At 42.2% G+C, this 71,877-nt stretch overlaps 3 protein-coding genes across 5 annotated transcripts; all 3 read right to left on the reverse strand.

Annotated features, from left to right (window-relative positions):
• Nucleotides 1–11,977: 11,977 nt before the first annotated feature.
• Nucleotides 11,978–16,365, reverse strand: LOC129147910 (T-cell surface glycoprotein CD1e, membrane-associated-like). Of its 2 annotated transcripts, none has more exons than XM_054711784.1 (6): nt 16,299–16,365; nt 15,688–15,984; nt 14,472–14,750; nt 13,676–13,954; nt 12,915–13,008; nt 11,978–12,288 (listed from the first exon to the last, which is right to left on the reverse strand). In XM_054711784.1, exons 1-6 carry the CDS (start codon nt 16,363–16,365, stop codon nt 12,123–12,125), a joined length of 1,182 nt encoding a protein of 393 aa, XP_054567759.1. In that variant the 3' UTR covers nt 11,978–12,122. The 2 variants fall into 2 exon arrangements, with proteins under 2 accessions (XP_054567759.1, XP_054567760.1); XM_054711785.1 differs by having other exon boundaries at nt 15,688–15,969; nt 16,284–16,365.
• Nucleotides 16,366–33,934: 17,569 nt separating this feature from the next.
• LOC129147914 (T-cell surface glycoprotein CD1e, membrane-associated-like) lies at nt 33,935–38,668 on the reverse strand. Of its 2 annotated transcripts, none has more exons than XM_054711818.1 (6): nt 38,602–38,668; nt 37,996–38,289; nt 36,405–36,683; nt 35,591–35,869; nt 34,727–34,820; nt 33,935–34,132 (listed from the first exon to the last, which is right to left on the reverse strand). In XM_054711818.1, the coding sequence occupies exons 1-6, from the start codon at nt 38,666–38,668 to the stop codon at nt 33,967–33,969; spliced, it is 1,179 nt and encodes a 392-aa protein (XP_054567793.1). In that variant the 3' UTR covers nt 33,935–33,966. The 2 variants fall into 2 exon arrangements, with proteins under 2 accessions (XP_054567793.1, XP_054567794.1); XM_054711819.1 differs by having other exon boundaries at nt 37,996–38,274; nt 38,587–38,668.
• An 18,268-nt stretch (nt 38,669–56,936) lies between these two features.
• Nucleotides 56,937–63,029, reverse strand: LOC103304988 (T-cell surface glycoprotein CD1e, membrane-associated-like). The gene is made up of 6 exons (XM_054711823.1): nt 62,969–63,029; nt 62,358–62,654; nt 59,127–59,405; nt 58,655–58,933; nt 57,718–57,811; nt 56,937–57,102 (listed from the first exon to the last, which is right to left on the reverse strand). Exons 1-6 carry the CDS (start codon nt 63,027–63,029, stop codon nt 56,937–56,939), a joined length of 1,176 nt encoding a protein of 391 aa, XP_054567798.1.
• Between the last annotated feature and the right edge of the window lie 8,848 nt (nt 63,030–71,877).

A 71,877-nucleotide genomic window follows, 5' to 3' on the forward strand; every position in this document is an offset into this window, starting at 1 on the left:
GGAGTGCAAGAGGGCACTCTGCAAAGTTGTTGTCGCTCAGCAGCTCCTGCATTGAGCGTCTGCCCCTGGTGGTCATTGTGCATCATAGCTACTGGCCGGCCTGTCAGCCAGTTGCTTAGGCTTTTATATATATAGATAGCCAAGATATGGAAGCAACCTAAGTGTTCATTGATAGGCAAAGGGATAAAAAAGTTGTCGTACATATATACAATGAGATATTTCTCAGCCATAAAAATAAAAAAGATTAAATTCTTGCCATTTATGACTCCATGAATGGATCTAGAGGGTACTAGGCTTAGTGAAAGAAGTCAGACAGAGAAAGACAAATACCATATGAGTTTACTTATTTGTGGAATCTAAAACACAAAACAAACAAACCAAACAGAAGCAGACACATAAATACAGAGAACAAATGTATAGTTGCTAGGTGGGCAGGGAGCTGGGGGCATGGGTGAAAGGGTGACAGTTAAGAAGTACAAATTGGGAGTTAGAAAATAATCATGAGGATGTAAAGTGCAGCATAGGGAATAAAGTCAATAATATTGTAATAAATATGTATGGTATCAGGGAGTACCACCCATCAGGGGGATTACTGCATACTTTCTGTAAATGTCTAACCACTATGTTGCACACCTGAAACTAATTTAATATTAAATACACTATAATTAAATATTTGTCTTAAAAAATGAGTTTGGAATAAAAGAAAAAAACACGTTACTTCTTGATATGTGGCTTAAGCATTGGCCGCAATTTCTTTTTTATAATCAATAAGAATTTATTTAATGGTAAAGTCATTTTTCTTTTTTAATTTTTATTATTATTTTTTTCTTTATTGATTAAGGTATTAAATATGTGTCCTTATCGCCCCATTGACCCTCCCCCACCCCCCCACTCATGCCCTCACCCCCCTGGTATCTGTGTCCATTAGTTAGGCTTATATGCATGCAAACAAGTCCTTTGGTTGATCTTTCCCCCTTACCCCCACCCTCCCCTACCTTCCCTCTGACCGCAATTTGATGAGTGTTTGACATAGGTGAGACTAGAATAGGGAAAGATTTAAAAAGGAAGCAAGATTTGTGTTTTAGCCATGCTGGGTTTATAATAACCATTAGAAATCCACAGAGCATGTTCGATAAATGGATCTGGAGCTTACTGGTGAGGTCAAATATAGAGATAAAACTTAAGGTGGCATTGATATGTAGATGGTACTGAAGGGCATGGGGCAAGGTGAGGCATATATTTTAGGGAGAAAATGGAGTTGGTGAAGAGATGAGAACTTGGGTCTGACTTGGATACTCCAACGTGAATGTAATCCAGGAAGAAAAGGAGAACAGTAATAAGGACTGAAGTAGAGTGGCTATGAGGCAGGAAAAACTAGAAAAGTGAAGAGGGGACTGTATTACACAGAGGGTATCAGTCTGCTGATAGTTGAGTAAGATGCTTGGTGACCATCAGATTTGCAGCAAAGGGGGTCTAATGCAGTTGACAAGATTAGTCAGCGATGAGCATGGAAGATAAATTGAAATTGGGTTGGGAGCCAATGAAAATGAAGAAATAGACGCAGGGAAAAAAAACAGTTAATTTGAAAAATGTTGCGAAATGAAGCAATAGCTGAGGAAAAAAAACAGAGATGAGAGAGCAATATGTTATTCTGCTGGTTGGTTGGTTTTTTAAAAAGTAGAGGACAGAGTGTGCTTTCATAAGAAAGCTATTTTAGGGTGGTATTTTATTGTTGCTATTGATAGAAACTCATATCTAACTTATACAGCTTACGATATTCAGGCATAAATCACTAAATAAATGTAAATGGCTTATTTACAGAAAAATGATCTCTGGGGAATTTTCTAACATTCTTACTTATAATTTAAATGCATATTTCTGCATCAGCCCTGAGGTTTGAGTAACTGAGGTTTAAAAATTTTTAGTTAAATCAACATATGTTCTGATTATGTGTCTTATTAAAGTAATACCTAAGTTTCTTGTAGGGTAACAAATGTATGACAAAGAAATGATGACTGAAGAAGACTAATTGCATCAGCCAAAGTTAAGTTCAGAGGGCAAAAGAATAAATTTTCAATCTTTTTCCAATACATCTCATGAAGTTGGACATTAAGTTATTATAGCAAATAAAACTGTTCTGGTTTGTACATCTGGATAAATTATAAAATATTTATGCACTACATCTGTTGTCACAAAATCAGACATATCCCATGTCTTTTCTGCTCCTACACAAATGACAAATGACCTTGACATGTATGACACATCCCCTCAGGCCTACCAAGTGCCATGTGCCGTTTCTAAGACCAGGACACCAAGACCCCATATGTGAAAACCACTAACCTGGATACTTTCTAAAAGAAATAGCTTGGGTTAGTATGGAATTTGGTGTAACCTTGAAATATGGGAATTTGTTCCTAGCGTTCCCTGAGAAACAAATTTTCTGTTAGGGAACCCAGCTGACTGTGTATTGGAATGAAGGCTGTGATTGGCAAACATACTTTCATAGGCACATAAACACTGAGAAACAGAAAACACCTAAGATAATTTGTTTAACCACTTTATATGCAGCAGATATAGGATTTAACATAACATTCCCAAGTTAAACTGAAATCATTACTTTGTAAATGCCACAGCTAATTTCACATGAAAGAGTAAATACCAGACTTGCAAATTGGTTTTTCTAAAGGGCACTCAAAGGCATAAAATTGCATGTTGCTTTCTAAAGAAATATCTTCCTCTCTCTCAATCTTTATCAATCTTTTCTGTTTTGATAGAAAACCCATGGATCAGCATATGTTTTGGAATTTCTGAATGACTGACTTTTAAAAAATTTATATTGAATGTGTTGGGGTGACATTGGTTAATAAAGTTATATATACATCATCTGTGGATTGTATTATGTGTTCACCACCCTAGTTCAAGTCTCCTTCCATCACCATTTATACCCCCAAAACCTCTTCTACTTCCCCCCACCTCTCCCTTCCCTCTGGTAATTACCATACTGCTGTCTGTATCTATGAGGTGCAATTTGTTTGTTTGTTTTTTGCTTAATCGCTTCATCACTACAACAGCATGAATGGACCTGGGGAGTATTATGCTAAGTAAAGTAAGCCAGTCAGAGCAAGACAAGTACCATATGATTTCACTCATGTGTGGAATCTAATGAACAAATTAAACTAACAAAATAGAAACAGACTCATAGAGAACAGACTGACTGCTGTCAGAGGGGAGAGGGCTGTAGGGCTGGGTGAAAAAGATGGATGATTGATTTTTAAAGCCTTGAAAGCATTTGTTTGCCACCTACTTAGAAACATCATAGGAGCCATTGTCGCCAATAAAAACAACATGACTCTAACCACAAAACTGCACCACTTCAAAAAGAGAATGGATGCACGATTTGCCACACTGTTGGTAACATCTGGGTTGGTCTCCCATTATATGCCAGTGGGAGGTCATAATCAGCAGGTGTCACCGAGAACAAGTACAGAATGGCTTAATCAAAAAATAAAGTATTTTCTTGGACAACCTACTGAACAGAAGATATTTACCAATGAAATATCTGATAAGGGTTTACTATCCAAAATATATAAGGATTTCATACAACTTACCCCAAAACAGTTTGGTTAAAAAAAAACAGGTAGAGAAACCTGGATAGACACTTCTCCAAAGGGGAAATGGTCAATAGACATATGAAAAGATACTCATCACTAATTGTCAGAAAAATGCAATTAAAATCACAATGAGATTTAACTCACACCTGTCAGAATAGCTATTATCAATAAATACACAAGCAACAACTGTTCGCAAGGATATGGAGAAAAGGGAACCCTTGTGCCCTGTTGGTGGGAATGCAGATTGGTGCAGCCACTATGAAAAAGAGTATGGAGGATCCTCAAAATATTAAAAATGGCACTGCTTGATGACCCAGTGATTCTACTTCTGGGTATACAGTATATCTCAAGAAACCCAAAACACTAATTCGAAAGAATATATGCACCCATATGTTCATTGTAGCATCATTTGTGATATGCAAGATATAGAAGCAACTTAAGTGTCTATAATAGGTGAGTGGATAAAGATGTCGTACATATATACAATGGAATATTACTCAGACTTAAAAAAGAATGAAATATTGCCATTTGTGGCAACATGGATGGACCTGGAGGGTATTACACCAAGTGAAATAAGTCAGACAGAGAAAGACAAATACCATATGATTTCACTTATACGTGGAGTCCAAAGAACAAAATAAACAAACAAAACAGAAACCAACTCACAAATAACAGAGAAGAAACTGAAGCTCGACAGAGGAGAGAGAGGTTAGGAGAAGGGCAAAAAAGTGAAAGGAATTAATATGCACAAATTGCCTATAAAAGCAGTCACGGGAATGTAAAATACAAAATAGCGAATATAGCCAGTAACATTGTAATAACTATGTATGGTGTCAGATGAGCACTAGACTGACTTATTGAGGTGATCACTTTGTAAGTCATATAATGTCTAATCACTATGTTGTAAACCTAAAACTAATATAATATTGCATGTCAATGGTAAAAATTAAAAACAGCACAACCAAAAACATATAATCCAAGATGGTGGGAATTAGGTGGAAGCTACACTAACCTCCTCCCATGAAAAACTGGAATTTGAACTAAATTACAGAAAAATCATCCTGAATAACCAACTGAAGACTAGCTGGAGAGAAGCCTTATAACCAAGGGCTTACAGAGGAGCGACATTGAGACTGGAAAACTAGGAAAGGCGTCCACATAACATCCAGCTGTGAAAAGCTGCAGGGTCTCTGTCCACCAGTGTGAGACAGCCAGAGATGCAAGCACCTCTTAAAGGGCCAATGCTCAATTGGCAGCAATTCACCCTGAGCTCTGGCAGAGGGAGGAGAGTCTGGGGTTGGTGGTTCTGGGGAAAGAGCAGGATGGTCAGCCACCAGGTTCCCTGTGCTGAGTCATTCCCCCATACTGCAGAAGCCATCTTTCTAGGGCAGAGCACATCCCTCCAAGTGGCATCGGCCTGAAGGGAAGCCCCTCCGTAGGAATCTCTCTCACCCCACCCTGAAGAGCTTACACCTTGCTGAGGAGTACAGCTGGAGGCTCTTTCAGTGACTAAGCCTAACAGGCTGCATGGAGAAGCAGATCGCTGGGTACTTGGAGATTTTTGCTGACCTGCACCAAAACACGGGGCTAGTAAAAGCCAGCCTCAGTGCACAGGGTCCTCTTCACATGCACGGAGGAGCTGACAGGCAGTGTCAAATCTCAGGGCCTTATGCTGGACATTAAAAATAGTTATCAGAGTATAACACTGTCACAGTAGGGGAATTTAACACTCCATTGACAGAAATGGATAGATCTTTCAGAAAAACAACAACAAAGTGGCCTTAAACAACACACAGAGCCCAGATGGAATTCATTGATATATTTTTAAATATATATATTTTTATTGATTTCAGAGAAGAAGGGAGAGGGGGAGAGAGAGAGAGGAACATCAATGATGAGAGAGAATCATTGATCAACTGCCTCCAGCACACGCCCCAGTGGGGATTGAGCCCACAACCTGGGCATGCGCCCCAACCAGGAATCAAACCATGACCTCCTGGTTCATAGGTAGATGCTCAATCACTGAGCCATACCGGTCAGGCTTAATTGATAGTTTTTAAGCATTTTTCCCCCCAAAACAGCATACACATTTTTTTCAGGAGCACAAGGAACATTCTCTAGACTAGACCACAGTTTAAGACATGATACATGTCTCAATAAATTCAAGAAGATTGAAATTACATCGAGCATCTTCTCCAAACACAATAATATGAAACTAGGAATCAGTTGCAATGAAATAATTGAAAAACAGACCAACACCTGGAGGCTAAGTAACATGTCCCTTCCCAGAGCACTCATGTTACATAAAAAATGAACTCTTGAGACAATGGAATGATGCATTTAACTGCTCTAACTGAAGTTGATCTTGATTCTCCAATTCTCTTAAACCACCTGTTTTTGTTGAAGAAGATACCACCCCTCCTGCATTTATACATCTAAGGAAATCAACTGTCTTCTGCATAAAAGGCTCAGTGGTTGCACCTGGGGCAATTTTTCCATCACCTGGCTTTATTTCTAGGCCTACAACAGGAAATAGATGGCAATGTACACTGGATAAAGAGGTACAAGAGGTGTTCTGAGATAGCTTAAACACACACACACACACACACACACACACACACACACACACACACACACACTCAAAACCCTGCCAATTTTTATCATTGGGAATTGGGGGCTATATATGTGAGAGAATTATAAAGATCTTAGGCCAAGGGTGAAGACACATATATCTCAATCTAGTAAAATTCATTGATGTAGGAGTATTCCCCTGGGATTCAGAATTTAATATGTTGGCTCATGTATCCAGAAATGGGATTGATAGTCTGCTAGAGTGAGTAATTAAAGACTAAACTTAAATTAACATTGACTTATGGTCAATAATTTGGAAATGCCACAGTTTTTGAAACACACCATAAAGGAGTTAACCCAAAGACTCTGGTAAATGAATGTGTTAGAATGAAAAAAAAAAACAACTATAGACAACCTCCTCAGCCCCTAGCCATCATTGCCCAGGGGACCTGATGCATTTGTAAAATGTGTTGGTGATAGGAATAGAAACACCCTTAAAGAGTTCTATAATAATCACCATCAGGAGGCCAGAGATGAGAGTGTGAACACTACAGAGGGATTTAGTTCACTGATATACATTAGAGTAATAGTATAATATAGGATAGAAACCAGGAGTTCACACAAAATGATCAGAGATAAGATGGGGGCAATAATTAATATAAATTGAAGTTTAGGGTAATGATTAGTGTTTTGATCTGCAGAGATCTGTGGAAATGGCTAATTGATCAAGGTGTTTCTAGCAATGGAAGAGATGAGAAGCCAACTAATGTAGTTTATGTCTGATGAATAGCTATGTAAGTTACCAGTGTGGCAATACAAGGCCTCTTATCCAATTTTCAGACCTGGACCAGTTCCCAAACCTGAAATTCCTTTACTGTGGAAGAAGATACATAATTTTGAGGAAAGACATTGCAACATGGCCAATAGTATCTCCTGAGAATCTTGATTCAATATTTCCCCAGAAGGACCATTGGCATTTACCTAAGTCCCTATGCACTGAATAAACAAAAATATCTAAACTTCTCGGGAAGTATTAGGTACTGTCTATAAACTTATGCCGATCTAATGAGATCCAAAATGACTTTCTGATCAAAGTAGGAACTTACAGAGGTCAGATATTAGATGGAGTCTTCTCTCAAGCCTGCCAGGGTTTGAGGTTATTTGAAACTGAACTCAGTCCCTGTATAGTCTGGTTGGCCAATGTCTTCTTTAGTCTTATTTTTATTATATTTCTTTTGGGGTCTCAACTCAAAGTTCACTAGCCCACTAGTCTTTGATGGTCCAAGAACTATAATTTTGCCCCCTAGCTGCATGCATCTCAACCTTTGACTTTTCAGTGGTCTCTTCCAGATGACCAGATTTGCCTAAGGACGTGAGTGCTCCTCAAATATCAGATCAACCTCTCCATGATTTCTGTTATTCCTGGACCCTAATCCTTTGTTAAGATCCTGATGTCTTCAAACCATTTTTTTTTTTCAATATTGTAATGTAGCTTTTCCAGTTGTACCTGGTGAGTTGATCCAAATTTTCTAATCCACCATTCCCAAAAGATAAAATTAAATGTTTCAATTTATGGATAATATACATAATGAAAAGTACACAAATAAAAGCAGATAGCATAATAAATTTTTACAAATTGAACATACCAGATAAATTGAATATTATGAGAATACCATAAGATTCCAGTTTGTCTCTTCCCAGGTATTATTTTCCAAAACATAACCTCTATCCTGACTTCTATTACCTTAGTTGTTTGTTTGTTTTTTCATTTCAATTTTTATTCGATGTTTCCAAATATCTAAAAAGTAAAGATTCTTACACCAATGATCTCCAATGAGACCATGCAAAGCAATTCAAAGGGTATGCAACCATCAACCCCTGCTTCAATTTTGCTGCTTTATACCACTGTGGAATCAACACCAGAAAATGGAATGCAATGTGCCTGCATGGGAAATTCCTCCAATTTACAAAAAAGGAAAACAAAAATCATGCACTGCTACTTTGTGTCTGTAAGTCAATTTCAAACTTTCTATTTTTATTTAGGATTCACTTGGGACTGAAAATTTTAGCTGTCCAATTTTATCCCACTGTTGTTGTCTAGCCCTGAGTGGGCCTGCCTAGGACCAGCCAGTAGTGTATGGGTTCTTGACTACATGCAGGAAATAGTTCAGAACATGAGCCCAGGTGAATTTGAGGGTATGTTTACGAAAGCTGGGGGCAGAGAAAGGAGGAATTATTTAGCATAGAAGAAGCAACAGGAGAACCTAGGCTCACCGAAAAGACAAAGAAACGGGGGTGTTGGAGGCAAGTTTGGGGGGGGGGGGCGTTATCCCTCTTAATAGAAATAAATCTCATCCCAAGAAACCAGAAACGCCAATCAGAAAGGATATATGCACCCCTATGTTCACAGCAACACAATTCACCATAGCTAAGATTTGGAAACAGCCCAAATGCCCATCAGCAGATGACTGGATTAGAAAACTGTGGTACAGCCAAAACTGGTTTGGCTCAGTGGATAGAGCGTTGGCCTGTGGACTCAAGGGTCCCAGGTTCGATTCCGGTCAAGGGCATGTGCCTTGGTTGCGGGCACATCCCCAGTGGGGGATGTGCAAGAGGCAGCTGATCAATGTTTCTCTCTCATCGATGTTTCTAACTCTCTATCCCTCTCTCTTCCTCTCTGTAAAAAATCAATAAAATATATTAAAAAAAAAAAAAAAGAAAACTGTGGTACATCTACACAATGGAATACTATGCTGCTATAAAAAAGAAGGAATTCTTACCATTTGCAGCAGCATGGATGGACCTGGAGAGCATTATGTTAAGTGAAATAAGCCAGCCAATGAAAGAAAAATACCACATGATCTCACTCATTTATGGAAAATAAAAAACATAACCCGTTGAACAAAAAGATAGATAGAGAGGCAGTAAAGCATCGAACAGACTGTCAAATTACAGGGGGAAGGCTGGGGAGTGTTGGGGAGGGCAGAAAAGAGATCAACCAAAGGACTTGTATGCATGCATATAAGCACACCAATGGACACAAGACACTGGGGGGGGGGGGAACATGGGATGAGGGCACGTGACAGGGGGTAGGGGAGGCTGGGGGAAGTTCAATGGGGGGGGGAAGGAGATATATGTACTACTACATGTAATACTTTAAACAATAAAAATAAATAAAAATTAAAAAAAGAAATAAATCTCCTTTTATTCTAATTTTGCTAGACTCAATTTCAGAATAGTAGTGAATAACCCCTCATTTGACATTTAAAGTGTGACAACTGTATTCTGTTGCATTATACACAGTTTTGCTAATTGCAAAGACTAAAGACAGTGGTTTGCTAAGTGGCACTGAAAAAGATTCTGACCCAAGTGGCACTACTTTGTCCAAATGTTTCTGACTAAAGAGTGTTATACACTATTTATAGGTTCACTTTTAAGAGATGGCTAACATTAATACTGTACATATCATGACTGTGAGAATTGGATAGTGTTTTTTAATTTGCTATTTAGAACTTTTGTATTTTAGGACTTTTTTTTGTTTATGGAAAAAATTGCACAGAAAATACAGTGTTCCCATATGTACCCCCCCACACACAGTATCCCCTATTATTAACATCTTGAATTGCTGTGCTACAATTAAACCAATATTGATATATTAATATTAACCAAAATCCATATTTCACATTGGGCTTCACTCTTTGTATTATGCAGTGCTATGGTTTCACAAATGTGTAATGTCATAGGTCCACTATTATATCATACAGAAAAATTTCAGCACCCAAAAATGTCCTCAGATTTACCTATTCACCATTCTCTTCCTCCCATAAACCACTGGCAATCACTGATCTTCTTACTGTCTCTATAGTTTTGCTTTTTCCAGAATGCCAAGTAGTTGGAGTCATATAATATATAGCCCTTTTCAATTGGCTTCTTTCACTTAGCAATATGCATATAAGGTTTCTCAATGTCCTTTTATGTCAGGAAAGCTCTTTTTTATCTATATCTTTATTATTTTACCAATACTTTGCTATCTTGATACTGTAGCATTATAGTGTCTTGAAGTCAGGTATTTTCAGTCTTTCAACTTCATTCCTTTCTTTCGATATGTTTTAAAATCTATATTTTATTTTTATTCAGATATAGTGAGGCCAACAGATCAGGATTGTCCTTTTAAAAATACTTTATTACACACAGCTTCCGGGAGGGGGTATTCCATGCCACTCGGGGCTACGACAGGGAACACCGAGTTTGGTCACAGACAACCAGAGCAAGGGGAACTGAGAGATAGCCTTTCTGTGGTTTGTTTTTGGGGTTTTTTTTAAATATATTTTTATTAATTTCAGAGAAGAAGGGAGAGAGAGAGAGAGAGAGAGATAGAACATCAACGATGAGAGGGAATTATCAATCCGCTGCCTCCTGCATGCCCCCTACTGGGAATCGAGCCCACAACCCATGCATGTGCCCTTGACCAGAATAGAAACTGGGACCCTTCAATCCGCAGGCTAACGCTCTATCCACTGAGCCAAACCAGCTAGGACCTTTTTGTGGTTTTTATGTGAATGACAAAGGCAGGGTAAACAGGCTAAACAGATTTAGGATTAGCTAGTTTGGATAGTTTTAGTGAACCTCTGAGTGTAGAGCATGTCCCCTTGGTCGTGGGGTGATTGGACAGGGGAATAGTGTAAGAGCTGGAAAAAGCAGAATGTTGAGGGTATGGGCTCTGGTTTGGTTAGTTTTCATAGTAAAGGCATGATCTAAAGAAAGAGAGGGAGGTGAATCTGCATCCAGAGTCTAAATATATGAAACTTAAAGTAAAGGCATAGAAGAAAAATGTCCTTTTGTTACCAAGGAATCTACCTTCTCTGTCGCTGGTGGGAGCTGGGCTCTGGGGACTCCGCTGACAGGAGCACTTTCTGAAGCTTCACCCTCCACCCCCCTCCCCGGGAGAAGGGGCTGTGGGAAAAGACTTTATTTGCATGGAGCTACATTCCTCAGGCTCCACAGTCCCTGCCTCTGAGCCCAGCCCTGACAAAGGTACAGCTGGGCTCCCTCAGAGCCAGAAGCAAGGCCAGAGTCCAGAGTTTCGGTTCCCCTGTGCAGCTGGGTCCCGAACATTCAGTCAGATTGAGTCCATTGATCCACTGGGTGGGGCCCACACAATGCATTAATGCATTTGTCTGGAGATTTCAATTGAACAGTCCCGGGAAGCTTCCATGACAAATAGGCATCCGAATTCGAGTTTGAAGGATCAATAAAAATGTGGCCAAAGCAGAAAAGAGATTATTGCAAGATGGGGATTGGCGGGAGGACAGGTTTCCAAATGAGTCCGGTTCTCTATCAGAATACGATGTTTTAAAACAATCATGCTTTGTTTATTTAATGAACAGTATTTAAGCAGAGAGATTTACAATAGCTAAGATTCGAAAACTGCACAAGTGTCTATCAGCAGATGACTGGATAAAAAGCTGTGGTACATTTACACAATGGAATACTACATGGCTGTAAAAAAGAAAGCACTCTCATCATTTGCAACAGCATGGATGGACCTGGGGAGTATTATGCTAAGCGAAATAAGCTAGTCAGAGAAAGATAAGTATCACATGATCTCACTCATATGTAGAATCTAATGAACAACATAAACTGATGAACAAAATAGATCCAGAGATATAGAAGCATGGAACAGACTGACAAATTTCAGATGGAAGGCGTGGGTGGGAGAATGGGGGGTGGTGATTAATGGGGGAACGCACATGCACACATGCATATCCCATAGACACAGGCAATAGTGTGGTGAAGGCTTGGGAGGGGCAGGTGCAGGTTGGAGGGGGTCAATGGGAAAAAGAGGGAGGACATCTCTAATACTTTCTACAATAAAAATAGTTGTGATTCTTTTTTTAAGAAGCGGACAAGAATGTTATGCATAAGGTAAAACAAATGCCATCAGAGTTTGCTTAGGCTTATTTTTCCTTTCTTCAAGAATCTGTTTTTCATCCATGATTTCTGTGCCAAGTAGAGCTGATGTCCTAAACTCCTGGGTTGTTGGATGTTGGCTTCCATGGGAAGGGCAAGTTTGGGTGCATGGGGAGAGCAGACGGTCCAGTTGAAGCTGTGGGAGAAGAAGAGAATCTTGATCTCAAAGAAAAGAAATCAAGAAAGGGGGAAGTCTGACAAGGTCAGCCTCTACCTTAACTGAGCCTGTCTGTCTTTGTGCATCTGTGATAACATATCCTTGAAATGTCTGGTTAACTTGTAACTTCCCTTTTCCCGGACCCTTTGGGGCACAACCTAATGTGCCTGGGCGCCAGGACAGGATACCACAGATTCCTTCATTGTTATTGGTATCATATTAATTGTGGACTATTAACTATCCTGCACCCACGGAAGTATGTGTCTATCATTTTACTTTTTATCCAATCCAGAGGTTCCCCCCGCCCCTCCCCCGTTTGCTTTCTCCCGCCTCTCTAATTTATCACCAGTGGATTTCATGTAACCACCTACGTTCCCTCCTTGGATGGCAATGTATGAAATAGATGAAAACCCGCTATTCTCTGGAGCACTATCCCAATCCGTTGAGATACTGCTTCCCAGCAATTGTCCACAGATTGGCTCAAATAAACTCACCAAAATTCTTTTGAGAAAAAGAAAAAGAAAGAATGGGGGAAGAAAGAAAATAACAGAGGAAAAAAGAGGGATTTGATAAGTAGTTGAAGAAACAGAACAAGAAAATCTCACCTCTGCTTTTGAAACCACGGACCAACCACAATCAACACAACCAGGGTAACCATTATAGCCAAGCAGGTCAACATGGGGAGGATGTGGTATCCGTCTGGTTGGGATAAAATAAGAATGCCAATTCCTAAAGTGTCTCTATTCTACCTCAGTTAATGCTTCTCATTTCACAGGGGTGGGGCCTTCCATGCATTTTCCTCTGTATTTTCTAGAGCCCTCCTTTCAGTTCTTCCTTGCCTATGTCCTTAATCTCACTCCCCCTCCCCCCTCTTTTTTTTTACCACATCATTAGATCCCTCTTTTTTTCTTTAAATATATTTTTATTGATTTTTTTCAGAGAGGAAGAGAGAGGGATAGAGAGTTAAAAACATCAATGATAGAGAAACATCGATCAGCTGCCTTCTGCACACTCCCTACTGGATATGTGCCCGCAACCAAGGTACAAGCCCTTGACCGGAATCGAACCTGGGACCCTTGAGTCCGCAGGCTGAGGCTCTATCCACTGAGCCAAACCGGTTAGGGCTTCTTTTTCTCTTCACTACCTCTAATGCTCTCCTGTTTTCTTGAAATTTAATTGCTTTCATTCTTCACCCTTCTTTACTTGGATTTTCCCACTTTCATCCTCTGTGCATAGTATTCCTATTCATTTCCCCAGGGGCTCATTCACTAGCCCTGGAACTATGGGAAGACTCTCATTTCCCCCAGTGGCCCTTGCTCATCCTCACCCCAGTGCATGATTAGATCATGGCCTGGTTCTTCCTCGCCCCAGTGGATGATTAGATCGTGGCCTCCAAGGCTGCTGTGTTTCACTCGACAAGTCAGGCCAGTCGCCTCTCTAGCTGCCACGTCCAGGGTCACTCGAAGATACCACGTCCTGTCAGCATTGGGCAAGATGTCACCTTGCTGAGTGCCTGGCTGCACCTGCTCACCCCGCATCCACCGCACCCACACAGGCTTGGGATGGAAGCCAGACACATGGCACACCAGCAACAGGCGCCCAGGACCAGGACTAGCGCCTTTGGACACCCACGCCTCTGGCTTCACTGGAAAGAGGAGAAGAAGCAGACTTTAGTGAGTCAGGAACCTTAGCAGTTTGAGTAACCACTTCATTCTCTTGTCTTGGAAACTCATCCTCTAACCTCTTATTTTGTATTTCAAAGAGATGATAAAGAGTTCAAAATGCAAATACAAGGATGTGAGAATGAGGAGGAAACTGGTCTTGCAAGGCATGTCAGGCCATAAAAACTGAACAATGCAACTGCCCCGGGGAGGGGGAGGTCATTATTGTTGGCCCCAGGACAGATCACCGGATATGGCCTGAGGACCCCAACACCTGGGGGCCTTCCTGTAAGCCCAAGAAAGGGGGCGGAACCATATCTGCAAGACAAAGACCCCTGAAGGTTATAAAAAGTGAAGCCCTCTGCGAGTTTCTACACTCTGATTTGGAAATTATTCCCGGAGTCCACTAGTGTTAATAAAAGGGTCCCTCTCTCTCTCTCTAGGAAGGGTGCTTGAGATTTCTTTGGTCTTCTGAAACCAGAGGAGGGCAGTTGGGCTGACCTTGCCTTTCCAGTTCTGACTTCCCTGCTGCAGCGATGCCAGCCAGAAAGCGAGGGCAGGTGTAACTGAGAAGATTCCTCGCAACTTCTTTAATGACTCGGTAGCGATTGAGCACTTTACAGACATTCTGAGCCCGACTTCCTGCTCCTGGAGACGGCTTCCAGGAATATCCTTGGAAACTCAGGAAATCGGATCCTTGGTATGCGCCATATAAGAAGGCTTCTGAGGCCTTCCCAGGATGAAGTGTACAGCCGGATGATATCTGGATCACAAAGGGATCTGGGGGTGGACAAAGAAGACAGCGTCCGTGTGGAAAGAATTGTTGGAAGGGAAAGGGAACAGTCTGTAAAGTAAAGGGAATCAAGCAGAAAAATCTGGACAATCACATGGGATACTCATGCTGGGATGAAAAGGGGAGGGGGAAATGTGGGAAGAAAATGTGAAGAGAGTTAAGGCATGTAAAAATAATTCATCTGACAAGTATCACAGGATCACACTCATGTAGAATCTAAGTAACAAAATAAACTGAAGAATGGAGTGGATCCAGAGACATGGAAGCATGGAACAGAGTTCAGAATCTTGGAGGGAAGGCAGGGGAGGGTGGTTGGGTGGTAAGTAATCAACCAAGAACCTTGTATGGGACAGTGAGGGCCTGGAGCGGGGCGTGGGGAGGAGGGCGGCTGGGTCAGGCTGGAGGGGGTCAATGGGGAAAACAGGAGGACATATGTAATACTTTCAACAATAAAGAATTATGGGTTGTTTTTTTTTTAAGTAATAATTAATTTGAAGGAGCTAGATGGGAAGGCTTAGAAATATAGCAGACTCATCAGGAAGAGCTTACTTGGGAGGCTTGGGTGCTGGTTAGGCCACATGAACACTCAGGCCAGGAAGAAAGGAGAGCAGATCCTGGCTGCGAAAAGCTGAATCTGAGGCCGAGGGTGAGGAAAGAACATCAAAAGGAGACAGCCATCCCAAGGAGCCAGAATATGAGGGTACATTCAGGGGTGTGAGGAGATATGTGCATGTAGGTCCTGCTGTGTTTGTGCTGGGGTGGAGGTAGAGTGGGAATGACCAGAAGGGTGAAGCAAAGAGGAGAGAGTGAGGGAAGGGAGACAGAAAACGAGGTCGGGAAGGTTGAATTAGAGTCACAGCCCATAAACCATCTTCACCTGGTCGGACCCCTCAGGCAAAAACCAGCTTGGAATAGCAAACTCACATTCCAACTGAAACTGACTGGAATGCACCTGCACTTCCCGGGGAAGAGTATGGAAGTACAGCTGCAATACCGCCTGGATGCTCTCCAACTCCTCCTTGCTAAAATTGCCCCGGGACCAGGGCAACAGATAGCTGATGGTGCCCGAAACACTGTCCAAGCGATGAGTCTGCACTTCGCCCAGCCAGCCTGAGCCCTGGTTGTTCTCCCAGCTGCGGTTGGCGAACGAGGAGATCTGGAGCATGTGAAAGGAGAGGGGTTCTTCTCCTGCTAGATGATGGGGTCCTAGGACTTGGCCAGCTGAGAGACAGAGAAATGACAATTGAGAGAGGGTGAAAGGATGGGAGAAGAAGGGCCCATATAGGAAAAGAGAAATGCAGATAAAGCTGGCACATATTCTCATCTCCCCTTCCCCCTGACCCAATTTCTTCTCCCCAAAATCAGAGAGAGAAACTGAGGCTGGGGTCAAGGATATGTTGCCCAGAACTAGCCTGGCATGCAGATTACAAGGGCACCGATGGGGAGCGTTACTCCCTCCCCCAGATCCTCCCCAGAACCTTTCTCCACCCTGCTATGCCCAAGCACAGGTATCATTCCACCCGGGTTCTCCTTACCCTCTGGGCTTGGCCAAGGGCAGAGAATTCCCTTGAAGAGCAGGGGCAGCAGCAGCAGCAGCAGCATTGAAGCTTGTTGGGGAAAGGATGCCATAGCAGGACAAGTGCTCCTCAGAACTCGGAGACCAGCTTCCCCTCCAAACCCTTTGTGCTCTGATCTAACTTCCCTTGCCACACAGACAAACACAACTCTCCTTCTGCTCACTTCTCTGTCAGAGAAACCTCACCACAGCCTCCCTCGCCACAGCCTCCCACAAGGTCTCTCATTTCCCCTCCATCTCGATCACTATCTTGGCTTCCACATTTTCTTCCTGCCGCTGTCTGTGCCCTAACCTCCCCATGGTGCGAACAACTAAGAAATGAGTCTGGCTTCCAAGAAGGTCTGCAGTCTGTGGTCTGGCTGGAAAGTTATGTCCCTCTTGGCCTTGGAGAAATCAAGTCCAAAGAGAGGTGAAAAAAGGTCCTTGGTAGTGGCCAGCGGCCTTACCAGCAGTGCCCCCACTCCTTATCTCTGTGTGGTCTCCTCCCTCTCCTATCAGTTTCCCTGCCTTCCGTTCTTCTTTATCTTCTCTGTATGATTTTACCTACCCATCATTGTTTCCTGTGGAGTCTACCTTCATTCTTCTCATTCCCTTGCCTGTTCTCCTTATCCCCTCAAACTCACTCTATCTTTTTATTCTGCTCTTCACAAAACCATTATTAGAAGACACAAGGCACTTTGAGTGTAGCTGTATCATCACAGGCAACTCCCCATGTTCCATAGTGAAGAGGGAGCAGCAGGAGCAATACAGGTGATCAGATCATCGAAGGAAGACACACTTCTTCTCAGTTTCCCCAGTTAGACAAACTGTGGCTGTTAAAGGGACCCGTGAGTGGGATTGACCTGGAAGTGGTGAGCTGACAGACAGAGATTGTCACTCATGTTGTATGAATGGGTCTGTAGGGAATACACAGGGAGAGGCCTTGGATCCCCATTCTACCCTAAATGAGTTGAGTGTGTCCACAGGTGCTCTGAGTTTGAAGAGCAGCCATGCAGCCTTCTGTTCACAGTTCATGGCCTGGGAGCACTGGTGTGCCCTGGGTGGTATTTGATTAGAGAGGAGTTTTATTTGAGACAGAGAAGTGACCCAGAGGACTAGAGTATTCATGGGAGAATTAATTACTGTGTTGAGTCTTTATTTTTTACCCTTTCATTAATGCTTGCTGTGGCAGCCTGAAGACAGTTTAACTATTATTCCTTTGTTTGGTTTTCATATAAGCATTCGAGTGACATTTATTCAGAGCCCAAAAGATATGCCAGCCACTAATATTTCAGATAGATGTCCTTAGGAGAAAACAACAACAACAAAAACCCAGCCTAAAACCTCTACTCTTCTACTATAGAGGACTCACAGAATTGTGCTCCCAGTTATTGAGAAAACTTTACACTCAGTCTCACCCGTTGTCTGAATTTTAAGACATTAGCATTAGATACCTCATGTTCAATGCTGGGGAGAAATATTTGAGAATTCTGAGGTAATGTGAGAATCTTAAATTTTTTTTGTTCAGACAAATTATCATTATTTTATATGGCCAAAATTAATCCATATTTGAACACTCAAAAACTCAAAGAATATGCCACATAATTCTTCTTATGATTAATGATCTGAGTCAACCCAAAAATTAAACTGAAAATGCAAGGATGACTGATATAATTTTTTTAGAGAGAGTGAAAGGGCAAGAAGGAGTGGGGGATGGGGAGAGAGAGAAAGAGAGAGAGACAGGGAGAAAAACAATGAGAGAGACACATTGATTTGTTGCCTCCCATACGTGCCTCAACCAGGATCAGGGATAGAACCTGCAACCCAGTTACATGACCTTGACTGGGAATTAAATTGCAATGGGCTGGCGCTCCAACCACTGAACCATGCCAGCCAGGGCAATTTTTATAAATGAATCAAAGTACATCAAACCAAAAGACTTCTGTACAGCAAAAGAAAACATCAACTAAATAAAAGGCAACCAACTAAAGGTTAGAAGATATGTGCAAACAAAATCTCTGATAAGGAGCTAATTATATAAAGAACTCATACAACTAAAAAACAACAACAAAACAATCCAATTTTTAAAAATTGACAGAGGACTTGAAAAGATACTTTTCCCTAGAAGACATTCAAATGGCCAACAGATATATGAAAAGATGGTCAAATTCACTTGTTAAAAGGAAATGCAAATTAAAATCACACTGGGTTACCACCTCACACTTGTTAGAATAGCTATTATCAACAAGACAAGAAATAACTTGAGTTGGAGAGGATGGATAGGAAAAGAAGCCCTCATACACTGCTGGCAAAAATGTGAATTTGTACAGCCACTCTGAAAACAGTATGGAGTTTCCTCAAAAAAAATAATAATAGAGGTCAGAGAAATGTTGCAGTGAGAGTTCCTTGGTTTCTCCCCTTGAAGTTTCAACTATTTAAACAGCTGTAATTCAACAAAGAATTCCCTTCTCAATGCACAAACATACCTGAGAGAGCTGCACAATGAAACACCTGAAGGTGGGCAAGGGGAGCAAACCAGGGAGGTGGGAGAGAGAAGAGCTAAGATGGTGCCAGGGATGAATCTCTGAGCTAGCAGCCTGGAGCTCACTGGGAGTCTCAGCCCAGAGAGGGAAGGGTTGGGTTGTCACTGGCACTCCCTTCAGAGAGGAACAGAGAAATACAGTGAGCATTCCTAGGGAAGTGGTCAGTGTGCGGTGCAGCTGAACCCAGTGACCGGGCAAGCACAAAGAACAGTGGTATGGCCATGGTCGTCTGGCAATTGGCATTTCAGATGGAGAAACAAAGCCACCAAGTGGGGTGATGCCACCTCCCATCACCCTGCCAAAGCCTGTTTCCTCTCACCCTCCCAGAGCTAGCAGCAGGGCCTGGAAGAAGCGGTAGCAGTGAGTGTGGGATGGCAGAGGGCATTACCTGAAAACCTGACGGCTAATACTACAGAAACATTTTCCCCTGAGCAAGAGCTGCACTCTGCAACCGATTCCAGGGTCAGTGGAGATACAAAGTGGAGGCCACTGAGATCTGCCAGTCACCATTCCTGGATATAAAGTAACAAAGGTGGTAGCCTGCTTCTCCCAGCTAACCCCACACCCACCCACTGTGGCTTCACTGCCAGCAGTGTCTAGCTTCAGGAGTCACCACAGGGATTTTACAGATTGGGAAACCTAATGTCCACCGCATTGTCTTGCAGAGTTTGTCCCCTGAGACTGAGACTGAAGTGACCTAGACACAGAAAAGATGTCCAACTTCCCAGAAAACACAGGACATTTTCTACTAAATCACAGAGATCTGAAAAGCCAGAGCAGTTCAAGAGAACTAAAAAACCTGTGATTCAGTGTCACCTACTAGAAATCATTAGAAAGACTTTTCTTGAATCAGTCTACTAAGGTAGTGCCATGTATACATGGATACCTAGACAGAAAAGAAATCCATCAAACACCATGAATAACAAAGGTAATGAGGCAGCTCAGAAAGAAAAAATTTTAAATCTTGAGAAAATGAACTTAAGACATAAGATCATGTGATTTAAGTGAAAAAAAAATTTCAATGTTGCAGTTACAAAAAAATCAACAAGATATGAGCAAACACAGATGGGCAGTTTAATGAACCCAGAAATAAAATCAATGAACAAAACTAATACCTTACCAACAAGATTAAAACTTTTAAAAAAAGAACCACATAGATATTCTGAAGATGAAAAACTCAATAAAATAGATAAAGAATAAACCAGCAATCTTAAGAAATGGAGTTGACCAGATGAAGGAAAGAAGTAGTGCTTTTAATACAGAAATCTAGAAATGATGCAGGGCAAAGAAGAGAGATATTGGAAAAAAAATTTTTAATGAAAAAACTCTAAAAGAACCATCTGACTCCATCAGAAAGAGCAATATAAGAATAATGGGCATATCAGAAAAAAAGAAGAAAGAAGAAAGAAAGCAGAGAGCCTACTCCAAAAAATATAGTTGATGAGAAATTTTCAAACCTATGGAAAGAACTAAATCCTTAAATCCCAGAAGCAAATGGAACACCTAATTACCTCCATTCTAAAGTGCCTTACTTAAGGCACATTATATTAAAACTGTCAAAAATTAATAACAATGAAAGAATTACCAAGGTAGCCGAGAAAGGAAGACAGTAACCTATAAAGGAAATCTCATTAGATTATCATCAGATTCTCAGAAGAAACCCTACAAGGGAGGAGAGCTGGGAATAAAATATTCAAACTACTTATAGAGAGAAATTACCAGCCAAGAATAATATACCCAGCAAAGTTATCCTTTAGATATGAAGGAGAAATAAAACATTTTCTAAACAGACAGCAGCTGAGGGAATTTGCCACAGAAGACCTCCATTCAACAAATGTTCAAGGGGCTTAATATAACTGAAACAAAGAACAAAAGGTCACAAAACTACATGGAGATTACCCACAGGCAGACAGAAGCATGATATTACAACCCTTTTTTAGAATAGGGTACTGTACTGTACACTTAAATATCACACGAAGGCAAAAGCAGGTAATAGCATTTTAAAAAAGGAAGAAGACAAAAGCTACTCAAATTCAGAAATGAACACACAACATAAGTAGGGATAATCTGTTTCAACAACAAAAACATAAAAAAAGAGAAGTAAAACAATGCATTTGTGAAACAGGATGGTGATTAGATGCATTCAGAAGAACAAAGAATACTGTCCATATAAAAATTTCTTTAACATAAACCTAGTGGTAAACAGACACACACAAAGAAAAACACCCAGAACTAAACATAATTGGTCTAAGCTCACCAATAAAAAGGCATAGATTTGATAAAAAACAAAACCAACCTAAACATATGCTGCCTTCAGGAGACATATCTCAGCTGCAAAAACAAATATAGATTCTAACTGCAAGGGCAAAAAAATATATAATAATAATTCTCCAAGCAAATGATATCCATAGGAAAGAAGGTATAGCATTGCCTATATCTGAGAAAATAAATTTCAAGATAAAAAAGGTAACAAAAGACAAAGATAGACATTTTATAATGATAAAGAAAACAATATATTAAGACACAACACTTCTGCCAAAACCGGTTTGGCTCAGTGGATAGAGCATCGGCCTGCGGACTGAAAGGTCCCAGGTTCGATTCCGGTCAAGGGCACGTACCTTGGTTGCGGGCACATCCCCGGTGGGGGGTGTGCAGGAGGCAGCTGGTCGATGTTTCTCTCTCATTGATGTTTCTGGCTTTCTATCCCTCTCCCTTCCTCTCTGTAAAAAATCAATAAAATATATTTAAAAAAAAAAAAAAAGACACAACACTTCTCAATATCTACGCACTCAATCAAGGAGGACCAATATATAAAGCAACTACTAACAGCACTAAAAACAAACAACAACAAAAAACTAACAAAAACCCAATTAACATAGAGGACTTCAATATCCCATTGACAGCTATGATAGATCAGAAAAAACAGAAAATCAGGAAGAAAATCGCCTTAAATGAAACACTAGACCAGTGGTTGGCAAACTCATTAGTCAACAGAGCCAAATATCAACAATACAACAATTGAAATTTCTTTTGAGAGCCAAAAACCAACTTCTGCTCATGGGCCAGGAAGTTTCAATGGCACTGTACTTGTGTGCCCACACATGATATTTTGTGGAAGAGCCACACTCAAGAAGCCAAAGAGCCTCATGTGGCTCGCGAGCCACAGTTTGCCCATCACTGCACTAGAACAAAGGAACATAATTCACATATACTGAGCCTTTCACCCAGAGCACAAGAATATACATTCTTCTCTAGTGCACATGAAACATTATCAAGGATACACCACATATCAGAGTATAAACTAGTCTGAACAAATTTAAGAAGATTGAAATTACATCAAGCATTTTCTCTGACTACAATGTTTTCACATTTCAAATCAACTATAAAAAGGCAGGAAAAACCCACAAATATATGGACATTAAACAACATGCTACTAGAAATGACTGGGTCAAGAAAGAAATAAGGAGGAAAAAAAAGATGGCGACCAGCAGGAAGGTAGGGAGAGAGAGAGTGTGAGTGAGGAACCCATAGAGGAGAGTGTAGACGTCTGTGATGTGTGTGTGTGTGTGTATGAGCTAGGGTCAGTTAGATTCTGCAGTTCTTCCAAGGGGCTGCCTAACCGGGCAATCCTAGACGGCGGAGCCCCGCGCACAAAGTGGACACTTCTCGGCAGCTGGTGCGAACGTGGAGACCACGCCATCTTGAGAAACAGAGCTACCTGAGACTATGATCCTGGCTTCAGACACAAACCAGGACCCTGCAGCCACTGGGGAGAGAGAACTGCTATCACAGCTTCAGACCAACAGACAACAAGAATCCAGACTTCCCGGCAGCAGATTTCCATGAGTCAAAGAGCCTATCACCCTCCCAGCAGACTCGTGGATACTGCCATAGTAACTGATAGACCTGCCTCTCGCCCAAGCTGCAGAGCACCCACACACGGACACGCTCCCCTTTAGGGAATTTGGCGCGGGGGACAGATACAGCTCCCCTTCAGGGAAATCTGACAGTGCGCACAGAGGGCTCCCCTTCGGGGAATTTGGGGGAATTTGGCTTGCGGGACACAGCTCCCCTTCGGGAAATCTTAGAGCGCGCACAGAGGGGCTCCCCTTTGGGGAATTTGATGCGCAGGACGGACTCTGCCCCCCTTCGGGGAATCTGGGAGAGTGCACGGAGGCAGCTCCCCTTCAGGAATTTGAGAGTGTGCGAAGCCCTAGCCACTTTGGCTCAGTAGAGAGAGCACACATAGGACACAGCTTCACTTCAGGGAATTTGGCATGCTGGACACAGCTGCCTGGGATCCCTGACTCACAGAGCATTCACACTAAGGGCCAGTGACTCCAATTGTGGTGCATGCACACACAGGGACCCTGATTCTCAACGAGAAACTGCACGAGGCAACAGAGACTCTGACACTCGATTCTTGGTGCAGACACAGGGAAACTCTGACTCCTGGCACATGCTAAGGATCTCATTTTCGGCACATACCAGCAGTGTGGTGCAGACAGGGCCCCTGATTCTAAGTGTGCACACGAGACCACATGGAACACCGGGGACACTGACCCTGGGAAAGCCTGGTTCCCACCAACCAACAGCAGCCACACGTGCTAGTGTCAGAGCACTTCAGTGAAACTCGGGTGGAGCAAAGTCCCCACAGCACACGGCCCAGGTCCACGCAAACTGAAGCTTGAGCTTTCTGGTGATAGTCAGAATGGGGAGACGAAACAATTCACAGAAGAAGGAAAATGAGGGGTCACCAAGAAAGGAAATAAGTGAAACTGAAGCTTGCAACATGACAGAAAAAGAATTCAGAGTAATGGTCGTGGAATTTATACATCGGATGGATAAGAAAATCAACAACTTATGCAAGAATCAGGAAGAAATGAAAAGTGATATAGCTACAATCAAAAATACCATGGAAATTTTCAACAGTAGACTAGAAGAAGCAGAGGATCGAATTAGTGAGTTAGAAGATCAGGTACAGAAACAAGCTCAATCTGAACAGCAATTGGAGAAAAAAATTAAAAAGCAGGAGGAAAGCCTAAAGGAGCTTCGGGACAAAATGAAACGAAGTAACATGCGTATAATAGGGCTGCCAGAAGGACAAGAAGAGCAGCAGGGATTAGAAAATCTATTTGAAGAAATAATGACAAAAAACTTCCCGGATATGGGAAAGATAAAAGTTACACAAGTACAGAGAGTCCCAAGCAGGATCAACCCCAAAAGACCCACACCAAGACATGTCATAATTTCAATGGCAAATATAAATGATTAAGAGAGAATCTTAAAGGCAGCAAGAGAGAGACAGAGTGTTACCTACAAAGGAACACCCATCAGATTGTCAAATGATTACTCAACAGAAACACAACAAGCTGGAAGAGAATGGAAGGAGGTATACAAAGTGTTGCAAAGCAAAGGACTGAATCCAAGAATACTATATCCAGCAAGGCTATCAATCAAAATTGAAGGGGAAATCAGGTGCTTCGAAGAAAAAAAAAGGCTCAGGGAGTTCATCACCACCAAACCAGCAATGCAAGAAATGCTAAAGGGAATACTGTAAAAAGAAGAAAGAAACAGGTAAGAAGGAATGCAGACACAAAAATAGATATGACTACAAACAAATACCTTTCAGTAATAACTTTAAATGTAAATGAACTAAATACTCCAATCAAAAGACATCGAGTGGCTGAATGGATAAAAAAAAACATGACCCATATATATGCTGTCTACAAGAGACCCACCTCAGAACAAGAGACTCACACAGATTGAAAGTGAAGAGATAGAAAAATATCTTTCAGGCAAATGGAAATGAAAAAAAAGCTGGGGTAGCAATACTTATATCTGACAAAATAGACCTCAAAGTCAATGCCATAACAAGAGATAAGGAAGGCCACTTCATAATACTAAAGGGAGAAATCCAACAAGAAGAAATAATTCTGGTAAACATATATGCACCCAATATAGGAGCACCTAAATACATAGAAAAACTCCTGGATGATATCAAGGGAGAGATTAATAGCAATACAATCATAGTAGGAGACTTTAATCCCCCACTATCACCATTGGACAAATCCTTTAAACAAAAAATCAGCAAAGAAACATCAAACCTAAATGACTCACTAGACCAGATGGAATTAATTGACATCTTCAGAACATTTCACCCCAAAGCCACAGAATATACATTCTTCTCAAGTACACATAGGTCATTTACAAAGATAGACCATATGCTGGGTCACAGGCAAAGTCTCTTCAAATTCAAGAAGATAGAAATTATATCAAGCATCTTCTCAGATTACAGTGGCATAAAACTGGAAATCAACTACAATAAATACAATCCAAAAAAATCAAACACATGGAGACTAAATAGCATGCTATTAAACAAGGACTGGGTCACCAGAGAGATCAAGGAAGAAATAAAAAACATCATGGCAACAAATGACAATGAAAACACAACAATCCAAAATCTATGGGACACAGCGAAAGCAGTCTTGAGAGGAAAGTTCATAGCTCTACAAGCCTATTGCAAAAAAAAAGAAACAATGGTAATAAATTACCTAACCCTACAACTCAAAGAGTTAGAAAAAGAGCAGCAAGAAAAGCCCAGTGTAACCAGAAGGAAGGAAATAACAAAGATCAGAGCAGAGATAAACGACATAGAGACCAAAGAAACAATACAAAAGATCAACAAAACCAAGAGCTGGTTCTTTGAAAGGATAAACAAGATTGATGAACCTCTAGCCAGGCTCACCAAGAAGCAAAGAGAGAGGACCCAAATAAACAAAATCAGAAATGAAAGAGGTGAAATAACAACAGACCCCGCTGATATACAAAGGATTGTTACAAAATACTACGAACAACTCTATTCCAACAAACTGGACAACCTGGAGGAAATGGACATATTCCTAGAAAAATATAACCTTCCAAAAATCAATCAAGAAGAATCTAAACAGCTCAATAGGCCAGTAACTAAGGACAAAATTGAAACAGTCATCAAAAAGCTTCCGGCAAACAAAAGCTCAGGGCCTGACAGCTTCACAGGAGAGTTTTACCAAACATTCAAGGAAGAACTAAAACCTATCCTCCTCAGACTATTCAAAAAAATTCAAGAGGAAAGAACACTTGCAAGCTCCTTCTATGAAGCCAGCATCACCCTAATACCAAAACCAGATAAAGACAACACAATGAAAGAGAATTACAGACCAATATCCCCCATGAACACAGATGCCAAAATCCTCAACAAAATTCTAGCAAATCGGCTCCAGCAGTACACCAGAAAGATCATACACCACGACCAAGTAGGATTTATCCCAGGAATGCAAGGATGGTACAATATCCGCAAATCAATAAATGTGATACATCACATAAACAAATTGAGAGATAAAAATCACATAGTCATATCAATTGATGCAGAAAAAGCATTTGACAAAATCCAACACCCTTTTTTGATAAAAACTCTCAACAAGGTGGGAATAGAAGGCTCATACCTCAACATAATAAAAGCTATATATGATAAACCCACAGCAAACATCATACTCAATGGACAAAAACTAAAAACATTTCCCCTAAGAACAGGAACAAGACAGGGATGCCCACTCTCACCACTCCTGTTTGACATAGTACTGGAAGTATTAGCCATTGCAATTAGACAAGAAGAAGAAATAAAAGGCATCCAAATTGGAAAAGAACAAGTAAAGCTCTCTTTATTTGCAGATGACATGATATTGTACATAAAAAAATCCGAAAGACTCCGTCAAAAAACTCATAGACTTAATAAGTGAATTCGGCAATGTAGCAGGATACAAAATTAGCGCCAAGAAATCTATGGAATTTCTATACACCAATAGTGAACTTACAGAAAGAGAGACTAAAAAGGCAATCTCATTTACCATCACACCAAAAAAACTAAGATACCTAGGAATAAACTTAACTAAGGAGGTAAAAGACCTATACATGGAAAACTACAGGACACTGAAAAAAGAAATAGAGGAAGACGTAAACAGATGGAAGAACATACCATGTTCATGGATTGGTAGAATCAACATCATTAAAATGTCCATACTACCCAAAGCAATCTACAGATTCAATGCACTCCCCATCAAAATACCAACAGCATATTTCACAGACCTAGAAAGAACTCTCCAAAAATTCATCTGGAATAAAAAAAGACCCCGAATAGCCACAGCAATCCTGAGAAAGAAGAATAAAGTAGGAGGGATCTCAATACCAGACCTCAAGATGTATTACAAAGCCACAGTTCTCAAAACAGCCTGGTACTGGCACAAGAACAGACATATAGATCAATGGAACAGAATAGAGAATCCAGATATCGACCCAAACCACTCTGCACAATTAATATTTGACAAAGGAGGCATGAACATACAATGGAGTCAAGACAGTCTTTTCAATAAATGGTGTTGGGAAAACTGGACAGATACATGCAAAAAAATGAAACTAGATCACCAACTTATACCATACACAAAAATCAACTCAAAATGGATACAGGACTTAAACATAGGACGGGAAACCATAAAAATACAAGAGGAATCCACAGGCAGCAAAATCTCAGACATATGTCAAAAGAACTTCTTCACTGACACTGCCCCTAGGGCAATGGAAGCTAAAGAGAAAATTAACAAATGGGACTACATCAAAATAAAAAGCTTTTTTACAGCAAAAGAAACCATCAACAAAACAACAAGAAAGCCCACTCTATGGAAGAACATATTTGCAAATGCTATCACTGATAAAGGTTTAATCTCCAACATCTACAGGCAGCTTATACAACTTAATAAAAGGAAGATAAATGTTCCAATAAAAAAATGGGCAACGGACCTAAATAGAATCTTTTCAAAAGAAGACAGAAAGAAGACCAAGAGACACATGAAAACATGCTCAACGTCACTAATTATCTGAGAGATGCAAATCAAAACAACAATGCGGTACCATCTCACACCTGTCAGAATGGCTATCATCAACAAATCAACAAACGACAAGTGTTGGCGAGGATGCGGAGAAAAAGGAACCCTCGTGCACTGCTGGTGGGAATGCAGACTGGTGCAGCCACTGTAGAGAACAGTATGGAGTTTCCTCAAAAAACTGAAAATGGAACTCCCATTTGACCCAGTAATCCCACTCCTGGGAATATATCCGAAGAAACTAGAAACACCAATCAGAAAGGATATATGCACCCCTATGTTCATAGCAGCACAATTTACAATAGCTAAGATTTGGAAACAACCTAGGTGCCCATCATCAGATGACTGGATCAGAAAACCGTGGTACATCTATACAATGGAATACTATGCTGCCATAAAAAAGAAAGAATTCTCATCTTTTGCAGCAACCTGGATGGAATTGGAGAACATTATGCTAAGTGAAATAAGCCAGTCAATGAAAGAAAAATACCACATGATCTCACTCATTTATGGATAATAAAGAACATTATAAACTGATGAACAAAAATATAGATACAGAGACAGTAAAGCATCAAACAGACTGTCAAATTACAGGGGGAAGGTTAGGGAGAGGTGGGGGAGATAAGAGATCAACCGAAGGACTTGTATGCATGCATATAAGCATAACCAACGGATGCAAAACTCTGGGGGGTGAGGGCATGTATGGGTGTGGGGTGGGGGGGACAATGGTAAGATATTTACACATATAATACTTAAATTTAAAAAAAGAAAAAAAAAGAGAGAGAGAAAAGTAAAACAAAAAGGAAAGCAGATAAAATGCTTCTAAAACCACAGCCCAAAACACATGCAAAAGAAAAATAATACAAATACGAGAATGCAAATATCATAAGTGTAAATAAAAGCATACAAAATATAATAATGAAAGATTTATTTTTTATTTTAAATGATTGATTAATAATATTATAGAGCTTTCAATTGTACAAATCTATAATATATCCTCTGTATTTTGTAATGTGTGTTCACCACCCAAAATTAAGTCTTCTTCCGTCACCATGTATTTACCCCCTTCACACTTTTCTACCTCGCCCCAACCCCCTTTCCCTCGAGTGACCACCATACTGTTTGTTGTCTCTGTGTATACGTGTTTTTTTGTTTGTCTTGTTTGTTCATGTGTTGCTTTCAGTTTTATACCCCACGTATGAGTGAAATCATAGTTTTTGACTTTTTTACATCTAACTGATTTCACTTAGCATAATATTCTCAAGATCCATCTATGTTGTTGCAAATGAAAGTATTTCATTTTTTCTTATGGTTGAGTAGTATTTCCTTGTATTTATGTACCACATCTTCTTTGTTCTATCATCTATGGAGAGACACTTCGGTTGTTTCCATGTCTTGGCCACCATGAATAATACTACAATGAACATAAGGGAACATACATCTTTACAAATAAATGCTTTCCAATTTTTCATGTAGTAACCAACTACAAGATTGCTGGGTCATACGGTAACTCTACTTTTAATTTTTGTGGCATCTCTATACTGGTTTTTCATAGCGACTATAACAATTTACATTTCCACCAACAGTGTATGAGGGTTTCTTGTTCTCCACAACCTCTCCAACACTTATTATTCCTTGTCTTGCTAAAAATAGCCAGAGAATTATTTATTAACACTGGTTTATTGAGTTCCAAGCTGTAAGAGCAGTTGGTCATATGGCAGTAACCCAAGAATGTCTCTGAGCGGAGTTATAAGTTTGCCTGGGAAATTATTCATCCTGAAAACTGTACCTGCAAGGAATCAAGGCAGGGGCTACGGCACCTGGACCCCTACAGCACCTCCTTTGCTTTTACTAGAAACTAAAGGATCCATTGCATCATGTGCATGAAATATAAAGGGGAGCGGGGGGTGTTTTGAGTAGCAGCCCTTTAGTTCTACAGAAAGTTCAAGTAGATTTCACTTTTTTTAATTTTATTTTACCTGGGGGCGGGGGTGGGGGGCATGAAGGAGTAAGATCCTACATATTTTTGCTAAAAAGTAATGAAGGGAATATCTGCCTTATCACATAGTAAAACGTACTAGAAAGTTAGTGTTAATTTACAGGGGAAATTTACAGAAGCTTAAATGAGAGAAGTGGATATTGAAGCTTAGGGATCAAAGGTGAAGAAAAGAGATATGGCCAGAGTAGACCCTGATGACAGGTGCTATATTGAAAAATTCTTCTGTTTTTCAAGGAAGTGAAGGATTTTGAGCAGGAGACTGATGTGGTTAAAATAGCATTTAGAAAAGTTCCCTAGTTCGCAATGAGATTTACAATCAGAGAGTGACCTGAACAAGGCAGTGGCTGTGAGAACGAAGAGTGGAGTGACACAGCATGGTGGTAATTCGGGTTAATCAAACAAAGAGTGACCAGGAGGAGGTAGCGTGGTATCATTTACGAAGATGGACAACACCGTTTGGGAAGGATGGTATTGAGATGCACAGGTCCATTTGGGTCCTGTTAAAACTGAGACTCCAGCTGGAGGTACTTGGGTGGTTCGAGGCATATGGGTTGTTGCAAGAAAATGCTATGGGCTACACAGCATCTGCTAAGCACATGGTGCCATAGGAAGAAGTGTAGATATCTGTATATCTGTCCTCTCTTTCAAATTATATTTTTAAGTTATATTTAATAAATAGAATTATCTGTATCATGGAAAATGTTAATTTTTTAAATAAATAATTATTGAGCATTTACTATATGCCAGGCATTTTACTAAGAGCTGAGAATATCAAGGTAAATCAAATTAACTGTGGATAAAGAGGTATAAATTCCTTGTTCTGATGGAGTTTAGTGTGAATGAAAGAGTTATACAAATGAATATATAAATACAGCTGTTATAAACCGAAAATTTAGAACTCTATGGTGCCATGGTAACAAATGATAGGAGGCATGGACCAAGTGAAGGAGATCCGGAAGGATTCCCATAAAGCGATGACAGACCTGCATTCTGAGAGAAGATGAGGAGATAACCTGAAAAAGAAAACATAGTTTACACTAAGACCCAGTAAAGAGAGAAGTATATCCGTTTGAGGAACTGAAAAAAAGGCAACAATTCACATGTATTTCATGACACAAAACTTCTCAAATATCATTACAATCAGCTTCTCTGTTTTAAGTATATACTATATATATACACACACTGAGTAGCCAGATTATTATGATCTCTGAACGCATAATAATCTGGCCACTCAGTGTGTGTGTGAGGGGACATGGGCTGTTGGCCGGCCTGCCTGCTGGTCGAACTCCTGGTCGAGGGGACAATTTGCATATTAGCCTTTTATTATATAGGATATACACAGAGTGGCCAGATTATTATGCGGATATATATATATATATTAGAGGCCCAGTACACAAGATTCATGCACTGGTGGGGGCATGGTCAGCGGGGATAGTCCCGCCTTGGGAACGCCGCTCATCCTGGTCACCGAAGTGGCTGTGGACCCGCTCTCTGAGTGGCTGCTCCCTGGTCCAGCATATTACGTGGAGCCGGAGCACTCATCTCTCCAGGGAACCCGGTCAGGGCCAGGCCCAAAGACAATAGCACTGAGAGGTGGTGGATTAGGCCTCAGTCCTGCAGTGGCCATGAACCCACCTCCCAACCTCCAGGGCCGCTCTGCAAACTTGGTGGCGGTGGCACTGCGCAGTCTGTGGGCATCCACAGGAGGCAGCAGGGAGTGAGGAGGAGGAGCCTCGGGCAAGGAGAAGAAGCCTGGGGTGAGGAGGCGTCAATCACAGCCCAGGTTCCAGCCCGTCGGCCCAGGGTTCACAGTGGGAGCAGCTGCTCATCCTGGTCAGCCAAGTGGCACTCCCACTATGGGAGTGCACTGACCACCAGCGGGCAGCTCCTGCGTTGAGAGTCTGCCCCCTGGTGGTCAGTGCACGTCATAGAGACTGGTCAGCTGGTCGTTCTGTTCATTCTGTTGTTCGGTCGCTGGGCTTTTATTATATACGGTATTTTGAAAAAATGGACAAAAGGTATTTTGGGATATAATTATGCACTGGGTTCCATATTATACTCTTATAAAAATTATATCATGTCTATGTCTAGTAATATATTTGGAGGCTGTTTATCCGATAATGACATAGTTTACCCATGTGTGCAGCATCTGCAAATCTCAAACTCAGTAATGGGTGTGTCAGAACTTATTTTTCATTGAAACACCAGGTTCCTATGTGCTGGTGCCACCCAGCATTTTCAGAATAACAGCCTCTTTGAGAACTTCTGGGTAACATGGGATCTTTCTTCCCCACCCCACCATGTTACACAGATGTGCGCTCAAGCAAGCTCGAGTACTTCACCTTGTTACACCACCTAACAGGCCTCCAAGGCCCTTTGAAGCTTTTGTGGATGTTTTGTAGCTCTGTGCATGACACTCTGGCCTTCTGTAAGTGGAATGTTCACCACACACCTGAATACCATGCAGACAAAAGGTGCCGGAGCAAACTTGACCCCCTAATTTCTCTCATATAGGGAACTTCCAGAACATTGAAGTGAGGAGGCTGTCTAATCCTCTCTCCCAAATCAGTGATGACACTGGACAATTTTTTAAATGTTTTTATTGATTTGTAGAGAGAGAGGAAGGGAGAGGGATAGGTAGACAGAAACATCAATGATGAGAGGGAATTACCGATCAACTGCCTCCTGCATGTCCCCTACTTGGAATCAAGCCCGCAACTGGTGCATTTCCTCTTGACTGGAATCGAACCCGGGACCCTCAATTTGCAGGCCGACGCACTATCCAATGAAAACCAGCTAGGACCTTTTTGTGGTTTTTATGTGAATGACAAAGGCAGGGTAAACAGGCTAAACAGATTTAGGATTAGCTAGTTTGGATAGTTTTAGTGAACTTCTGAGTGTAGAGCATGTCCCCTTGGTCATGGGGTGATTGGACAGGGGAATAGTGTAAGAGCTGGAAAAAGCAGAATGTTGAGGGTATGGGCTCTGGATTGGTTAGTTTTCATAGTAAAGGCATGCTCTAAAGAAAGAGAGGGAGATGAATCTGCATTCAGAGACTAAATATATGAAACTTAAAGAAAAGGCATAGAAGAAAAATGTCCTTTTGTTACCAAAGAATCTAACTTCTCTGTCGCTGGTGGGAGCTGGGCTCTAGGGACTCCGCTGACAGGAGCTCTTGCCGAAGCCCCCACGGGAGAAGGGGCTGTGGGAAAAGACTTTATTTGCATGGAGTTACATTCCTCAGGCTCCACAGTCCCTGCCTCTGAGCCCAGCCCTGAGAAAGGTACAGCTGGGCTCCCGCAGAGCCAGAAGCAAGGCCAGAGTCCAGAGCTTCGATTCCCCGGTGCAGCTGGGTCCCGTACATTCAGTCAGATTGAGTCCATTGATCCACTGGGTGCGGCCCACACAATGCATTAATCCATTTGTCTGGAGATTTCAATTGAACAATCCTGGGAAGCTTCCATGACAAACAGGCAACCAAATTCGAGTTTGAAGGATCAATAAACATGTGGCCAAAGCAGAAAAGAGATTATCACAAGATGGAGGTTGGTGGGAGGACAGGTTTCCAAATGAGTCTGGTTCTCTATCAGAATACGATGTTTTAAAACAATCATGCTTTGTTTATTTAATGAACCATATTTAAGCAGAGAGATTTACAATAGCTAAGATTCAAAAACTGCCCAAGTGCCCATCAGCAGATGAGTGGATAAAAAAGCCGTGGTACATCTACACAATGGAATACTACATGGCTGTAAAAAAGAAAGCACTCTCACCATTTGCAACAGCATGGATGGACCTGGGGAGTATTATGCTAATCGAAATAAGCTAGTCAGAGAAAGATAAGTATCACATGATCTCACTCATATGTGGAATCTAATGAACAACATAAACTGATTAACAAAATAGATCCAGAGATATAGAAGCATGGAACAGACTGACAAATTTCAGATGGAAGGCGTGGGTGGGAGAATGGGGGGTGGTGATTAATGGGGGAACGCACATGCATACATGCATATCCCATAGACACAGGCAATAGTGTGGTGAAGGCTTGGGAGGGGCAGGTGCAGGTTGGAGGGGGTCAATGGGAAAAAGAGGGAGGACATCTGTAATACTTTCTACAATAAAAATAGTTGTGTGATATTTTTTTAAGAAGCGGACAAGAATGTTATGCATAAGGTAAAACAAATGCCATCAGAGTTTGCTTAGGCTTATTTTTCCTTTCTTCAAGAATCTGTTTTTCATCCATGATTTCTGTGCCAAGTAGAGCTGATGTCCTAAACTCCTGGGTTGTTGGATGTTGGCTTCTGTGGGAAAGGCAAGGTTGGGTGCATGAGGAGAGCAGACGGTCCAGTTGAAGCTGTGGGAGAAGAAGAGAATCTTGATCTCAAAGAAAAGAAATCAAGAAAGGGGGAAGTCTGACAAGGTCAGCCTCTACCTTAACTGAGCCTGTCTGTCTTTTTGCATCTGTGATAACATATCCTTGAAATGTCTGGTTAACTTGTAACTTCCCTTTTCCCGGACCCTTTGGGGCACAACCTAATGTGCCTGGGCGCCAGGACAGGATACCACAAATTCCTTCATTGTTATTGGTATCATATTAATTGTGGACTATTAACTATCCTGCACCCACAGAAGTATGTGTCTATCATTTTACTTTTTATCCAATCCAGAGGTTCCCCCGCCCCTCCCCCGTTTGCTTTCTCCCGCCTCTCTAATTTATCACCAGTGGATTTCATGTAACCACCTACGTTCCCTCCTTGGATGGCAATGTATGAAATAGATGAAAACCCGCTATTCTCTGGAGCACTATCCCAATCCGTTGAGATACTGCTTCCCAGCAATTGTCCACAGATTGGCTCAAATAATCTCACAAAAATTCTTTTAAGAAAACAATAAAGGAAAAAAGAGTGATTGGGTAAGTAGTTGAAGAAACAGAACAAGAAAATCTCACCTCTGCTTTTGAAACCACGGACCAACCACAACCAACACAACCAGGGTAACCATTATAGCCAAGCAGGTCAATATGGGGAGGATGTGGTATCCGTCTGGTTGGGATAAAATAAGAATGCCAATTTATGAAGTGTCTCTATTCTACCTCAGATAATGCTTCTCATTTCACAGGGGTGGGGCCATCCATGCATTTTCCTCTGTATTTTCTAGAGCCCTCCTTTCAGTTCTTCCTGGTCTATGTCCCTGATCTCACCTCTCTCTCTCTCTCTCTGTCTCTCTCTCTCTCTCTCTCTCTCTCTCTTCTTTTTTTTTTACCACATCATTAGATCCCTCTTTTTTTCTTTAAATATATTTTTATTGATTTTTTTTCAGAGAGGAAGAGAGAGGGATAGAGAGTTAAAAACATTGATCAGAGAGAAACATCGATCAGCTGCCTTCTGCACACTCCCTACTGGTGATCTGTCCTGGGGCCAGTGATAATGACCTCCCCCTCCCCTGGGCAGTTGCATTGTTCAGTTTTTATGATGTGCCCGCAACCAAGGTACATGCCCTTGACCAGAATCGAACCTGGGACCCTTGAGTCTGCAGGCCGAGGCTCTATCCACTGAGCCAAAACGGTTAGGGTTTCTTTTTCTCTTTACTACCTCTAATCCTCTTCTCTTTTCTTGAAATTTAATTGCTTTCATTCTTCACCCTTCTTTACTTGGATTTTCCCACTTTCATCCTCTGTGCGTAGTATTCCTATTCATTTCCCAGGGGCTCATTCACTAGCCCTGGAACTATGGGAAGACTCTCATTTCTCCCAGTGGCCCTTGCTCTTCCTCACCCCAGTGCATGATTAGATCATGGCCTGGTTCTTCCTCGCCCCAGTGGATGATTAGATCGTGGCCTCCAAGGCTGCTGTGTTTCACTCGACAAGTCAGGCCAGTCGCCTCTCTAGCTGCCACATCCAGGGTCACTCGAAGATACCACGTCTCGTCAGCATTGGGCAGGATGTCACCTTGCTGAGTGCCTGGCTGCACCTGCTCACCCCGCATCCACCGCACCCACACAGGCTTGGGATGGAAGCCAGACACATGGCACACCAGCAGCAGGCGCCCAGGACCAGGACTAGCACCTTTGGACACCCAAGCCTCTGGCTTCACTGGAAAGATGAGAAGAAGCAGACTTTAGTGAGTCAGGAACCTTAGCAGTTTGAGTAACCACTTCTTTCTCTTGTCTTGGAAACTCATCCTCTAGCCTCTTATTTTGTGTTTCAAAGAGGTGATAAAGAGTTAAAAACGCAAATACAAGAACTAAAGCACTAAGGATGTGAGAATGAGGAGGAAACTGGTCTTGCAAGGCTGTCAGGCCATAAAAACTGAACAATGCAACTGCCTCGGGGTGGGGGAGGTCATTATCGCTGGCCCCAGGACAGATCACCAGATATGGCCTGAGGACCCCAACACCTGGGGGCCTTCCTGTAAGCCCAAGAAAGGGGGCGGAACCATATCTGCAAGACAAAGACCCCAGAAGGTTATAAAAAGTGAAGCCCTCTGCTTGTTTCTTCACTCTGATTTGGAAATTATTCCCGGGTTCCACTAGTGTTAATTAATAAACGGGGTCCCTCCCTCTCTCTAGGAAGCTTGCTTGGTATTTCTTAGGTCTTCCGAAACCAGAGGAGGGGAAGTTGGGCTGACCTTGCCTTTCCAGTTCTGACTTCCCTGCTGCAGCGATGCCAGCCAGAAAGCGAGGGCAGGTGTAACTGAGAAGATTCCTCGCAACTTCTTTAATAACTCGGTAGCGATTGAGCACTTTACAGACATTCTGAGCCCGACTTCCTGCTCCTGGAGACGGCTTCCAGGAATATCCTTGGAAACTCAGGAAATCGGATCCTTGGTATGCGCCATATAAGAAGGCTTCTGAGGCCTTCCCAGGATGCATTGTACAGCCGGATGATATCTGGATCACAAAGGGATCTGGGGGTGGACAAAGAAGACAGCGTCAGTTTGAAAAGAATTGTTGGGAGGGAAAGGGAACAGTCCCTTACCTTATAATAGACAAATATGCAAATTGACCGCACCTTCGCTACGCCCAAGCCACGCCCACCAACCAAGCCACGCCCATCAACCACGCCCACCAGGAAACTGTTGAAGGGAAGCACCTGCTCCGATCACAGGAGCCAGCCGAACGCGCTCCTGCGATCAGGTCGCAGGGACGATGGGGTGCGGGCGGAGCCCAAGGCCGGGAAGCTGCCCGGGGCTTTCCGGGCCTTGGGGGCCAGCCAGGTGCGTGCTCCGACCGCAGGAGCGAGCCGACCTGGGGGGTCGGCTCGCTCCTGCGATCGGGTCACAGGGACGCTAGGGTGCAGTTTTCACCTGCACCAGTTTTCTGCCAGCACCGGGACCCTGAAAGAAGGTAGAAGGCGGTGGCCACAGCCAAGGCCTGGGTCCCCGGTGCCGGCAGAAAACTGGTGCAGGCAGCCAGGTGAATTAAGGTCTATTGCACGAATCTTCGTGCAAACGGGCTACTAGTGTAAAAATAATTCATCTGACAAGTATCACAGGATCACACTCATGTAGAATCTAAGTAACAAAATAAACTGAAGAATGGAGTGGATCCAGAGACATGGAAGCATGGAACAGAGTTCAGAATCTTGGAGGGAAGGCAGGGGAGGGTGGTTGGGTGGTAATCAACCAAGAACCTTGTATGGGACAGTGAGGGACTGGGGCGGGGCAGGGGGGGAGGAGGGCGGCTGGGGACAGGCTGGAGGGGGTCAATGGGGAAAACAGGAGGACATATGTAATACTTTCAACAATAAAGAATTGTTGGGGTTTTTTTAAAAAAAAATAATTAATTTGAAGGAGCTAGATGGGAAGGCTTAGAAATATAGCAGACTCGTCAGGAAGAGCTTACTTGGGAGGCTTGGGTGCTGGTTAGGCCACACGAACACTCAGGCCAGGAAGAAAGGAGAGCAGATCCTGGCTGGGAAAAGCTGAATCTGAGGCCGAGGGTGAGGAAAGAACATCAAAAGGAGACAGCCATCCCAAGGAGCCAGAATATGAGGGTACATTCAGGGGTGTGAGGAGATATGTGCATGTAGGTCCTGCTGTGTCTGTGCTGGGGTGGAGGTAGAATGGGAATGACCAGAAGGGTGAAGCAAAGAGGAGAGAGTGAGGGAAGGGAGACAGAAAACAAGGTCGGGAAGGTTGAATGAAGGTCAGAATCCATATACCATCTTCACCTGGTCGGACCCCTCAGGCAAAAACCAGCTTGGAATAGCAAACTCACATTCCAACTGAAACTGACTGGAATGCGCCTGCACTTCTCCGGGAAATAGACGGAAGTACAGCTGCAATAATGCCTGGATGCTCTCCAACTCCTCCTTGCTAAAATTGCCCCGGGACCAGGGCAACAGATAGCTGATGGTGCCCGACACACTGTCCCAGCGATGAGTCTGCACTTCGCCCAGCCAGCCTGACCCCTGGTTGTTCCACCAGCTGTGGTTGGCGAACGAGGAGATCTGGCGCACTTGAAAGGAAAGGGGTTCTTCTGCTAGATGATGGGGTCCTAGGACTTGGCCAGCTGAGAGACAGAGAAATGACAATTGAGACAGGGTGAAAGGATGGGAGAAGAAAGGCCCATGTAGGAAAAGAGAAATGCAGATAAAGTTGGCACATATTCTCATGTCCCCATTCCCCTGACCCAATTTTTTCTCCCCAAAATGAGAGAGAAACTGAGGCTGGGGTCAAGGATATGTTGCCCAGAACTAGCCTGGCATGCAGATTACAAGGGCACCCATGGGGAGCGTTACTCCCTCCCCCAGACCCTCCCCAGAACCTTTCTCCACCCTGCTATGCCCAACCACAGGTATCATTCCACCCGGGTTCTCCTTACCCTCTGGGCTTGGCCAAGGGCAGAGAATTCCCTTGAAGAGCAGGGGCAGCAGCAGCAGCAGCAGCATTGAAGCTTGTTGGGGAAAGGATGCCATAGCAGGACAAGTGCTCCCCAGAACTCGGAGACCAGCTTCCCCTCCAAACCCTTTTGTGCTCTGATCTAACTTCCCTTGCCACACAGACAAACACACCTCTCCTTCTGCTCACTTCTCTGTCAGAGAAACCTCACCACAGCCTCCCTCGCCACAGCCTCCCACAAGGTCTCTCATTTCCCCTCCATCTCGATCACTATCTTGCTTCCACATTTTCTTCCTGCCCCTGTCTGTGCCCTAACCTCCCCATGGTGCGAACAACTAAGAAATGAGTCTGGCTTCCAAGAAGGTCTATAGTCTGTGATCTGGCTGGAAAGTGATGTCCCTCTTGGCCTTTGAGAAATCAAGTCCAAAGAGAGGTGATAGAAGGTCCTTGGTAGTGGCCAGTGGCCTTACCAGCAGTGTCCTCACTCCTTATCTCTCTGTGGTCTTCTCTCGCTCCTATCAGCTTCCCAGCCTTCCTTTCTGCTTTATCTTCTCTGTATGATTTTACCTACCCATCATTGTTTCCTGTGGAGTCTACCTTCATTCTTCTCATTCCCTTGCCTGTTCTCTTTATCCCCTCAGACTCTCTATCTTTTTATTCTGGTCTTCACTAACACATTATTAGAAGACACGAGGCACTTTGAATGTAGCTGTATCATCACAGGCAACTCTCCATATTCCATAGTGAAGAGGGAGCAGCAGGAGCAATACAGGTGATCAGATCATCGAAGGAAGACACACTTCTTCTCAGTTTCCCCAGTTAGACAAACTGTGGCTGTTAAAGGGACCCATGAGTGGGATTGACCTGGAAGTGGTGTGCTGACAGACAGAGATTGTCACTCATGTTGTATGAATGGGTCTGTAGGGAATACACAGGGAGAGGCCTCGGATCCCCATTCTACCCTAAATGAGTTGAGTGTGTCCACAGGTGCTCTGAGTTTGAAGAGCAGCCATGCAGCCTTCTGTTCACAGTTCATGGCATGGGAGCACTGGTGTCCCCTGGGTGGTATTTTATTAGAGAGGAGTTTTATGTGAGGCAGAGAAGTGACCCAGGGGACTAGAGTGTTCATGGGAGAATTAATTACTGTGTTGAGTCTTTATTTTTTACCCTTTCATTAATGCTTGCTGTGGCAGCCTGAAGACAGTTTAACTATTATTCCTTTGTTTGGTTTTCATATAAGCATTCGAGTGACATTTACTCAGAGCCCAAAAGATATGCCAGCCACTAATATTTCAGATAGATGTCCTTAGGAGAAAACAACAACAACAAAAACCCAGCCTAAAACCTCTACTCTTCTACTATAGAGGACTCACAGAATTGTGCTCCCAGTTATTGAGAAAACTTTACACTCAGTCTCACCTGTTGTCTGAATTTTAAGACATTAGCATTAGATACCTCATGTTCAATGCTGGGGAGAAATATTTGAGAATTCTGAGGTAATGTGAGAATCTTAAATTTTTTTGTTCAGACAAATTATCATTATTTTATATGGTCAAAATTAATCCATATTTGAACACTCAAAAACTCAAAGAATATGCCACATAATTCTTCTTATGAAATTAATGATCTGAGTCAACCCAAAAATTAAACTGAAAGTGCAAGGATGACTGATATAAATTTTTTTAGAGAGAGTGAAAGAGCAAGAAGGAGTGGATGGATGGGGAGAGAGAGAAAGAGAGAGAGACAGAGAGAAAAACAATGAGAGAGACACATTGATTGGTTGCCTTCCATATGTGCCTCAACCAGGCATAGAACCTGCAACCCAGTTACATGACCTTGACGGGGAATTAAATTGCAATGGGCTGACGCTCCAACCACGGAACCATGCCATCCAGGGCAATTTTTATAAATGAATCAAAGTACATCAAACCAAAAGACTTCTGTACAGCAAAAGAAAACAGCAACAGAATAAAAGGCAACCAACTAAAGGTTAGAAGATATGTGAAAACAAAATCTCTGATAAGGAGCTAATTATATAAAGAACTCATACAACTAAAAAACAACAACAAAACAATCCAATTTTTAAAAATTGACAGAGGACTTAAAAAGATACTTTTCCCTAGAAGACATTCAAATTGCCAATAGATATATGAAAAGATGCTCAACTTCACTTGTTAAAAGGAAATGCAAATTAAAATCACACTGGATTACCACCTCACAGTTTTTAGAATAGCTATTATCAACAAGACAAGAAATAACTTGAGTTGGAGAGGGTGGAGAGGAAAAGAAGCCCTCATACACTGCTGGCAAAAATGTGAATTTGTTCAGCCACTCAGGAAACAGTATGGAGTTTCCTCAAAAAAAATAATAATAGAGGCCAGAGAAATGTTGCAGTGAGAGTCCCTTGGTTTCTCCCCTTGAAGTTTCAGCTATTTAAACAGCTGTAATTCAACAAAGAGTTCTCTTCTCAACCCACAAACACACCTGAGAGAGCTGCAAAATGAAACACCTGAAGGTGGGCAAGGGGAGCAAACCAGGGAGGTCGGAGAGAGAAGAGCTAAGATGGTGACAGGGATGAATCCCTGAGCTTGCAACCTGGAGCTCACTGGGAGTCTCAGCCCAGAGAGGGAAGGGTTGGGTTGTCACTGGCACTCACTTCAGAGAGGAGCAGACAAATACAGTGAGCATCCCTAGGGAAGTGGTCCGTGTGCGGTGCAGCTGAACCCAGTGACCTGAGCAAGCACAAAGAACAGCGGTATGGTCATGGTTGTCTGGCAATTGGCATTTCAGATGGAGAAACAAAGCCACCAAGCCTGGCCACCTCCCATCACCCTGCCAGAGCCTGCCTCCTCTCACCCTCCCAGAGCTAACAGCAGGGCCCAGAAGAAGCTGAAGCAGTGAGTGTGGGATGGCAGAGGGCATTACCTACACACCTGATGGCTAATACTACAGAACATTTCCCCTGAGCAAGAGCTGCACTCTGCAGCCGATTCCAGGGTCAGTGGAGATACAAAGGGGAGGCCACTGAGGTCTGCCAGTCACCATTACTGGCTATAAAGCAACAAAGGTAGCAACCTGCTTCTCCAAGCTAACCCCACACCCACCCACTGTGGCTTCACTGTCAGCAGTGTCTAGCTTCAGGAGACACCACAGGGATTTTACAGATTGGGAAACCTAATGTCCACCGCATTCCCTTTCAGAGTTTGTCCTCTGAGACTGAGGCAACCTAGACACAGAAAAGATGTCCAACTTCCCAGAAATCACAGGACATTTTCCACCAACTCACAGAGATCTGAAAAGCCAGAGGAGTTCAAGAGAACTAAAAAACCTGTGATTCAGTGTCACCTACTAGAAATCATTAGAAAGACTTTTCTTGAGTCAATCTACTAGGGTAGTGCCACGCATACATCAATACCTAGACAGAAAAGAAATCCATCTAACACCATGAATAACCAAGGTAATGAGGCAGCTCAGAAAGAAAAATTTTTAAATCTTGAGAAAATGAACTTAAGACATGAGAACATGTGATTTAAGTGAAAAAAAATTTCAATGTTGCAGTTACAAAAAACTCAACAAGATACAAGAAAACACAGATGGGCAATTTAATGAACTCAGAAATAAAATCAATGAACAAAACTAATACTTTACCAACAAGATTAAAACTTTTTAAAAAGAATCACAAATATATTCTGAAGATGAAAAACTCAATAAAATAGATAAAGAATAAACCAGCAATCTTAAGAAATGGAGTTGACCAGATGAAGGAAAGAAGTAGTGCTATTAATACAGAAATCTAGAAATGATGCAGGGCAAAGAAGAGATATTGGAAAATATTTTTTAAAATCAAAGAACTCTATAAGAACTATCTGACTCCATCAGAAAGAGCAATATAAGAATAATGGGCATATCAGAAAAAAAAAAGACAGAAGAAAGGAAACAGAGAGCCTACTCCAAAAAATATAGTTGGTGAGATATGTCCAAACCTATGGAAAGAACTAAATCCTTAAATCCCAGAAGCAAATGGAACACCTAATTACCTCCATTCAAAAATGCCTTACTTAAGGCACATTATATTAAAACTGTCAAAAATTAATAACAATGAAAGAATTACCAAGGTAGCTGAGAAAAGAAGACAGTAACCTATAAAGGAAATCTCATTAGATTATCATCAGATTCTCAGAAGAAACCCTACAAGGGAGGAGAGCTGGGAATAAAATATTCAAACTACTTAAAGAGAGAAATTACCAGCCAAGAATAATATACCCAGCAAATTTATCCTTTAGATATGAAGGAGAAATAAAACATTTTCTAGACAGATAGCAGCTGAGGGAATTTGCCACAGAAGACCTCCATTGCAACAAATGTTCAAGGGGCTTAATATAACTGAAACAAAGAACAAAAGGTCACAAAACTACATGGAGATTACCCACAGGCAGAGAGAAGCATGATATTACAACGCTTTTTTAGAATAAGGTACTGTACTGTACACTTAAATATCACACGAAGGCAAAAGCTGGTAATAGCATTTTAAAAAAGGAAGAAGACAAAAGCTACTCAAATTCAGAAATGAACACACAACATAAGTAGGGATAATCTGTTTCAACAACAAAAACATAAAAAAAGAGAAGTAAAACAATGCATTTGTGAAATGGGATGGTGATTAGATGCATTCAGAAGAACAAAGAATACTGTCCATATAAATTTTTCTTTTACATAAACCTAGTGGTAACCAGACACACACAAAAAAACACCCAGAACTAAACATAATTGGACTAAGCTCACCAATAAAAAGGCATAGATTTGATAAAAAACAAAACCAACCTAAACATATGCTGCCTTCAGGAGACACATCTCAGCTGCAAAAACAAATATAGACTCTAACTGAAAGGGCAAAAAAATAATTCTCCAAGCAAATGATATCCATAGGAAAGAAGGTATAGCATTACCTATATCTGACAAAATAAATTTCAAGATAGAAAAGGTAACAAAAGACAAAGATAGACATTTTATAATGATAAAGAAAACAATATATTAAGAAGACACAACACTTCTTGCACTTAATCAAGGAGGACCAATATATAAAGCAACTACTAACAGCACTAAAAACAAACAAACAATAACAAAAAACTAACAAAAACCCAATTAACATAGAGGACTTCAATATCCCATTGACAGCTATGATAGATCAGAAAAACAAAAAATCAGGAAGAAAATCGCCTTAAATGAAACACTAGACCAAATGAACATAATTCACATATACTGAGCCTTTTACTCCAGAGCACAGGAATATACATTCCTCTCTAGTGTACATGAAACATTATCAAGGATACACCATATATCAGAGTATAAACTAGTCTGAACAAATTTAAGAACATTGAAATTATATCAAGCATTTTCTCTGACTACAATGTTTTCACATTGGAAATCAACTATAAAAAGATAGAAAAAAACCCACAAATATATGGACATTAAACAACATGCTACTAGAAATGACTGGCTCAAGAAAGAAATAAGAGGAGAGATCAAAAATTATATAGAGAAAATACAACTTTTAGGATGAAGTAGAAGTAGTAATGAAAAATGTCTTTATCACTACAAGCCTATCTTGAAAAAAATACACACACAATAAAAATCTCAAATTAAAAACCTAGCATTATATCTTTAAAGAGTAGAAAAAGAAACACAAATGTAGCCCAAAGTCAGCAGAAAAATATAATAATAACTAGGGCAGAATTGAATAAAATAGAGAACAAAAAGATAATACTAATTTAAATCAACAAATACCTGATTCTTTGAAAGAAATTGACAAACCTCTGGCTAGACTCACTAAGGAAAATAGAGAACATTCAAATATTTAAAATCAGAAGTGAAGGAAAAGTTATTACAGACACTACAGAAATACAAAAGATCACTCAAAAAATTCTATAAACGACTATATACCACCTAGAAGAAATGGATAAGTTCCCATAAATATACATCTTTCCTAGACTGAATCACAAAGAACTGCAAAATGTAGTTCTGTAGACAGATCAAGAGTGGGGAAATTAAAAGAACCATCAAGAAATTCCCAAAAAGTTGCGCCCCTGGGTGGGAGAGACCACGCGCCCCTGGGTCCGGGTGAGGCCAAGTGTCCCTGGATCCGGGTGAGGCTGGGTCCCGGGTCCGGGTGAGGCCTCGCACCTAGGTCCGGGTGAGGCCACGTGCCCCTGGGTCTGGGAGAGGCCACGCGCCCTCGGGTCCAGGTGAGGCCATGTGTCCCTGGATCCGGGTGAGGCTGGGTCCCGGGTCCGGGTGAGGCCTCGCGCACCTAGCTCCGGGTGAGGCCACATGCCCCTGGGTCAGGGAGAGGCCACGCGCCCCCGGGTCCGGGTGAGGCCATGTGTCCCTGGATCCGGGTGAGGCCTCGCGCACCTAGGTCCGGGTGAGGCCACTCGCCCCTGGGTCTGGGAGAGGCCACGCGCCCCCGGGTCCAGGTGAGGCCATGTGTCCCTGGATCTGGGTGAGGCTGGGTCCCGGGTCCGGGTGAGGCCACGCGCCTCTGGGTCTGGGAGAGGCCACGTGCCCCTGGGTCCGGGTGAGGCCATGTGTCCCTGGATCCGGGTGAGGCCTCGCGCACCTAGGTCCAGGCGAGGCCACGCGCCCCTGGGTCTGGGAGAGGCCACGCGCCCCCGAGTCCAGGTGAGGCCACGTGTCCCTGGGTCTGGGTGAGGCCACGCGCCCCTGGGTCCAGGTGAGGCCACGTGCCCCTGGGTCTGGGAGAGGCCACGCGCCCCTGGGTCCAGGTGAGGCCATGTGTCCCTGGATCCGGGTGAGGCCTGGTGTCCCTAGGTCCGGGTGAGGCCACGCGCCCCTGGGTCTGGGTGAGGCCACGCGACCCTGGGTCCAGGAGAGGCCACGTGTCCCTGGATCCGGGTGAGGCCATGGGTCCCGGGATCCGGGTGAGGTCTCGCGCACCTATCTCCGGGTGAGGCCACGCGCCCCTTGGTCTGGGAGAGGCCATGCGCCCCTGGGTCTGGGTGAGGCCATGTTCACCTGAGTCCAGGTGAAGCCGTGACCCTGGGTCCGGCCGAGACCAAACCAGAAGGAGTCGAAGCTCCATTACCACCATTTGTCCACCATCCAGAGCTAGGGGGTCAGTGCTGACATGTACACATAAGGAACTGGTGGATATTGAAATTGGGTCTCTAAAGAACTGTTGGTCCAGAAAGAAACTCACTACAGACTGATTCATCTCCCTGTCAGCAAAACTATTATTGCTCGTCTCACATTCAGTTCTTATAAGTATATCTCTAGTGACACATGATCTCGCTCATCTAGGGGAAATGATGAACAACATAGACTGATGAACAAGAACAGAACCAGAAACAAGGAGGCATCGATCGGACTATCGGGCCTCAGAGGGAGGATAGGGGAGGTTGGGGGGAGGGGACTTGTGTGCATGCATATGAGCCTATCCAATGGTTAAGTTCAACAGGGGTTTGGGGCATCCGTGGGGAGGGGTGTGGGATGGGAATGGGAGGATGAGGACAAATATGTGACACCTTAATCAATAAAGAAATTAAAAATAATAATAATAAAATAAAATAAAATAAAATAAATAAAAATAAAATAAAATAAAAAAATTCCCAAAAAGTAAAAGTTCAGGACCAGATGGCTTTATTAGTGAATTCCACCAAATATTCAAAGAAAATGTAATACCTATCTTTCTTAATGTTTCCCAAAAAATTAGAGAAAAGGTAATACTTCCAAACACATTTTATAAGGCCAATATGACTCTGATACCAAAACTTTGCAAGAATAACTCCCCCACAAAAACAAAGAAACAAAAACTATTGACCACTATCTCTGATGAATATAGATGCAAAAATCCTAAGCAAAATACTAGCAAATCAAATACAATACATTAAAAAGATAATACATTGTGATAAAATGGAGTTCATTTCAGAAGCACAAGGATAGTTAAACATAAGCAAATCAATCAATGTTATACACTACACTAACAAAACAGAGAATAAAAATTATATGATCATATCAATAAATGTAGAAAAACATTTGATATGATACAACATTCATTTATAATTAAAACACCCAATTATCCCTGGCTAGTTTTGCTCAATGAACAGAGCATTGTCCTGCGGACTGAAGGTCCCAGGTTCGATTCCCGTCAAGGGCACATGCCTGGGTTGCTGGCTCGATCCCCGGTGTGGGGCATGCAGGAGGCAGCCGATCTATGATTCTCTCTCATCCTTGATGTTCCTATCTCTCTGTCTACCTCTCCCTTCCTCTCCCAAATCAATATATATATATATATATAATTAATATTATATTATATAATATATATATGTACATATATATATATATATATATATATGGCTGTTACCAGAGGAAAGGGGGTGAGAGTTTAGTAAAGTGTAAGGGGGGTCAAATATATGGTGACAAAAAAGGATTTGACTTTGAGTGGTAGGCACACAATAAATTTAATTTTTTTAATTAAAAAAGAATAGAGCTCCCACAGGGCCCAGCAATCCCTTTGTGGGTACCTACTCTAAAATTTTGAAAACACTTATTCATAAAGATATATGTACCCCTATGTGCATTGCTGCATTATTCACAGTAGCCAAGACATAAAAATTACTTGGTCATTGGATTTATGAATGGATAAAAAAGATGTGGTTAATGGGCTAAAAGGGGTCATTCTCAAGAAAGAAGAACAAAGTTGGAGGGATCACAATACCAGATATCAAGTTATACTATAAAGTCACTGTAATCAAAACAGGCTGGCTCTGGCACAAGAACAGGCATATAGATCAATGGAACAGAACAGAGACCCTCCCCCAAATCGACCCAAGCCATTACACTCAATTAATATTTGACAAAGGGGACAAGAGCATACAATGGACTCAAGATAGTATCTTCAATAAATGATGTTAGAAAAAATTGGACAAATACATACAAAAAAATGAAACTAGACCACCAACTTACACCATACACAACAATAAACTCAACATGGATAAAAGACTTAAAAAAGAATAAGTCGTGAAACCACAAAAATGCTAGAAGAAACCATAGGCAGCAAAATCTCTTGTAGCAATATGTTTGCGGATACATCTCCTAGACCTAGGGCAAGAAAAACTAAGGAGAAAATAAACAAATGGGACTACATCAAAATAAAATCTTCTGCACAGCAAAGAAATCATCAACAAAATGAAACGGGAACCCATTTCATAGAAGAGCATATTTGGCAATGATACATCTGATAAAGGGTTAATATCCAAAATATATAAGGAACTCATACAACTTAACAAAAAGAAGATAAACAGTCCAATTAAAAAATGGGCAAATTACCTAAATAGACACTTCTCCAAAGTGGACATACAGATGGCCAAGAGACATGAAAAAAAAAATGCTCAGTCACTGATCATCAGAGAGATGCCAATTGAAACTACAGTGAACTATCACCTCACACCTGCTAGAATGGCTCCCATCAACCAATGACAAGTGCTGGCGAGGATGTGGAGAAAAGGGAACCCTAGTGCACTGCTGGTGGGAATGCAGACTGGTGCAGCCACTGTGGAGAACAGTATGGAGTTTCCTCAAAAAATTAAATACAGAACTGCCATTTGACCCAGTGATCCCACTTCTAGGAATAAAACCTAAGAAACCCAAAGCACCAATCAGAAAGAATGTATGCACCCCTATGTTCATAGCAGTACTTTTTACAATAGCTAAGATCTGGAAACATCCCAAGTGCCCATCAGTAGATGGGTGGATAAAAAAGCTGTGGAATACTATGCAGCAGTAAAAAAAGAAGGACCTCTTAGCCTTTGAGACAGCATGGAGGGACCTGGAGAGTATCATGCTAAGCAAAATAAGCCAGTCAGAGAAAGATAAGTATCACATGATCTTACTCATATGTGGAATCTAAGTAACAAAATAAACTGATGAACAAAATAGATCCAGAGACATGGAAGCATGGAACAGACTGCAGAATCTCAGAGGGAAGGCCAGGGAGGGTGGGTGGGCGGCAAGAGATCAACCAAAGAACTTGTAGGCATATGTGCATAAGCCATGGACACAGACAATAGGGTAGTGAAAGCCTGGGGCAGGTGGCAGGGATGGGCGAGAAGAGGTCAATAGGGGGAAAAGGGGACAGATGCAATACTTTCAACAATAAAGATTTTTTAAAAATTTAGTCTGGCCAGCATGGCTCAGTGTTGACCTATGAACCAGGAGGTCACAGTTCAATTCCTGGTCAGGGCACTTGCCTGGGTTTCAGACTCAATCCCCAGTGTGAGGTATGCAGAAGGCAGCCAATCAATGATTCTCTCTTATCATTATTGTTTCTATCTTTCTCTCCCTCTACCTTCCTCTCTGAAATCAATAAAAATAGATTTTAAACAAAAAAAAGAGAGAGAAAAAGTAAAACAAAAAGGAAAGCAGATAAAATGTTTCTAAGTCCACAGCCCAAAATACATGCAAAAGAAAAATAATACAAATATGAGAATGCAAATATCATAAGTGTAAATAAAAGCATACAAAATATAATAATGAAAGATTTCTTTTTTATTTTAAACTAGAGGCCCGGTGCATGAAATTCGTGCCCGGAGGGTGGTTGTCCCTCAGCCCAGCCTGTACCCTCTCCAATTCGGAGGTATGGTCAATTTGCATATTTGTCTAATATTAGATATTTGTCCCACTGGGATCAGGCCTAAATGGGCAATTGGACATCCCTCTCACAATCCAGGACTGCTGGCTCCCAACTGCTTGCCTGCCTGCCTTCCTGATTGCCCCTAACCGCTTCTGCCTGCCAGCCTGATCACCCCCTAACCACTCTGCTGCCAGCCTGTTTGCCCCCAACTTCCCTCCTCTGCCGGCCTGGTCACCCCTAACTGCCCTCTCCTGCAGAGTTGATCACCTCCAACTGCCCTCCTTTGCAGGCTTGGTCCCTCTCAACTACCCTCCCTTGCAGGCCGGGTGCCTCCCAACTGCCCTCTCCTGCTGGCCCTCTTGTGGTGGCCATCTTGTGTCCACATGGGGGCAGGATCTTTGACCACATGGGGGCAGCTATATTGTGTGTTGCAGTGATGATCAATCTGCATATTACTCATTTATTAGATAGGATAGAGGCCTGGTACAGGGGTGAGGGCCAGTTGATTTTCCCTGAACGGCGTCCCGGATCAGGTGGGGATTCCCTTGGGGTGTGGGGCGGCCTGAGCAAGGGGCCTGTGGTGGTTTGCAGGCTGGCCACGCCCCCTGGCAACCCAAGTGGAGGCCCTGGTATCTGGAATTTATTTTCCTTCTACAATTGAAACTTTGTAGCCTGGAGCGGAGCCAAGCCTAGGGCTCCCTCCGAGGCCGGCAGCCATTTGTGTTGGGGTTATAATTGAAACTTTGTTGCCTTAAGCAGGTGGGCCCGGCTAGGGTGTGCGGAAAGCTTTGCTTCCCCAGTCGCCGGCGGCAACCCTGGCCTGCTCTCTCAAGCTCCATTCTGCTGCCATTTGTTTGAATTTGTTTACCTTCTATAATTGAAACTTTGTAGCTTGAGTGGAGGCTTAGGCCTGGCAAGGGCAGGGGGAAAGCTTGGCTTCCTCTGTTACCTAGGAAACCTTGCTCTCTGTGGCTGTAGCCATCTTGGTTTGGGTTAATTTGCATACTCGCTCTGACTGGATGGTGGGCGTGGCTGGTGGGCGTGGCTTGTGGGTGTGTCTGAGGTATGGTCAATTTGCATACTTGTCTAATATTAGAGAGGATGATTGGTTAGTAACATTATAGAGCTTTCAATTGTACAATTCTATAATATATCCTCTGTGTTTTCTAATGTGTGTTCACCACCCAAAATTAAGTCTTCTTCCGTCACCATGTATTTACCCCCTTCACCCTTTTCTACCTCGCCCCAACCCCCTTTCCCTCGAGTGACCACCATACTGTTTGTTGTCTCTGTGTATACGTGTTTTTTTGTTTGTCTTGTTTGTTCATGTGTTGCTTTCAGTTTTATATCCCACACATGAGTGAAATCAGAGTTTTTGACTTTTTTACATCTAACTGATTTCACTTAGCATAATATTCTCAAGATCCATCTATGTTGTTGCAAATGAAAGTATTTCATTTTTTCTTATGGTTGAGTAGTATATCCTTGTATTTATGTACCACATCTTCTTTGTTCTATCATCTATGGAGAGACACTTCGGTTGTTTCCATGTCTTGGCCACCATGAATAATACTACAATGAACATAAGGGAGCATATATATTTACAAATAAATGCTTTCCAATTTTTCAGGTAGTAACCAACTAAGAGATTGCTGGGTCATACGGTAACTCTACTTTTGATTTTTGTGGCATCTCTATACTGGTTTTTCATAACAACTATAACAATTTACATTTCCACCAACAGTGTGTGAGTTTTTCTTTTTCTCCACAACCTCTCCAACACTTATTATTACTTGTCTTGCTAATAATAGCCAGAGAATTATTTATTAACACTGGTTTATTGAGTTCCAAGCTGTAAGAGCAGTTGGTCATATGGCAGTAACCCAAGAATGTCTCTGAGCGGAGTTATAAGTTTGCCTGGGAAATTATTCATCCTGAAAACTGTACCTGAAAGGAATCAGGCAGGGGCTACGGCACCTGGACCCCTACAGCACCTCCTTTGCTTTTACTAGAAACTAAAGGATCCATTGCATCATGTGCATGAAATATAAAGGGGAGCGGGGGGTGTTTTGAGTAGCAGCCCTTTAGTTCTACAGAAAGTTCAAGTAGATTTCACTTTTTTTATTTTATTTTACCTGGGGGCGGGGGGGGGCATGAAGGAGTAAGATCCTACATATGTTTGCTAAAAAGTAATGAAAGGAATATCTGCCTTATCACATAGTAAAACGTACTAGAAAGTTAGTGTTAATTTACAGGGGAAATGTACAGAAGCTTAAATGAGAGAAGTGGATATTGAAGCTTAGGGACCAAAGGTGAAGAAAAGAGATATGGCCAGAGTAGGCCCTGATGACAGGTGCCATATTGAAAAATTCTTCTGTTTTTCAAGGAAGTGAAGGATTTTGAGCAGGAGACTGATGTGGTTAAAATAGCATTTAGAAAAGTTCCCTAGTTCGCAATGAGATTTACAATCAGAGAGTGACCTGAAAAGGCAGTGGCTGTGAGAACGGAGAGTGCAGCGACACAGCATGGTGGTAATTCGGGTTAATCAAACAAAGAGTGACCAGGAGGAGGTAGCGTGGTATCATTTACGAAGATGGACAACACCGTTTGGGAAGGATGGCGTTGAGATGCACAGGTCCATTTGGGTCATGTTAAAACTGAGACTCCAGCTGGAGGTATTTGGATGGTTTGAGGCATATGGGTTGTTGCAAGGAGATGCTATGGGCTACACAGCATCTGCTAAGCACACGGTGCCATAGGAAGAAGTGTAGATATCTGTATATCTGTCCTCTCTTTCAAATTATATTTTCAAGTTTAATTTAATAAATAGAATTATCTGTATCATGGAAAATGTTAAATGTTAAATTTTTTAAATAAATAATTATTGAGCATTTACTATATGCCAGGCATTTTACTAAGAGCTGAGAATATCATGATATAGCAAATTAACTGTAGATAAAGAGGTGTAAATTCCTTGTTCTGATGGAGTTTAGTGTGAATGAAAGAGTTATACGAATGAATATATAAATACAGCTGTCATAAACAGAAAATTTAGAAGTGTACGGTGCCATGGTAACAAATGATAGGAGGCATGGACCAAGTGAAGGAGATCCGGAAGGATTCCCATGAAGCGATGACAGACCTGCATTCTGAGAGAAGATGAGGAGATAACCTGAAAAAGAGAACATAATTTACACTAAGACCCAGTAAAGAGAGAAGTATATCCGTTTGAGGAACTGAAAAAAAGGCAACAATTCACATGTATTTCATGACACAAAACTTCTCAAATATCATTACAATCAGCTTCTCTGTTTTAAGTATATACTATATATATATATATATATATATATATATATATATACACACACACACACAGTGAGTAGCCAGATTATTATGATCTCTGAACGCATAATAATCTGGCCACTCAGTGTGTGTGTGTGTGTGTGTGTGTGTGTGTGTGTGTGTGTGTGTGTGTGTGTGTGTATATATATATATATATACACACATGTATATATATTGGAGGCCCGGTCATGAATTCGTGCATGGGTGGGATCCGGCCAGCCTTGACAGAGGGAGGGGAGATGGGCTGTTGGCCGGCCTGACTGCTGGTCGAACTCCTGGTCGAGGAGACAATTCGCATATTAGCCTTTTATTATATAGGATATACACAGAGTGGCCAGATTATTATGCGGATATATATATATATATATATATATATATATATATATATATATATATATATATTAGAGGCCCAGTACACAAGATTCATGCACTGGTGGGGGCATGGCCAGCGGGGATAGTCCCACCTTGGGAGCGCCGCTCATCTGGTCACCGAAGTGGCTGTGGACCCGCTCTCTGAGTGGCTGCTCCCTGGTCCAGCATATTACGTGGAGCTGGAGCATTCGCCTCTCCAGGGAACCCAGTCAGGGCCAGGCCCAGAGACAATAGCACTGAGAGGTGGTGGATTAGGCCTCAGTCCTGCAGTGGCCATGAACCCACCTCCCAACCTCCAGGGCCGCTCTGCAAACTTGGTGGCGGTGGCACTGCGCAGTCTGTGGGCATCCACAGGAGGCAGCAGGGAGTGAGGAGGAGGAGCCTCGGGCAAGGAGAAGGAGCCTGGGGTGAGGAGGCGACAATCACAGCCTGGGTTCCAGCCCGTCGGCCCAGGGTTCACAGTGGGAACAGCTGCTCATCCTGGTCAGCCAAGTGGCACTCCCACTATGGGAGTGCACTGACCACCAGCGGGCAGCTCCTGCATTGAGTGTCTGCCCCCTGGTGGTCAGTGCACGTCATAGTGACTGGTCGGCCGGTCGTTCTGTTCATTCTGCTGTTCGATCGCTGGGCTTTTATTATATAAGACTAGAGGCCCGGTGCACGAAATTCGTGCACGGAGGGGGGTTGTCCCTTAGCCCAGCCTGTACCCTCTCCAATCTGGGACATCCCTCTCACAATCCAGGACTGCTGGCTCCCAACTGCTTGCCTGCCTGCCTTCCTGATTGCCCCTAACCGCTTCTGCCTGCCAGCCTGATCACCCCCTAACCACTCTGCTGCCAGTCTGTTTTCCCCCAACTTCCCTCCTCTGCCGGCCTGGTCACCCCTAACTGCCCTCTCCTGCAGGGTTGATCATCTCCAACTGCCCTCCTTTGCAGGCCTGGTCCTTCTTAACTGCCCTCCCTTGCAGGCCGGGTGCCTCCCAACTGCCCTCTCCTGCTGGCTATCTTGTGGTGGCCATCTTGTGTCCACATCGGGGCAGGATCTTTGACCACATGGGGCAGCTATATTGTGTGTTGCAGTGATGATCAATCTGCATAGTACTCTTTTATTAGATAGGATAGAGGCCTGGTACAGGGGTGGGGGCCAGCTGGTTTGCCCTGAAGGGTGTCCCAGATCAGGGTGGGGTACCCTGGGGGCATGGGGCGGCCTGAGTGAGGGGCCTGTGGTGGTTTGCAGGCCGGCCACGCCCCCTCGCAACGCAAGCAGAGGCCCTGGTATCTGGAATTTATTTTCCTTCTACAATTGAAACTTTGTAGCCTGGAGCAGAGCCAAGCCTGGGGCTCCCTCCGAGGCCCGAAGCCATTTGTGTTGGGGTTATAATTGAAACTTTGTTGCCTTAAGTGGGTGGGCCCGGCCAGGGTGTCTGGAAAGCTTTGCTTCCCCTGTTGCCGGCAGCAACCCTGGCCTGCTCTCTCAAGCTCCATTCTGCCGCCATTTGTTTGAATTTGTTTACCTTCTATAATTGAAACTTTGTAGCTTGAGTGGAGGCTTAGGCCTGCAACGGCTGGCAGAAAGCTTGGCTTCCTCTGTTACCTAGGAAACCTTGCTCTCTGTGGCTGTAGCCATCTTGGTTTGGGTTAATTTGCATACTCGCTCTGACAGGATGGTGGGCGTGGCTTGTGGGCGTGGCTTGTGGGTGTGTCGGAGGTATGGTCAATTTGCATATTTGTCTATTATTAGATAAGATATTTTGAAAAAATGGACAAAAGGTATTTTGGGATATAATTATGCACTGGGTTCCATATTATAATTTATAAAAATTATATCATGTCTATGTCTAGTAATATATTTGGAGGCTGATTATCTGATAATGACATAGTTTACTCATGCGTGCAGCATCTGCAAATCTCAAACCCAGTAATGGATGTGTCAGAACTTATTATTCATTAAAACACCAGATTCCTATGTGCTGGTGCCACCCAGCATTTTCAGAATAACAGCCTCTTTGAGACCTTCTGGGTAACATGGGATCTTTCTTCCCCACCCTCAGCATGTTACACAGATGTGCACTCAAGCAAGCTCGAGTACTTCGCCTTGTTACACCACCTAACAGGCCTCCAAGGCCCTTTGAAGCTTTTGTAGCTCTGTGCATGACACTCCGGCCTTCTGTAAGTGGAATGTTCACCACACCTGAATACCATGCAGACAAAAGGTGCCGGAGCAAACTTGACCCCCTAATTTCTCTCATATAGGGAACTTCCAGAACATTGAAGTGAGGAGGCTGCCTAATCCTCTCTCCCAAATCAGTAATGACACTGGACAATTTTTAAAATGTTTTTATTGATTTGTAGAGAGAGAGGAAGGGAGAGGGATAGAGAGATAGAAACATCAATGATGAGAGGGAATTACCGATCAACTGCCTCCTGCATGTCCCCTACTGGGAATCAAGCCTGCAACCGGTGCATTTACTCTTGACCGGAATCGAACCTGGGACCCTCAATTTGCAGGCCGACGCTCTATCCACTGAACAAAACCAGCTAGGACCTTTTTGTGGTTTTTATGTGAATGACAAAGGCAGGGTAAACAGGCTAAACAGATTTAGGATTAGCTAGTTTGAATAGTTTTAGTGAACTTTTGAGTGTAGAGCATGTCCCCTTGGTCGTGGGGTGATTGGACAGGGGAATAGTGTTAAGAGCTGGAAAAAGCAGAATGTTGAGGGTATGGGCTCTGGATTGGTTAGTTTTCATAGTAAAGGCATGCTCTAAAGAAAGAGAGGGAGATGAATCTGCATCCAGAGTCTAAATATATGAAACTTAAAGAAAAGGCATAGAAGAAAAATGTCCTTTTGTTACCAAAGAATCTACCTTCTCTGTCGCTGGTGGGAGCTGGGCTCTGGGGACTCCGCTGACAGGAGCACTTTCTGTAGCTTCACAACCCCCCACCCCTCACCTTTCCCGGGAGAAGGGGCTGTGGGAAAAGACTTTATTTGCATGGAGTTACATTCCTCAGACTCCAAAGTCCCTGCCTCTTAGCCCAGCCCTGAGAAAGGTACAGCTGGGCTCCCGCAGAGCCAGAAGCAAGGCCAGAGTCCAGAGCTTCGGTTCCCCGGTGCAGCTGGGTCCCGTACATTCAGTCAGATTGAGTCCATTGATCCACTGGGTGGGGCCCACACAATGCATTAATGCATTTGTCTGGAGATTTCAATTGAACAGTCCCGGGAAGCTTCCATGACAAACAGGCATCTGAATTCGAGTTTGAAGGATCAATAAACATGTGGCCAAAGCAGAAAAGAGATTATTGCAAGATGGGGGTTGGCGGGAGGACAGGTTTCCAAATGAGTCCGGTTCTCTATCAGAATACGATGTTTTAAAACAATCATGCTTTGTTTATTTAATGAACCATATTTAAGCAGAGAGATTTACAATAGCTAAGATTCAAAAACTGCCCAAGTGCCCATCAGCAGATGGGTGGATAAAAAAGCTGTGGTATATCTACACAATGGAATACTACATGGTTGTAAAAAAGAAAGCACTCTCACCATTTGCAACAGCATGGATGGACCTGGGGAGTATTATGCTAAGCGAAATAAGCTAGTAGGAGAAAGATAAGTATCACATGATCTCACTCATATGTGGAATCTAATGAACAACATAAACTGATGAACAAAATAGATCCAGAGATATAGAAGCATGGAACAGACTGACAAATTTCAGATGGAAGGCGTGGGTAGGAGAATGGGGGGTGGTGATTAATGGGGGAATGCACATGCATACATGCATATCCCATAGACACAGGCAATAGTGTGGTGAAGGCTTGGGAGGGGCAGGTGCAGGTTGGAGGGGGTCAATGGGAAAAAGAGGGAGGACATCTGTAATACTTTCTACAATAAAAATAGTTGTGTGATATTTTTTTAAGAAGCGGACAAGAATGTTATGCATAAGGTAAAACAAATGCCATCAGAGTTTGCTTAGGCTTATTTTTCCTTTCTTCAAGAATCTGTTTTTCATCCATGATTTCTGTGCCAAGTAGAGTTGATGTCCTAAACTCCTGGGTTGTTGGATGTTGGCTTCTGTGGGAAAGGCAAGGTTGTGTGCATGGGGAGAGCAGACGGTCCAGTTGAAGCTGTGGGAGAAGAAGAGAATCTTGATCTCAAAGGAAAGAAATCAAGAAAGGGGGAAGTCTGACAAGGTCAGCCTCTACCTTAACTGTCTTTGTGCATCTGTGATAACATATCCTTGAAATGTCTGGTTAACTTGTAACTTCCCTTTTCCTGGACCCTTTGGGACACAACCTAATGTGCCTGGGCGCCAGGACAGGATACCACAAATTCCTTCATTGTTATTGGTATCATATTAATTGTGGACTATTAACTATCCTGCACCCACAGAAGTATGTGTCTATCATTTTACTTTTTATCCAATCCAGAGGTTCTCACCGCCCTGCCCCCGTTTGCTTTCTCCCGCCTCTCTAATTTATCACCAGTGGATTTCATGTAACCACCTACGTTCCCTCCTTGGATGGCAATGTATGAAATAGATGAAAACTCGCCATTCTCTGGAGCACTATCCCAATCCGTTGAGATACTGTTCCCAGCAATTGTCCACAGATTGGCTCAAATAAACTCACAAAAATTCTTTTGAGAAAAGGAAAAAGAAAGAATGGGGGAAGAAAGAAAATAACAGAGTAAAAAAGAGTGATTTGATAAGTAGTTGAGGAAACAGAACAAGAAAATCTCACCTCTGCTTTTGAAACCACGGACCAACCACAACCAACACAACGAGGGTAACCATTATAGCCAAGCAGGTCAATATGGGGAGGATGTGGTATCCATCTTCTTGGGGATAAAATAAGAATGCCAATTTATGAAGTGTCTCTATTCTACCTCAGTTAATGCTTCTCATTTCACAGGGGTGGGGCCATGCACATGTTTTCCTGTGTATTTTCTAGAGCCCTCCTTTCAGTTCTTCCTGGTCTATGTCCCTGATCTCACCCCTCTCTCTCTTCTTTTTACCACATCATTAGACTCCTGTTTTTTCTCTTTACTACCGCTAATCCTCTCCCTTTTTCTTGAAATTTAATTGCTTTTGTTCTTCACCCTTCTTTACTTGGATTTTCCCACTTTCATCCTCTGTGTATAGCATTCTTATTCATTTCCCCAGGTACCCATTCACTAGCCCTGGATCTATGGGAAGACTCTCATTTCCCCCAGCGGCCCTCCTTCTTCCTCGCCCCATGTAGGGAACGGTTATAGGGTTAAGCCTCAGACTGCCCTGCTGGCAAAGTCGCAAACAAGACCCAGCTTAGAGGGCTCAGTCCTCTAAGCATAATTAAGCTTGATCTTGTGACTGCTCCCTAGATCTTTCCTGGGTAGCTAATGGACTGTGGGAGGGGCAGCAAGTGCTGTCAAAACAAGTGAAACTTACAAGAACATTGTAAATTACCTTGTTTACCCCTGACTATAAATAAAGCATCAGCTTTGCAGTCTGGATCTGTTCTGTGGCCTCAGCAAGGCACAGGAGATCCACCTAGACCCAGATTGTTCTCCTGTCTGTCTTTTTCTTCATCCTTCACCAGCCCTCCCTCAGGCTTGCCAAACCCCAGTGTATGATTAGAAAATGACCTCCTTTTTCCTTACCCCAGTGCATGATTAGATGATGGCCTCGTTGTTCCTCACCCCAATGGATGATTATATCATGGCCTTTGAGGCTGCTGTGTTTCACTCGACAAGTCAGGCCAGTCGCCTCTCTAGCTGCCACATCCAGGGTCACTCGAAGATACCACGTTCTGTCAGCATTGGGCAAGATGTCCCCTTGCTGAGTGCCGGGCTGCACCTGCTTACCCCGCATCCACCGCACCCACACAGGCTTGGGATGGAAGCCAGACACATGGCACACCAGCAGCAGGCGCCCAGGACCAGGACTAGCACCTTTGGACACCCAAGCCTCTGGCTTCACTGGAAAGATGAGAAGAAGCGGACTTTAGTGAGTCAGGAACCTTAGCAGTTTGAGTAACCACTTCTTTCTCTTGTCTTGGAAACTCATCCTCTAGCCTCTTATTTTGTGTTTCAAAGAGATGATAAAGAGTTAAAAACTCAAATACAAGAACTAAAGCTCTAAGGATGTGACAGGAGGGGGAGTTGGGCTGACCTTGCCGTTCCAGTTCTGACTTCCCTGCCACAGCAAAGCTAGCCAGAAGGCGAGGGCAGATGTCACCGAGAAGATTCTTCGCAACTTCTTTAATATATGGGTAGTGATTGAGCTCTATACAGACATTCTGAGCCCGACTTCCTGCTCCTGGAGACGGCTTCCAGGAATATCCTTCTAAACTCAGGAAATCTGATCCTTGATATGCCCAATATAAGAAGGCTTCTGAGGCCTTCCCAGGATGCAGTGTACAGCCGGATGATATCTGGATCACAAAGGGATCTGGGGGTGGACAAAGAAGAGAGCGTCAGTGTGGAAAGAATTGTTGGGAGGGAAAGGGAACAGTCTGTAAAGTAAAAGGAATCAAGGGGGAAAAAATTATCTGGTGAATCGCATGGGATACTCATGCTGGGATGAAAAGGGGAGGGAGAAATGTGGAAAGAAAATGTGAAGAGAATAAAGGCATGTAAAAATAATTAATTTGACAAGTATCACATGATCACACTCATATGTGGAATCTAAGTAACAAAATAAACTGAATGGAGTGGATCCAGAGACATGGAAGCATGGAACAGAGTTCAGAATCTTGGAGGGAAGGCAGGGGAGGATGGGTGGGTGGGAAGTAATCAACCAAGAACCTTGTATGCATATATGCATGGCCCATGGTCACAGACAATGGGATAGTGAGGGCCTTTGGGGGGCGGGCGGGGAGGCTGGGGAGAGGCTGGAAAGTTTTAATGGAGGAAATAGGGGGACATATGTAATACTTTCAACAATAAAGAATTATGGGGTTTTTTAAATAATAATTAATTTAATTTGAGAGAGGAAACCAAGATGGCAACACAGGTAAACACCTAAACTGCTGCCTTGCACAACAATATCAAAACTACAACTAAAAGACAAAACGGACAACATCCAGAACCACAGGAAAGCTGGCTGAGTAGAAATTCTACAACTAGAAGGAAAAAGGAAAGCACATTGAGACTCAGAGGAGCTGCAAAAGGCTGAGGTACAGAGACGCACGTGCAGAGAGGATGGGCGGCTGAGTGCACGGGTGGCTGAGTGCATGGCTAGCTTTCTAAAGCGGGAGGGAGAAGGAAGCTCCCGACTGTGCTGAACTCCAGTTCGGGGCGAGTTCAGTGAACCCAGACTCATTCGGGGAGAAACTGGACTGTCTGGTAGCAGGTGAAACTCCAGGGTGGCTTTTTCTCAGAGGTGTTTGCAGTGATTATCGAGAGACACTGAGACCCAAGGGCCTCATAGGGCAGGGCTGACGGGAAGCCAAGGTTGTCTGCTCTGCCCTGAGACTCCCCCCCACATCCAAGATGAGCACAGAGGCTTTTGCAATTTTGCAAGTCTTATCTCATAAGAGTCTCTCAAGCACAGAAGTTCTCCCAGCGTAGACAAAGCTGATCCTCACAGCCAGTTGGCCTGGAGGTCAATTCCTCCCAGTGACACCAACAACAAAGACTTAACTACAACAAGGCTGTGCACATAGTCCACAAAGGGGTGCACCAAGAGTGTCCACCTCAGGTAACTGGGGAGGCTGAGCCACTGGGCCCTATAGGACACATACTACACAAAGCTACTCTACCAACTCAGGGAAGCATTGAAAATGCGGAGACAAAGAAACAGATCACAAATGAAAGAAATGGAGGAAAGCAAACGACTGGATATAGAGTTCAAAACCATGGTTATAAGGTTTTTCAAGAATTTCCTAGAAAAGGCCAATAAATTTAGCAAAACCCTCGAGGATATGAAAAAGGATCAATTAGAAATTAAACATACACTGACTGAAATAAAAAATATTATACAGAGACCTAACAGCAGACTAGAAGACCACGGAATCAAGTCAAAGATTTGAAATACAAGAAAAAAAAACACTCAACTGAAAAAGCAAAAAGAAAAAAGAATCCAAAAATTTGAAGATAGTGTAAGGAGCCTCTGGGACAACCTCAAGCGTACCAACATCTGAATTATGGGGGTGCCAGAAGAAGAGAGAGAGCAAGATACAAAAACCTATTTGAAGAAATAATGACCAAAAACTTCCCCCTCATGGTGAAAGAAATAGACTTACAAGTCCAGGAAGTGCACAGAACCCCAAACTAAAGGAATCCAAAGAGGACCACACCAAGATACATCATAATGAAACAGCCAAGAGCAAAAGACAGAGATAATATTAAAAGCAGCAAGAGAAAAACAGTTAATTACCTACAAGGGAGCACCCATATGATTGTCAGCTGATTTCTCAACAGAAACTATGCAGGCCAAATGGGAGTTGCAAGAAATATTCAAAGTGAATATTAAAACCAAGATTACTCTACCCAGCAAAGCTATCATTCAGAATTGAAGGTCAGATAAAGAGCTTCACAGATAAGAAAAAGCTAAAGGAGTTCATCACCACCAAACCAGTATTACAGGAAATGCTGAAAGGTATTCTTTAAGAAGAAGAAGAAGAAAAAGGTAAAGATAAAAATTATGAACAATAAATACAGGTATATCAACAAGTGAATCTAAAAATCAAGTGAATAAAAAATCTGATGAACAGAATAAACTGGTGAATATAATAGAATCAGGGGCATAGAAAGGGAGTGGACTGACAATTCTCAGGGGGAAAGGGGATAGGGGGGTGTGGGAAGACACTGGACAAAAATCGCACACCTATGGATGAGGACAGTGGTGGGGAGGTAAGGGCAGAGGGTGGGGTGGATGGGAGCTATGAGGGGAAAAAGGAGAAACAATTGTAATAATCTGAACAATAAAAATGTATTAAATTAAAAAATAATAATAATAATAATTAATTTAAATGGCCTAGTTGGGAAGGCTTAGAAATATAGCAGACTCGTCAGGAAGAGCTTACTTGGGAGGCTTGGGTGCTGGTTAGGCCACGTGAACACTAAGGCCAGGAAGAAAGGAGAGCAGATTCTGGATGGGAAAAGCTGAATCTGAGGCCGAGGGTGAGGAAAGAACATCAAAAGGAGACAGCCATCCCAAGGAGCCAGAATATGAGGGTACATGCAGAGGTGTGAGGAGATATGTGCATGTAGGTCCTGCTGTGTTTGTGCTGGGATAGAGGTAGAGTGGGAATGACCAGAAGGGTGAAGCAAAGAGGAGAGAGTGAGTGAAGGGAGACAGAAAACAAGGTTGGGAAGGTTGAATGAGAGTCAGAGCCCATATACCATCTTCACCTGGTCGGACCCTCAGGCAAAAACCACCTTGGAATAACAAACTCACATTCCAAATGAAACTGACTGGAATGCGCCTGCACTTCCAGGGGAAATCCATGGAAGTACAGATGCAATAGCGAATTGATGTACTTCAACTCCTCCTTGCTAAAATTGCCCCGGGACCAGGGCATCAGATAGCTGATGGTGCCCGACACACTGTCCCAGCGATGAGTCTGCACTTCGCCCAGCCAGGTTGAGCTCTGGGTTTTCTCCCAGCTGTGGTTGGCGAAGGAGAAGATCTGGAGCACGTGAAGGGAGAGGGGTTCTTCTCCTGCTAGATGATGGGGTCCTAGGACTTGGCCAGCTGAGAGACAGAGAAATGACAATTGAGACAGGGTGAAAGGATGGGAGAAGATGGGCCCATATAGGAAAAGAGAAATGCAGATAAAGTTTGCACATATTCTCATCTCCCCTTCCCCCTGACCCAATTTCATCTCCCCAAAATCAGAGAGAGAAACTGAGGCTGGGGTCAAGGATATGTTGCCCAGAAAGACCCTGGCATGCAGATGAAAAGGTCACCAATGGGGAGCGTTACTCCCTCCCCCAGACCCTCCCCAGAACCTTTCTCCACCCTGCTATGCCCAAGCACAGGTATCATTCCACCCAGGTTCTCCTTACCCTCTGGGCTTGGCCAAGGGCAGAGAATTCCCTTGAAGAGCAGGGGCAGCAGCAGCAGCATTGAAGCTTGTTGGGGAAAGGATGCCATAGCAGGACAAGTGCTCCTCAGAACTCGGAGACCAGCTTCCCCTCCAAACCCTTTTGTGCTCTGATCTAACTTCCCTTGCCACACAGACAAACACACCTCTCCTTCTGCTCACTTCTCTGTCAGAGAAACCTCACCACAGCCTCCCTCGCCACAGCCTCCCACAAGGTCTCTCATTTCCCCTCCATCTCGATCACTATCTTGGCTTCCACATTTTCTTCCTGCCCCTGTCTGTGCCCTAACCTCCCCATGGTGCGAACAACTATAAAATGAGTCTGGCTTCCAAGAAGGTCTGCAGTCTGTGGTCTGGCTGGAAAGTTATGTCCCTCTTGGCCTTGGAGAAATCAAGTCCATACTTGGATTCTCATATCCTTTTCTACAAAAATAGGTGAAAGAAGGTCCTTGGTAGTGGCCAGTGGCCTTTCCAGCAGTGCCCCCACTCCTTATCTCTCTGTGGTCTCCTCCCTCTCCTATCAGCTTCCCAGCCTTCCTTTCTGCTTTATCTTCTCTGTATCATTTTACCTACCCATCATTGTTTCCTCTGGAGTCTACCGTCATTCTTCTCATTCCCTTGCCTGTTCTCCTTATCCCCTCAGACTCTCTCTATCTTTTTATTCTGCTCTTCACAAAAACATTATTAGAAGACACAACGCACTTTAAGTGTAGCTGTATCATCACAGGCAACTCTCCATATTCCATAGTGAAGAGGGAGCACCAGTAGCAATACAGGTGATCAGATCATCAAAGGAAGACACATTACTTCTTAGTTTCCGCAGTTAGACAAACTGTGGCTGTTAAAGGGACCCATGAGTGGGATTGACCTGGAAGTGGTGAGCTGACAGACAGAGATTGTCACTCATGTTGTATGAATGGGTCTGTAGGGAATACACAGGGAGAGGCCTCGGATCCCCATTCTACCCTAAATGAGTTGAGTGTGTCCACAGGTGCTCTGAGTTTGAAGAGCAGCCATGCAGCCTTCTGTTCACAGTTCATGGCCTGGGAGCACTGGTGTCCCCTGGGTGGTATTTTATTAGAGAGGAGTTTTATGTGAGGCAGAGAAGTGACCCAGGGGACTAGAGTGTTCATGGGAGAATTAATTACTGTGTTGAGTCTTTATTTTTTACCCTTTCATTAATGCTTGCTGTGGCAGCCTGAAGACAGTTTAACTATTATTCCTTTGTTTGGTTTTCATATAAGCATTTGAGTGACATTTATTCAGAGCCCAAAAGATATGCCAGCCACTAATATTTCAGATAGATGTCCTTAGGAGAAAACAACAACAACAATAACCCAGCCTAAAACCTCTACTCTTCTACTATAGAGGACTCACAGAATTGTGCTCCCAGTTATTGAGAAAAGTTTACACTCAGTCTCACCTGTTGTCTGAATTTTAAGACATTAGCATTAGATACCTCATGTTCAATGCTGGGGAGAAATATTTGAGAATTCTGAGGTAATGTGAGAATCTTAAATTTTTTTGTTCAGACAAATTATCATCATTTTATATGGCCAAAATTAATCCATATTTGAACACTCAAAAATTCAAAGAATATCCACATAATTCTTCTTAAGAAATTAATGATCTGAGTCAACCCAAAAATTAACCTGAATAATGCAAGGATGACTGATAATAGATTTTTTTAGAGAGAGTGAAAGGGAGAGGAGTGGGGGTAATAGGGGAAGAGAGAGAGAGAGAGAGAGAGAGAGAGAGAGAGAGAGAGAGAGAGAGAGAGAGAGATGTAGGAAGCAGTTATAGGGTTAAGCTTCGGACTGACCTGCTGGCAAAGTCGCAAACAAGTCCCAGCTTGGAGGGCTCAGTCCTCTAAATATAATTAAGCTTGATCTTGTAACTGCTCTCTAGATCTTTCCTGGGTAGCAGATGGGCTGTGGGAGGGGCAGCAAGTGCTGCCAAAACAAGTGAAACTTACAACAACATTGTAGATTACCTTGTTTGTCCCTGATTATAAATAAAGCCTCAGCTTTGCAGTCTGGATCTGTTCTGTGGCCTCAGCAAGGCACAGAAGATCCTAGACCCAGCTTTTTCTCTTTGTCTATCATTTCTCCATCCTTCGTCGGCCCCGCTCAGGCTCGCCGAACCCTTGGCTGTGCTGGCGCAACCCAGAGAGAGACTCATTGATTGGCTGCCTCACAGGATCAGGGATAGAACCTGCAACCCAGAGACTTGCCCTTGACTGGGAATTGAATTGTAATGGGCTGATGCTCCAACCAATGAGCCATGCCAGCCAGGGCAATTTTTATAAATGAATCAGAGTACATCAAACCAAAAGACTTCTGCACAGCAAAAGAAAAAATCAACAAAATAAAAGGCAACCAACTAAAGGTTAGAAGATATGTGCAAACAAAATCTCTGATGGAAGCTAATTATATAAAGAAGATATACAACTCAACAACAACAAAACAATCCAATTTTTAAAAATTGACAGAGGACTTGAAAAGACACTTTTCCCTAGAAGACATTCAAATGGCCACCAGATATATGAAAAGATGCTCAACCTCACTAGTTACAAGGAAATGCAAATTAAAATCACAGTGGGTTACCACCTCACACTTGTTAGAATAGCTATTAACAACAAGACAAGAAATAACTTGAGTTGGAGAGGGAGGAGAGGAAAAGAAGCCCTCATACACTGCTGGCAAAAATGTAAATTTGGCCGAAACTGGTTTGGCTCAGTGGATAGAGTGTCGTCTTGCGGACTCAAGGGTCCCAGGTTCGATTCTGGTCAAGGGCATGTACCATGGTTGCGGGCACATCCCCAGTATGGGGTGTGCAAGAGGCAGCTGATCGATGTTTCTAACTCTCTATCCCTCTCTCTTCCTCTCTGTAAAAAATCAATAAAATATATATTTCTAAAAATGTGAATTTGTTCAGCCACTCTGGAAACAGTATGGAGTTTCCTCAAAAAAAAAAAATAATAATAATAGAGGTCAGAGAAATGGTGCAGTGAGAGTCCCTTGGTTTCTCCCCTTGAAGTTTCAGCTATTTAAACAGCTGTAATTCAACAAATAATTCCCTTCTCAACCCACCAACACACCTGAGAGAGCTGCACAATGAAACACCTGAAGGTGGGCAAGGGGAGCAAACCAGGGAGGTGGGAGAGAGAAGAGCTAAGATGGTGACAGGGATGAATCCCTGAGCTTGCAACCTGGAGCTCACTGGGAGTCTCAGCCCAGAGAGGGAAGGATTGGGTTGTCACTGGCACTCCCTTCAGAGAGGAATAGAGAAATACAGTGAGCATTTCTAGGGAAGTGGTCAGTGTATGCTGCAGCTGAACCCAGTGACCTGGGCAGCACAAAGAACAGAGGTATGACCATGGTTGTCCGGCAATTGGCATTTCAGACCGAGGAACAAGCCACCAAGCCTGGCCACCTCCCATCACCCTGCCAGAGCCTGCTTCCTCTCACCCTCCCAGAGCTAGCAGAAGGGCCCGGAAGAAGCTGAAGCAGTGAGTGTGGGATGGCAGAGGGCATTACCTGCAAACTTGACTGCTAATACTACAGAAACATTTTTCCCTGAGCAAGAGCTGCACTCTGCAACCGATTCCAGGGTCAGTGGAGATACAAAGGGGAGGCCACTGAGGTCTGCCAGTCACCATTACTGGCTATAAAGCAACAAAGGTAGCAGCCTGCTTCTCCCAGCTAACCACACACCCACCCACTGTGGCTTCACTGCCAGCAGTGTCTAGCTTCAGGAGTCACCACAGGGATTTTACAGATTGGGAAACCTAATGTCTACCACATTCCCTTGCAGAGTTTGTCCCCTGAGACTGAAGTGACCTAGACACAGAAAAGATGTCCAACTTCCCAGAAATCACGGGACATTTTCTACCAACTCACAGAGATCTGAAAAGCCAGAGCAGTTCAAGAGAACTAAAAAACCTGTGATTCAGTGTCACCTACTAGAAATCATTAGAAAGACTTTTCTTGCATCAGTCTACTAAGGTACTGCCATGCATACATCAATACATAGACAGAAAAGAAATCCATCAAACACCATGAATAACCAAGGTAATGAGGCAGCTAAGAAAGAAAAAAATTTAAATCTTGAGAAAATGAGCTTAAGACATAAGACCATGTGATTTAAGTGAAAAAAATTTCAATGTTGCAGTTACAAAAAACTCAACAAGATACAAGAAAACCAAGATGGGCAATTTAATGAACCCAGAAATAAAATCAATGAACAAAACTAATACTTTACCAACAAGATTAAATCTTTTAAAAAAGAACCACAAATATATTCTGAAGATGAAAAACTCAATAAAATAGATAAAGAATAAACCAGCAATCTTAAGAAATGGAGTTGACCAGATGAAGGAAAGAAGTAGTGCTATTAATACCAAATTCTAGAAATGATGCAGGGCAAAGAAGAGAGATATTGGAAAATATTTTTTAAATGAAAGAACTCTAAAAGAACCATCTGACTCCATCAGAAAGAGTAATATAAGAATAATGGGCATATCAGAAAAAAAGAAGAAAGAAAACAGAGAGCCTACTCCAAAAAATATAGTTGATGAGAAATTTCCAAACCTATGGAAAGAACTAAATCCTTAAATCCCAGAAGCAAATGGAACACCTAATTACCTCCATTCTAAAATGCCTTACTTAAGGAACATTATATTAAAACTGTCAAAAATTAATAATAATGAAAGATTTACCAAGATAGCTGAGAAAAAAAGACAGTAACCTATAAAGGAAATCTCATTAGATTATCATCAGATTCTCAGAAGAAACCCTACAAGGGAGGAGAGCTGGGAATAAAATATTCAAACTACTTAAAGAGAGAAATTACCAGCCAAGAATAATATACCCAGCAAATTTATCCTTTAGATATGAAGGAGAAATAAAACATTTTCTAGACAGATAGCAGCTGAGGGAATTTGCCACAGAAGACCTCCATTGCAACAAATGTTCAAGGGGCTTAATATAACTGAAACAAAGAACAAAACGTCACAAAACTACATGGAGATTACCCACAGGCAGACAGAAGCATGATATTACAACTCTTTTTTTAGAATAGGGTACTGTACTGTACACTTAAATATCACACGAAGGCAAAAGCAGGTAATAGCATTTTAAAAAAGGAAGAAGACAAAAATGAACACACAACATAAGTAGGGATAATCTGTTTCAACAACAAAAACATAAAAAAAGAGAAGTAAAACAATGCATTTGTGAAACGGGATGGTGATTAGATGCATTCAGAAGAACAAAGAATACTGTCCATATAAAATTTTCTTTAACATAAACCTAGTGGTAACCAGACACACACAAAAAAAACACCCAGAACTAAACATAATTGGACTAAGCTCACCAATAAAAGGCATAGATTTGATAAAAAACAAAACCAACCTAAACATATGCTGCCTTCAGGAGATACATATCAGCTGCAAAAACAAATACAGACTCTAACTGAAAGGGCAAAAAAAAATAATTCTCCAAGCAAATGATATCCATAGGAAAGAAGGTATAGCATTACCTATATCTGACAAAATAAATTTCAAGATAGAAAATGTAACAAAAGACAAAGATAGACATTTTATAATGATAAAGAAAACAATATATTAAGACACAACACTTCTCAATATCTATGCACTCAATCAAGGAGGACCAATATATAAAGCAACTACTAACAGCACTAAAAACAAACAACAACAAAAAACTAACAAAAACCCAATTAACATAGAGGACTTCAATATCCCATTGACAGCTATGATAGATCAGAAAAACAGAAAATCAGGAAGAAAATCACCTTAAATGAAATACTAGACCAGTGGTTGGCAAACTTATTAGTCAACAGAGCCAAATATCAACAGTACAACAATTGAAATTTCTTTTGAGAACCGAAAACCAACCTCTGCGCATGGGCCACGAAGTTTCAATGGCACTGTACTTGCGTGCCCACACGTGATATTTTGTGGAAGAGCCACACTCAAGAAGCCAAAGAACCGCATGTGGCTCGCGAGCCACAGTTTTCCGATCACTGCACTAGACCAAATGAGCATAATTCACATATACTGAGCCTTTCACCCCAGAGCACGAGAATATACATTCTTCTCTAGTGCACATGAAACATTATCAAGGATACACCACATATCAGAGTATAAACTAGTCTGAACAAATTTAAGAAGATTGAAATTATATCAAGCATTTTCTCTGACTACAATGTTTTCACATTGGAAATCAACTATAAAAAGGCAGAAAAAACCCACAAATATATGGACATTAAACAACATGCTACTAGAAATGACTGGGTCAATAAAGAAATAAGAAGAGAGATCAAAAATTATAGAGAGAAAATACAACATATCAAAACTTTTAGGATGAAGTAGAAGTAGTAATATGAAATGTTTATATCACTACAAGCTTATCTTTAAAAAAATCACAATAAAAATCTCAAATTAAAAACCTAGCATTATATCTTTAAAAATTAGAAAAAGACACACAAATGTAGCCCAAAGTCAGCAGAAAAAAAACCAATCATAACTAGAGCAGAATTAAATAAAATAGAGAACAAAAAGATAATGCCAATTTAAATCAACAAATAGCTGGTTCTTTGAAATAAATAATGAAATTGACAAACTTCTGGCTAGACTCACTAAGGAAAATAGAGAACATTCAAATATTCAAAATCAGAAGTGAAGGAAAATTTATCACAGACACTACAGAAATACAAAGGATCATACAAAAGATTCTATAAACAACTATATACCTAGAAGAAATGGATAAGTTCCCATAAATATATATCTTTCCTAGATGAATCATAAAGAACTGCAAAATATAGTTCTATAGACAGATCAAGAGTGGGGAAATTAAAAGAACCATCAAAAAATTCCCAAAAAGTAAAGATCAGGACCAGATGGCTTTATTAGTGAATTCCACCAAATAGTCAAAGAAAATGTAACACCTATCTTTCTCAATGTTTCCCAAAATGTTAGAGAAAATATAATACTTTTAAACATTTTATGATGCCAATATGACTCTGATACTAAAACTTTGCGAGGATAACTCCCCCACAAAAACAAAGAAACAAAAACTATTGACCACTATCTCTGATGAATATAGATGCAAAAATCCTAAGCAAAATACTAGCAAATCAAATACAATACATTAAAAAGATAATACATCGTGATCAAATGGAGTTTATTTCAGAAGCACAAGGATAGTTAAACATGAGCAAATCAGTCAATGTTATACACCACACTAACAAAATAAAGGATAAAAATTATATGATCCTTTCAATAAATGCAGAAAAACATTTGATAAGGTACAACATTCATTCATAATTAAAACAACCAATTATCCCTGGCTGGTTTTGCTCAGTGGATAGAGCATTGGCCTGTGGACTGAAGGGTCCCAGGTTCGATTTTTGTCAAGGGCACATGCCTGGGTTGCGGGCTCGATCCCCGGTGTGGGGCATGCAGGAGGCAGCCAATCTGTGATTCTCTCTCATCATTGATGTTTCTACCTCTTTCTCCCTTTCCCTTCCTCTCCAAAATCAATATATATATATACATAGATATATATATATATATATATATATATGTATGTATATATATGTGTATGTATATGTATGTATATGTATGTATATGTATATATATATATATACACACACACACATATATATATATATCCAATTAATTAGTTATAGAAGAAAATTACTTCAACATAATAAGGTAATTACCACTAAACCTCAGCTAACATCATGATTTCCTTCATATGTGGGATATAAAACTGAAAGCAACAAATGAACAAACAAGAAAAACAAACAAAAAATCATAGACACAGATAACGGTATGGCTGTTACCAGAGGAAAGGGGGTGAGAGTTTAGTAAAGTGTAAAGGGGGTCAAATATATGGTGACAAAAAAAGATTTGACTTTGGGTGGTAGGCACACAATAAATTTAATTTTTTTTAATTAAAAAAAAATAGAGCTCCCACAAGGTCCAGCAATCCCTTTGTGGGTACCTACTCTAAAATATTGAAAACACTTATTCATAAAGATATATGTACCCCTATGTTCATTGCTGCATTATTCACAGTAGCCACGACATAAAAATTACTTGCTCATTGGATTTATGAATGGATAAAAAAGATGTGGTACATGGGCTAAAAGGGGTCATTCTCAAGAAAGAAGAACAAAGTTGGAGGGATCACAATACCAGATATCAAGTTATACTATAAAGTCACTGTAATCAAAACAGGCTGGTACTGGCACAAGAACAGGCATATAGAACAATGGAACAGAACAGAGACCCCCCAAATCAACCCAAGCCATTACACTCAATTAATATTTGACAAAGGAGGCAAGAGCATATAATGGACTCAAGATAGTATCTTCAATAAATGATGTTAGAAAAATTGGACAAATACATACAAAGAAATGAAACTAGACCACCAACTTACACCACACACAACAATAAACTCAACATGGATAAAAGACTTAAAAAAGAATAAGTCGTGAAACCACAAAAATGCTAGAAGAAACCATAGGCAGCAAAATCTCTTGTAGCAATATGTTTGCGGATACATCTCCTAGACCTAGGGCAAGAAAAACTAAGGAGAAAATAAACAAATGGGACTACATCAAAATAAAAAGCTTCTGCACAGCAAAGAAATCATCAACAAAATGAAATGGGAGCCCACTACATGGAAGAGCATATTGGACAATGATACATCTGATAAAGGGTTAATATCCAAAATATATAAGGAACTCATACAACTTAACAAAAGGAAGATAAACAGTCCAATTAAAAAATGGGCAAACACCTAAATAGACACTTCTCCAAAGTGGACATACAGATGGCCA

The sequence above is a fragment of the Eptesicus fuscus genome, chromosome 22, assembly GCF_027574615.1.
Source record: "Eptesicus fuscus isolate TK198812 chromosome 22, DD_ASM_mEF_20220401, whole genome shotgun sequence".
Lineage (NCBI taxonomy): Eukaryota > Metazoa > Chordata > Mammalia > Chiroptera > Vespertilionidae > Eptesicus > Eptesicus fuscus.

What these genes read in the sequence shown, in the direction of transcription:
- LOC129147910 (XM_054711784.1), bottom strand. Translation starts at nt 16,365, where the DNA reads ATGCTGCTGCTGCTGCTGCTGCCCCTGCTCTTCAAGGGAATTCTCTGC. An exon ending in GTCAGAACTGGAAAGGCAAG is followed by an intron (nt 13,955 to 14,471) that starts GTCAGCCCAACT and finishes TCCTCTTTCCAG; the next exon opens with TGAAGCCAGAGGCGTGGGTG. An exon ending in CCGTGGTTTCAAAAGCAGAG is followed by an intron (nt 12,289 to 12,914) that starts GTGAGATTTTCT and finishes CTTCTCCCACAG; the next exon opens with CTTCAACTGGACCGTCTGCT.
- LOC129147914 (XM_054711818.1), bottom strand. Translation starts at nt 38,668, where the DNA reads ATGCTGCTGCTGCTGCTGCTGCCCCTGCTCTTCAAGGGAATTCTCTGC. An exon ending in CCCTTGGCCAAGCCCAGAGG is followed by an intron (nt 38,290 to 38,601) that starts GTAAGGAGAACC and finishes TCTGTCTCTCAG; the next exon opens with CTGGCCAAGTCCTAGGACCC. An exon ending in CAGTCAGTTTCAGTTGGAAT is followed by an intron (nt 36,684 to 37,995) that starts GTGAGTTTGCTA and finishes GTCCACCCCCAG; the next exon opens with ATCCCTTTGTGATCCAGATA.
- LOC103304988 (XM_054711823.1), bottom strand. Translation starts at nt 63,029, where the DNA reads ATGCTGCTGCTGCTGCCCCTGCTCTTCAAGGGAATTCTCTGCCCTTGG. An exon ending in CCCTTGGCCAAGCCCAGAGG is followed by an intron (nt 62,655 to 62,968) that starts GTAAGGAGAACC and finishes TCTGTCTCTCAG; the next exon opens with CTGGCCAAGTCCTAGGACCC. An exon ending in TGATATAATCATCCATTGGG is followed by an intron (nt 57,812 to 58,654) that starts GTGAGGAACAAC and finishes ATCCCCAAGAAG; the next exon opens with ATGGATACCACATCCTCCCC.